The 72,089-nt window shown below is 36.5% G+C and overlaps 2 protein-coding genes and 1 pseudogene across 2 annotated transcripts in view; 1 reads left to right on the top strand and 2 right to left on the bottom strand.

Annotated features, from left to right (window-relative positions):
* The first annotated feature begins 13,351 nt into the window (after nucleotides 1-13,351).
* On the top strand, nucleotides 13,352-44,667 carry LOC131161917 (aspartic proteinase 36). Its single transcript, XM_058117938.1, has 12 exons — nucleotides 13,352-13,788; nucleotides 13,975-14,095; nucleotides 16,844-17,271; nucleotides 17,371-17,527; nucleotides 34,050-34,132; nucleotides 34,233-34,329; nucleotides 34,519-34,591; nucleotides 34,785-34,991; nucleotides 36,130-36,254; nucleotides 36,849-36,950; nucleotides 37,050-37,147; nucleotides 44,042-44,667. Exons 1-12 carry the CDS (start codon nucleotides 13,490-13,492, stop codon nucleotides 44,217-44,219), a joined length of 1,968 nt encoding a protein of 655 aa, XP_057973921.1. The 5' UTR covers nucleotides 13,352-13,489; the 3' UTR covers nucleotides 44,220-44,667.
* Nucleotides 44,668-70,875: 26,208 nt separating this feature from the next.
* Nucleotides 70,876-72,002, bottom strand: LOC131161368 (large ribosomal subunit protein uL2-like; annotated as a pseudogene).
* Nucleotides 72,003-72,056: 54 nt separating this feature from the next.
* The window catches only part of LOC131161369 (peamaclein-like), a 916-nt gene continuing 883 nt past the window's right edge, over nucleotides 72,057-72,089 (bottom strand). Inside the window, exon 2 of the mRNA XM_058117090.1 lies at nucleotides 72,057-72,089. This exon is cut by the window's right edge and continues 449 nt beyond it. The gene's annotated coding sequence lies outside the window, so the exon portion shown is untranslated.

The following is a 72,089-nucleotide window of genomic DNA, read 5'->3' as shown; positions in this document are numbered from 1 at the left end:
TTCTTGAGTCCCCTATAATGGGAAATGTGATTATCCATGTGCTTAGAACTCATTTAATGCTCTAGAAGATGAATTGTCTGGTGAAACCCTTTTCTTTTTGAAGGTTTTATTAGACGATTTGATGTATAAAAGGGTTTTTATTTAAATTAATTTGATGACATAGTTTGGAGGAGGGGCAATTGCATCTCTTTGATTCTTCCTATAGTGAGATAAAGCTTATGTGCTTGAACTAAATTCTATATTGGCATGAGTGGATTCAATACCTAATGGTTGATATTTTTTCATATTATAGAATTCCAACCTGGGCAAGCCCTTTAGACTCCTTAGACATCATTAAACTATGGGAGGTGTGATTAGGTCCATAGTTCCCTCATATAAATAAAGGATTACCATTCGTTCGGAATCAAACTCAATACATCCCATCAGTAGGAATCCTTGCTACCTGCTCATGTTTATTAGAGCCAACCTTAAGTGCTTAGTGGTTGGTAAGTTGAACAAAGATGATAAAGTTCTTAAAATCAATATGAAAATGAAGCTTGAGGAGTGGTAATTGCTTCTTATTGGTTTTCTTGAGGTGAGATGACTTTTGTGACCTCGAAAAAAAATTCCAAAATAGAGGATGAGTAAAGTCAATATTTAAAGGTTGGTAACTTGAATAGAAGTTGATAAATTTTAAAATAATGGTAGGGGTGTACTCGGTTTTTTTTCAATTCGGTTTTACCAAAAATCAAAACATATAAGTTCTTATATTTGAAAATCGTTATTAGATCGTAAACTAACATTTCGATTTTGTTGGCTCGGGTGTGTGTTTAGAGGAGGTGAATAGACATCTTTCGTAGATATAAAACTTTTTCTACAATCACAAAAATAACTTGACAAGATGCAAGAGTATTATATCACAATTTATATTTAAGGCAAATAATAACAAGCAAACAATGTGAAAGAGGAAGGAGAAGAAAAGCTAATCACGATGATATTAACGTGGTTCGGCACCAAGCCTACATTCATGTCTGAGACCAACTCAAGGATTCCCCAAATCCACTAAGCAATCCTCCTTTACTGGCAAAGAAGCCTTTACAATCTAGCTGCTCACCAAAGCTACAACAAGGTGCTTACCAAGAGTCACCTTACAAAGGTTCACAAAGAACCCTTCAACACAATGAATCAAAACAATAAGATACAACTTCAATTGCTCCTTTTGAGCTGATATTACAAGTCAAAACCTCACACAACTCTCTTGTGAATGGTGTGTAAGACAAGAGTAAAGAGCAAGAGAGTATGAGCAAGAATGAAAACCCTAGAAATGAATGTTCATTCAATGTGCTTAACCACCAAGTACTCAACTAGTTAGAAATGAATGCACAAGACTCATATTAAAGGGCAAAGGGATGAGCAATGCGCTAGAGAGCCATTGGGTATTAATGGAGATAAAACAATTTGAAAACTAGCCGTTAATACGCATTAAATGCTGCCAAAAGCCCGACATTCGTTGACGAATTCATGCCTTTGTTGACGATTCTTACACATGCCTTTGTCGACAAAACCCTATGTCTGTCGACGATCCTTCTGTGCTGAATATAGATAGGTCTCGGTTTCTTTTCGTCGACGAGTGCCTTGTGTACGTCAACGAACCACCACTGTGTCTTCGTCGCTGAATCCCCTGTATTCATCAACGAACCCGCTCTGAGATTTTAGGTGGTCTCGGTATCATTTCATCAACAATTCCCTTGTGTACGTCAATGAATCCCTTCATTCGTTTGTCAACAAATCCCCTGTATTCGTCAACGAGCCACTTTACTTATATGAATGTGGACAAGTTCAAAGTTGGTTTTTGTTCAAGTAAAGGTTCCATCTCGTCCAGAATCAATTTTTACCAATTTCAAGATGTCTTGGTTTGATAAAATACGTTTGAAAGCCATTTTGACATCTTATGCAGTTTAAGTGACTCGACATGCATGTGTGAACTCGAAATCATGTTCTAACCTATTATGAACTATATGCTTATGTGATTTTCTCATCTCTTGCTAGATACTATTGAACATACCATGTGCATAGGAGTTACAATATCAATCTTACACATACAACCCAACACATATATGCAATGAAAAAATCATAAGTGCTTTGCTTGAGTGGTTGAGTTCCGGATGTGCCATGTGTTGGACATTGTTGATGGTCATTTGCTCTTTTCTTGTTCGATACATGTTTGACCCTTATGCTTACCTTGGAGTTTTCCTGTATATCTGAACTAAGCTTGAGGAAAAATGTTAGCATACATTAAGAACTACTAATGGGTTGTTGTCATCAAAACAAGCTGGAATGAGAACCCTTAGCTACTAGGGCTAACAGATTTAAATAAATAACGATTCTTCGAGTTGGTTTTTTAGTCAGATGATGCTCGTGCTCCCCAAAACTTCTCGAGTAGACTAGTATATCATCAATGAAAACCACAACAAACTGGTCCAAGTACTGATGGAACACCTGATTCATTAAATCCATAAATGCTTCTGGTGCATTAGTTAACCCAAATGGTATCACCAAAAATTTGTAATGCCCATATCTAGTTCAGAATGCTGTTTTTGAAATATCCTCTGCTCTAACTTTCACTTGATGATAACTCAACCACAGGTCAATTTTAGAGTAAACTTGAGTCCACTGGAGCTAATCAAATAAGTTGTCAATCCTGGGAAGAGGATATCTATTCTTGAATGTCAATTTGCTTATCTTCCTATAATCTATGCATAACCTCATGGTCTCATCTTTCTTCTTCACAAATAGAACTGGTGCTCCCTAGGGCGACACATTGGCTTGATAAATCATTTATCAAGCAACTCCAGTAACTGATCTTTCAATTCCTTTAATTCGAATGGAGCCATACGATATGGTGCTTTAGATACTGGTGCCGACCCTAGTAGTAGATCCACGATAAATTCAATCTCTCAGTCTGGTGGTAAGCCAAACAATTCTTCTAGAAAAACATCTGGAAATTCTCTAACTACTGAAATATCAGCCTATTTTAGTTCTTCTTTTGGAAATTCCTTTATGTAGGCAACATACGCATGGCAACCACCCTATAACAGTTTCCTCACCTGAATAACTGACACTAGTCGTGGTGAGGCACGCACACATGAACCCACAAATTTGTATTCTTGCTCACCTGGGGGTCTAAAAATCACTTCTTTTTTTGGCAATTTATGCTAACCTGATTAGCTGCTAGCCAATCCATACCCAGTATTATATCAAACCCATGCATATCTAGTACCACGAGATTAGCTGGTAGTACTTTCCCCTGAATGCCTACTGGAAAGTTCTGAAGCACCTTCCTACACCTGACCATAAATCCCGTCGGCTTGACTACAGACAGCTCTACATCTAATAACTGTGCCTCTACCCCAATTACTTTAACATATCTCGCCGATATAAAGGAATGAGTGGCACTTGTGTCAAACAAAACAATAACTTTATATGATAATACAATAAGTGTACCTATAACAACGTCTCCAGCAGTCTCGGCATCTCCCATCGTCAATGCATAGACCCTCGCCGACACCATGTTCCTCTGCTAGCCTCCACGGGGCGCCTGATGACTACCCTGGTTCGGTTTGGGAGTTGTTGCATAAATTGGCAGTCCCTGACATGATCGAGCCATATGACCAAGCCTCCCACAACGGTAGTAGACATTCTCCCCCAGCGGGCACTCACCTAGATGTCTCCGTCCACATCTGGGGCAAGTGGGATAAGACTACCCACCCTAAAATCCACTGTCCTCTACCATCTGCCTCTAACCCCTACCAGATCTACCTCATCTCTAAGGGCCTCAACTGGAACCCGCCTGAAAACTTAAAGGTGTGACCCTCTTCTTCTGGCTTTGTATCTCAGTCTCTCTTAGCAAACCCTCCTTTGCTATTATGGCACTGTCAACCAGCTCTGAAAAATCTTGCATCCTCAGTACTACCACCTGTCTATAAATATCCCACTTCATATTCCTCTTGAACATCCTGGTCTTCTTAGCTTAATCTGGAACAATATAAGGGAAAAAACACGACAAGTCGATAAATTTCACCGTGTACTACTGGACTGTCATCGATCCCTAGGACAAGCTCAGAAACCCCTCTACTCTAGCCTCTTTGATCGAGGCAGGATAGTATCTGTCAAAGAATATGTCCTTGAATCGGACCCAGTCATCTGCACTGAAATTGATCTCTGCTCCTCCAGTAATCTAGTGGTCGTCCACCATCTCTCGCCCTCCCTTGTCAGCTTATACGTTGCATAAAGTACCCTCTGCTTATCAATGTAGTGAAGCACCATCAAAATCTTCTTTATCTCCAGCATCCAGTTCTTCGCAACTGCAGGATCAGTTGCTCCTGTAAATGCTGGTGGGCTCATCTTCGTAAATTTTTCTATCGTGCACCACTGAGCTATAGATGGACCTCCCTGCTCCCTGAAGCTCATGGCAATCTCAACCATAACCTACTGAGCCACACTACGTAACACAACATCTGAATCCCCGCCTCCTACACTAGAAGGCACTGCTCCGTCGTCGCCACTAGTGTGAGCGTTACTACCTCCTGGGTCCATCCTGCAATATTACTAAATTATTCTGAGAATTCAAACCTTACAATACGATACTAACTAAAATACCCCTTACCTCTTATCACTAATTTAGGGTCTGGCCCTACCATATGGAAATAGAAATCGTCGATAGTTTACTATGGTTTTCCTGGAATCGTCACCCTAGGAAAATCACAGAAACCACCTCGAAACTCTACCTCCAAACCGCATAATAGGACCCTAAATTTTCATCCTAATTCCCCAACATTAATTCACTAATACTCCATTATATCTTTCTCCAAACTCTATTCCTATATTCTGCTATTGTTTTCTACTGTACTCTAGAGTCTACAAAACCTAACAACCTAGGTTTTGATACCAAATTGTAATGACCCAAAAATTACACCATTTTTTTTTTCATCTAAAATATAAATTATTCAGATACCCCTATATTACCTACTATAACATCTCAAGGCCCAGATGGCATTGAGGTATCCCTGTACAAAAACCAACACACCTATGCAGCGGAAAACATAAAGTCATACATCCATATTTATAATACTAGAATTTAGTGTTTCCAAACCATATATATGTATATATAATTACACATCACCCCAGTGTCATCTACTCCAAAATGTAATCCCCTGAACACACTTACCCTATAAACATGGCAAAATAAAAGATCTTTCTATTTGCGAGCTTGATTTGCTCGCCTAACTGGTTCACCTAAAAAATGTTGAATCGCTGGGATGAGACAACGCTCATTAAGTGGAAATATGCTATTACTAATGTGTTGCGACTGAGTTTAATAAATATTATAATGACAATATATGAAACTGTAAAAGCTGGTAATCAATATATGGTATAACTTGCATTTATCATAGTTTAAAGTATAATTGTATTATCTGAATTTTCTACTTTTCATACTTTTAGTATCGTACTATATTGCTGATATTCTATAAATCTGTATACATATACATAGCTGAGATTTTACCTTAGAAAATTGTACGTCATGATTTATCCTCTCATGATAGGGTTGTGCGGCCCGTAGGCGGAACTTAATCCTAGTTGGCCCACTAGGTAAGTCAACTGTAACTCTTCCAATTCTTAGCTTGGCCGAACTACGTCCTCTCCTAGGCACAGAACTGGTAACTACCTCGTCAAATCGGCCTCCTCAAACTAGAGTACTGGGGAGACTACAAACTCTCCATAGGCACGGTTGATGGAATCCACATACTATTTGAGATATGTGGTAGCACTCTAATTTGAAAATAGCAACGGTACTGTGCTCTGCTAACTGAACATAATTTGATTCATCAGTGTCTAATACTATATATACTATTTCTATAATTATCCTACTGTTTTCATCATGTTTCTAAAATAACCATAACACTATAAATCTGAATTGAAAATACGGTAACATCTGAATAAAATAACTATAGTATTTGACTGTTATAATTGTGTGTCTGATTGTAATATCTGACTGAATAATCTATAATGTCTGAGTGTTATGGTTTTGAAAAGCATGACATTCTGTAATTACTGTAAAATATTGGTTTATAAAATATCTATAATATCTGTCTAATAAAAATCTATCTGGTAAATATCTGTCTAGTAAATATATCTGTCTATATATATATATATACACTGTAAATCATGATATTCTGAAAACTACATAAATTCTGTATTAGACAAATATTTACTCAGGCCACACAATTAATACAACTCATATTCTGAAATCTATAAAATTGTATAATTTTATACTCTATACCTTAATAAACAAATACTATAATTTTTCTAATAATTTTTTTGAATTTCCTAGTATAACATATTTCCCTTACCTAACTGACTAGGAGGTTCGCCTCCAACTTAATCCTCACGCTCATGGCGTAATATCCCCAAAATCCTGAAATAATCCACATATGCATATTTCCAATAAATCAACTATATTTCCTTGAGCCTACATACTCATAAATTTCTGAATTATAATTTACCTAGGCTCCTAAAAATACTCACTAGGGTCCCCAAGCCATATCTGTAGGGTCCCAAAACACCTTATTCCTGAAAATATAATACTCAAATTTTAGTTCACAAAACTCCAATATATTCGCATATAATACTAAATCTGACCTTAAATGAACTGGGTAATACTAAAAATGCTCAAATAATCTACTCACTCTGGTTTTGGGATGGTTCCCAAACTTCTCAAATCGACATTTCACTCCGGCTATGTTGTAGAGAGTCACCCCAGGATCACCGTGGTAGCTTCTGATCGTCGAACCAGGGAGAGATAGAGCCGAAAACTTAGAGACAAGTGAGAGAATCCCATTTTAGAGAGAGAAAATGAGAGAGAGAGAGAGAGAGAGAGAGGATTTCCTTCCCTAAAAACCCGTTTTCTACATATTTATTGGTGTCTTGACACGTGGCCTCGTCAACGAGCCACGTCACCTTGTCAACGAACCCTTACTTCTGGTCGATGAAATTCAGGTCCTGAAAACCGTCTTCTTGGTATTTCTCGTTGATGAGACACGTGTCCACGTCGACGATCCCAAGAAGCCTGTTCGTCGACGTATGCTTTGCGTTCATCGATGAGACCCTACTGACCTTCTTAGAAGTTTCTTTTACTTCCTCCTTTCTTTTATTATTTAATTACCATAATTATACGGGTCTCTATAGGAAACATATATTAAAATCAACTTGATGATGGAGCTCAAAGGAGAGGTAATTGTGTCCTGTTGAATTTTCTTTAGGTGAGATGAATTGCATGTGCCAAAATGGAATTCTAGATGGCTATATGAGGATTCAATACTAAAATGGTTGGCAAATTCAAATAACATGAGTTAATTGTATATCTCTTGATTCATTTTGAAACAATTTTGATGTTAATTTGATATTGTTCATAGCATGGATGTGTAGAGGGTGTTAATACTTTTCCGTTACTTAAATCGTACTCTTAAACCTAATTTTGTTAATACAAATTATGACTATTGATTTCTTAGACCTAGCTTAGTAGAGTCTCTATTGTTTATATTTTATCCATATCTCACTTTGTTTATCATATTTCTCATCTTAAGGTTGCTATTTGAGTTGAGGTGGTTCATAGATTCACTTCCAGCAGGTGGTGCCCCTCTAACACATTGCCAAAGATAAATAAACCCCAATCTTGTGTACTAAAACTTTTCCTTTTAACTCTAAATTAATGAATAATTTTAGTGTCACCCTAGGGTACCACCATGCAGGTGGGTCTCACATGGACATGTGGACCACTTTGGCAAAAGCGTTGAAGATCAAACAAAGTAGACTGTAAAAATCTAACATCAGACATGTGTTATGATAGAATAAGTCTCAACCTTGTAAAACACTGTTTATGTGACAAAATTGTGAGATTGATAAATGGACCAAAATAAATAGTACCTTTTCAAAGTTGGGAAAGACTGTTACATGAAAATTTAAAAATATGAGGTATTAATTAGGGTAATACATTATATTGATTATCACTATCTAACTGATATCAATAGTGTAGTTACCTAGTTACATCGAACATTAATAAATTTAAAAGGACAATTATATTAAGAAATACAAATGATGATGATCATGAGATGTATAATAACAATTAAGTTAATGAAAGGGCATTTGGTTCATGGCATTTTGCAACATCCCATTGCACCTCATTCCTATACTTGTTTGGGCACGAAGTCTTACATGATAGACACATTTAACATTTTTTAAAAATGAAAGATTTTACTGAACATGTGCATCATGCTTCCGTCCTCTCCATTAGAATGAGATTTTGATGGGAATCCCATCTTATTTATGGACTAAATTGTCCTTGTGATTTCTGTAGGTTAGACAACAATGCTCTTATAATATAATATTATTACACTCTATTATTATATTTAAAGACAAAAGATACTCACCTCCCTTGAAGTTTGATAAAAGGATAGGAACTTGTCTTGAGGTTTCAAAAATACCACAGACTTCCTATAAGATTTCTAAAATATCACATACCTTTTCTAAGGTTTGTCAAAAAATACAAACCTCTCCTAAACAAATACAAGGCGATATTTGTGTTGGCCTAATAAGGCTTAATCTCGTTTTGATGATAGCAAATTAAGGATACTAATCGCACTCTCAAGATTAAATTTTAGGTATTATATTTTTCACAAGCACAATGGTCAAACCTGATGAAGATTGACTAAAATTAACCTTAAGTTCACAAGTCTTAAAGAATACAAGCTTATTGAAGTATTGATCAAACTTGGACAATGTTAAAGCGATACAACATGAAGACTTAGGATTTAAATATATTTAATTTTTCTTAGAGTCTCATGTAAGTACTTTTAAGCTTCAAATTTGTGACTGAAGCTCTTAGGAATTAATACTGGACTTAGAGACCTGCTTAAGAATCTAGAAAATATTTTTATAAAGTCCAAAATGCTTTTAAAAGTAAATACAAACAAGATTTGGAATCAAAATATGAAAAACATTGAGTTACATAGTGTTCAGGCGACTGAGACTTATTGCTTAGATGACTAAATTGCTACTGCCGGTGTAAAAAGAAATTAGAACAAGGTCAGGTGACTAAGCTCATAAGTTCAAGCGACTGATATGCTACTGCTAGTTTTGGAGCGCTTATTTTAAATAGTTCAGGCGATTGAACATATGGTTCAGGCGATTGAAGCCTGTGCTTTAAACTTTTGAACAATGCTGATTTCTTTCCAAAATTGAAAGATTCGATTTCCAAACTTGGGAAAAATGGTAAGATTTCTTCCTAAACTATATAAGGGTTATTATTTGCGCATTAGGGCAATGAATCAAAACCAATACACACGCATACAAATTGAATTCTCTTTGATTCGTACTCTAAAATAGCAGCTATGCGTATTCTTGAGCCCTAATTGATTTATGATTTCTACTACTAATTTTCTCAATCCACAAATCAGAAAAACCTACGAATTCTTAGTAACCTTAAATTGCATATAGTTGATTAAGAGTGCATAGTGTTTATTATTGTACAAAATATGCTCTGTGATGAGAGTATTCAACTTGTACGAACAAATTGATTTGCTGTTTTTGCAATCTGATGACTCGGGGATAAAGTTGTTGCCTAGCGAGAGGGTGTTCTTGTTAGAAAGAGGTCTCCACCTTCCAACGAAGAGAGGCTGCTCCACCTATTAAATACAGTAGGTAAAGGAAAATCCTCACAGCAAGTTGCTTGGGGCAATGACGTAGATGGGAAGCCGAACCTTGTAAAAAATTGTGTGTTCAATCTTCTTTCCCTTACTGAAGTAATTGGTGTAAACCAAAGAGGGAGGTGAAATTAGGTATTTAAAAAATTTCTTTCTAGGTTAGGTTCAAATCAACAATCAGTATTTCACAATCTAGGGTCTGCCTAAGCAAATACCAATTACCCAACAATAATAAACTGAGCAGATATGTAAAACAATATAGTAGTCATAGTGTTTCTTAACCATTCATAGTAACTTAAATATGCTATTATAAAAATCATACATAGTAGATTAATTCAAGTGCAAAATTTTAAGTGCGAAAATTAAATAGCGTAAGAAAGAGAAAATACAACACGATATGATATTGTGGTTCGACCAATACTGCCTACGTCCTCGCCTCAAGCTCACAAGTAAGAGGATTCCACTAAGTATTCACTTACGAGTGGAGCGACACCGATTACAACCTCCTCTCCTTACTGGGCGAGGAAAACCCCAAGTCACATTGTAGGGCTGACCCCAGACAATACACCTACGGTGCTCCTAGTTCTCCTAACCGGGTTTGAACTAGTCTGAAACTTTCTTAACCGGGTCTAAGTCTATTCGGTGCACTTTACAAGACAGTGAAATCCTCTTCTGACCACACATCGGGAATACAACAATCATAACAATTTTTTGTACAAAGAGAGTGCTTCTATAACAAGCTAATGTTGTACACCAATATCCACAAATACACTCACAAATGATAGGAGTTTAAGCTCAATTGAGATTTTGGTAGACAATATGTCAACTCCAAAAAATATGTGTGTGTGTGTGTGTGTATATATATATATATATATATATATATATATATATATATATGTATGAGAGAGTAAGATTTTGATTCAAGATAAAATATGCACTAAGTGTATTATCAAAGGATGTTTAATACCCTAAGTATCTTAAAGGATATTCTTCAGATATGAAGTAAAGGAGATATTAGGGTTTTCGAGCTTGCCAAAAAAATATAATTGTAAAAACAAAACAATATGCAAGCTTTCGAATCTTACAATAAAGATGCCAAGATTTAGAAGCAAAGAAGAGTTTTCCCCAAATAATATTTATGAATAAAATATGATGGGAAAGACTTTAAGCTAACTCTCTAAAAATCAATATTCAACAAATGCAAGTATGAGAGAGAGAGTATTAAGCTATGGAGTATAATGTATAATGCTCACAATAATACACACTCAATCCTATCTTCAGGTTGCAATCAATATGCAAATGAAGAAGGTGAGTGATAAGCTCTCTTTCTAAATGAATAAGCAAGTAATAATATGAAAGAGAGTAAAATCTAAGCTTGTATGTGAGTAAAAATATCAAGAATAGCACAAAAATTTGAGAGAGAATTATAGCTAATCAATTGCTAATCTCCTTACTAATTAGGGGAAATGAAGGAGTATATATAAGTTTCCCAAAAAATATTACCGTTAGGGACATGACCGGTATTTTGAAAAAGTTTAATTAAAAATTAACCCTAATTAAAGCGGTAAAAATTTGGGGAACCTGAGAGGTTCGATCGACCGGAGCAAGGGTCAATCGGTTGACCTCACTCAAAGATTTGAATTTACTTTTGGGTTCAGTTTGCCCTGGGAGGTGTTCGATTGGCTGGGCAAGGCGATTTCCTAAACCTTCATAGGTTCGGTTGATCATGAGTAATGGCCAGTTTGCCGAGAGACCAAGTTTGGTTGGCTAGCCAAATTTAAAACATGAAGGGCGATTTGCTGATGCTTTAGAAAACATGCCAATTATGAGTTCGGGCGACCGAGGTTTATAAAAGTAAAAAGGACGGTCGGGCGAACAATTTAAAAAATAATTCAATATTGAGCTTGGTTGGCCGAGGCGTTTTGAACATGCACTGTCGGATGACCAAGGCACTTTAAAAATGAAGATTTTTGTCCTGCATTGCCCTTGAACTTTTTCAACCCTGTGTAAATAAGCTTATGACTTTTAGTTTTAGGATATTGGTTCCTATGCTTAGTCTATAGCCTTTGAGCATAAAGTCCTATCATGCATGCAATGCATTATTATAGACCATTTAATATTACAGACCCAAAAATCTAATTGCAATTACAAATGAGAAACTTGGTCTTCATTCCTTTTGCTCTTCAAGTGCAATCCTGTGATGTGAGCATTTAGTTCCTTATGACATCCACTGTATCCTTTCCATCCGTGTGTGCTACGAGTAATTCTGTTCAAAAGCTTATAGCACAGATAAGATACAAAGTGATTTGTTATTATCAAAACAGGATATGACTCATAGAGTCAACACTTACTCTCTTTAATTTCTACACTTATTAACTGTTGTGTATGTTTTAAAATTATTGGGAAAATCTATTGAATGCTAAGATTTGATTGAGTTCACTTTGAACATTTAAATTGGTTGGTTAATGTTGTGTATGGTTTATGTTTCCGGTTGAAATTTAGACAAGTACTGAAACTCTGAATTAAGTTTTGGTTGGCTGAGGTAAAGTTATTTCAAGTTGTTTGATTGTTCAAATATAATAAGGATACTCACTTGATTAATATTATTGAATCTTGTTTTAATAATATACTTGTTTATTGTTGGAATTATGAGTTGATATCTGAACTCACTAAAGGTAAAATTCAGTTTGTGTTTTTGAATTTCATATATACCTAGGATTGTCTATTGTGTTTAGTTGATTGTGTTGTGATTGATATTGTTAAAAGGTTTAAAATAAACTAATCTTTTGCGTAATAAATTTTAAAATACCCAATTCATTTCTCTCTTGGGGCTACACCGTTACTTTCAGTTTGTGTCTTTTTTTCGTAAATCTTAGGGGAAGTCCTTATAATTCTTGAAATTTCAGGATAAATTCCTAAAATTTTTGAAATTTCAGAGGAAGTCATTGTCTTTTTACCAAATCTCGGAGGAGGTCAGTGTCTTTTATCCTATATTTTTAAAAATAATTTCTTAATAAAACATAAGTAATACTATTATTATATTATTATAATATAAAATAGTTGTTAATATTAATACACCATATTACCTAAATTATTTTAGTTTATTTGGTTGTTTAAGCATCATTTTTTTATGATGTTTGAAAAATTTGACATGAATTTAATTAAGTATAGATTTTTATAATTTTTTTGTTAAAAATATAAAATTATATTCCTTACATTGATTATACATATGTCAATGACTAATTTCTTTAAAAAATTGTCGAAATTTTTATATTTAACCAAACATTGACATGAAAATATTTTCTGAGAATCTTATAACTTAAATTAGATAAAAATATTTTTATGGATCAGATATTTTATTTGTAGAAATAAGATTTGATAAAAATAATTTTGAGATAGCAAGCCCAAAGCATTATTGTTGGAGATCTCTACCCGTACGGAGGTCCTTCCCTCCTTCCATTGAATTGAATAAATAAATAAATGAGCAATTAAATAAATAAATAAATAAAAATAGAAAATCTCATTTAATCATCCGTTGACTGACCAGCGGGCAGCGAAAACGTGGCTCCTCCGGATTGGATGAGTGTAGGAGACGGTAAGGCATTTGTATTTTGCGCATTGCACCCCGCCCCGGAGTACTTCCCTTGCAGTCCCACTCCATCTCTCGAGTCTCGCCGCGCATCCCTGCGTCGCTGATCGCCTCGTCGCCGCTAATCTACCAATTCGATCATCGTCGAGCCAGGCGTCCGGCCATGGCCCGGACGTGGGTTCGAGCCTTCTTTGCCCTGTTCATCGCGTCCTTCCTTGGTCTCGATCGCTCCTCGGCTACGACGATCTTTCAACATTTCGATAATCACCAGCATCAACTGGTCGCCGGCAGCGGCGGAGCTGTGGGTCCCCCGATGATTCTCCCGCTTTACTTCTCAGACGGTAATTACTCTAGGCATCGGCAGGACATCGCTGGCGATTTTCGTCAGCGGAAGCTGCAGAACTCGGGTCACCACAAACCCAATGCTCGTATGAGGCTCTATGACGATCTCCTCGCCAACGGGTAAATCGAATTTTCCATAATTGTCTCTGCTTTAATCGTCGTTTCCTTAGCGTCTTTGAAGTGCACTTTCTTGAAATTGAAAGCAAAGATCACGCTGGTTCATGTTCGCAAAAGCAGGAAAACTACGAAGTACTTTCAGTAGAATATTTTAAATAAAATTTTCCCTTTTGGAGTTTGTTGCTGTAGTTACTATACCACACGGCTTTGGATCGGAAAACCTCCGCAGAAATTCGCTCTTATCGTGGATACGGGAAGCACTGTCACATACGTTCCGTGCTTTAACTGTGAGAAGTGCGGGAGGCATCAGGTTGGTCTTCATTTCGATGTTCATTTATGAAACTAAAGACTAATTGTAGTCAGGAAGACTATCGCACCTTGATGAAGATTTCTTGTTTTCATTCTGCATTTTAAAAGAATTTATTTTAGATATTGCAGGGTCTGCTTCTTGTTGTGCAAAATCAATCATGCATTTGTGTATGATTTTTTTATTCATGGATTCATATTTTGATTTCTGCCATCTCTTTGTCAGCTAGGAGATAAGTGATAAACAAACTATTCTAATTTTTGCATACAAAAAATGGCTCCCCCCAAACCAAGAATATTTACTACAATAATTTTATTACTTTCATATAATTATGTTTATACCATTTGTGTATAGTGTCACATAATATATTTCAAAATTTTGTGGAATTTATTATAAAAACTCAATATGGCAAATTTGCCATTGAGCTAAAAATAAGTTTTTTCACTGTAAAGATTTTTGTTGAAATAAAATTAAGATGCTGGCGGAATTCCTACATCATGCTCACTTTGTTGACATCCCTACGCATAGCCTACCAAGTGGATTTGTTATTTACTTTACTTTTAGTTCTTAGAAAAAAAAATCACTACTTGTTTGACGATAAAGGGATTTCTAGCTTTCTGACGAAATAATTTGAAATAAAAGAAACAATTTGGGCATTGGGAATTCAAGTTCCACAACATAGTATTGAGATTAAGGAATTTGTTACAATATTAAGAACATATAAAAATTAATGAGCCAGTGCTTATAATGTTCTTGTTTAAAATACTATATTTTTCTTTGGAGAAAATTATGTGTAAAAAGGATTTTTAGAATTTTAGTGCAAGTGGATTAGAGAGTGGCACATACTAATATGTCAGTGATTTTAATGGGCAGCGCAAGGACTGGTTTGGTGTTTCAAGAGGCAAGGAGACCCATTATCCCCTTTCTTGTTTATTTTGGTTGTAGATGTTTTAGTAGGATGATTTCTTGTGCCTAGGACTTGGGGTTTATAAGTGGCTTGTCTATAGGAGAGGAGGGGGTGGAGGTGTCTCAACTTCAGTTTGCAGAAAATTCTACCATCCTCCTTGAGAACAATGCTGTGAAATTCCTGAAGGTTCTAACTTTGCTTAGGATCTTTGAGAAAATCTCGGGGCTGAAGATAAATCTATCTAAGAGTGGTATAGCTGATATTAATTTGAGTAGTAGGGAGCTTAAGATTTTTAGATCTTTAGCAGGTTGTGAGTCTTTGTCTTGGCGTTTGTCTTATCTTGGTGGGGTGACCCTTTATCAGATGTTTTTTGGGACTAGGTGATTGAGAGAGTGGGGAAAGATTAGAGGTGTGGAAGAGGGCTTGTCTTTTGCTATGGAGTAGAATCACTCTCATTAGTGCCTCTTTAGTTAATATTCCTATTTATTTTCTGTTCCATTTCAAAATTCCCTCTAGATTGGTTGGGAAGTTAGAGAAAGATTATAAGAGTTTTCCTGTGGTCATGTATTGGTGAGAATAATAGGGATCATTTATTTTGTTGTGTTGTTGTTAAGAAACCTAAATCAGAGGGGGTTTGGGGCTTGGTAATGTGGTTTCTAAGAATATATTCTTAATAGGGAAATAATTATGGCAGTTTCCCCTATAATCTAATTCCCCATGGCACAAGGTAATAAAGAGAAAATATAGAATACATAAGATTCGATAGGATTCCAAAGGGAGTGGTAATACCACTTATGTAAGTCGTTGACCAGGTTGCTAGTCTTTTCTTTCCTCTCTCTCGTTTTAAAGCAGGTATTGGGGATAAAATTCAATTACGGGAGGACATTTGGGTTGGTTAGTCTTCGTTGGAGCTCTTGGTGCCGCGTTTATTTAGACTTTCTACAGTTTACAATGCACCAATTTCAGTTTTTTATTCCTTTGAGGAGGGCTTTCTTTCTTGGGATTTTCATTTCTTTAGAAGTCTCAATGAAAGAGTGGTTTGTGAGTTAACTCTTCTATTGGTTGTGTTGGGTTATTTTGTGCTGGATTTGCGGGGGAATACATGGCTTTGGATTGGGGACACTTTAGGGTCATTCTCTTCAAGGTCTTTCTTTTCTAATCTCATAAAATCTGCATACCCTACCCCTTTCCTCTTACACAAAGTTGTTTTGAAAGCAAAGATTCCTTTTAAAATCCAGGCCTTCATTTGGACTTTAATTCTTAACAAGATGAACACTAAAGATATGCCACAAAAAAGGCCTTACAAAGCCCTTAGTCCGGACATGTGTATGCTGTGCAATAAGTCCACTGAGACTATTAGTCATTTATTCGTTCATTGTAAGGTAGCAAGATGAATGCGGAACAATTGTTTTTGTACTATTTGGTGAGGTTTGGGTGGCTCTAGCTACAATTCAGAATTTTTTGAAGGGCAATTTTTGCAGTTTTGGGAAGAAGGAGAGAGGATGTTTTGAGACGTTGTTTTTAGACTTGTGATCACTTTGGGTGGAAAGGAATGCTAAAGTTCTTAAAGATCAAAATACTTCTTCAATATTGCTCTAGGAAAAAGCAATTTTCTTGTTTCTCTTTGGGCTCATTCTTTTGGGGTTTTTTGGGGGTCTTTTGCTGTCCGATATTCAAAAGGGATTGCAAGGCAATTTTGTAATTTTTTTCTTTTGTGTTTTTTCTTGGGGGATTTCTTATCTTCATTTCCTTGTAATTATGTTTTCTTTTTAATATACTTTTTTTTGTTATCTGAAGAAAATACTATCTTTTCTTTTAATAAAAAAAAATGTTGTTGATTCCAGGATGCAAGGTTCCGACCGGAGCTATCTAGGACTTACCAACCTTTAAAGTGCAATAGTGATTGTACTTGTGACAATGAAGGAGAGCAATGTACATATGAGAGGCGGTATGCCGAGATGAGCTCTAGCAGTGGTGTGCTTGGTGAGGACATTATTTCTTTTGGCAATGAAAGTGAACTCGTGCCCCAGCGTGCGGTTTTTGGTTGCGAGAATGTGGAAACTGGTGATATTTACAGTCAACGTGCTGATGGCATAATGGGATTGGGTCGTGGTCGGCTCAGTATTGTTGATCAACTTGTTGACAAGGGGGTTATTGGTGATTCGTTCTCATTATGCTATGGCGGTATGGAGGTAGGCGGGGGAGCAATGGTTCTGGGTGCACTTCCTCCTCCTTCTGATATGGTTTTTTCCCATTCAGACCCTTTTCGCAGGTAGGATGTTTTACACTACTTCATAGTGGTGAATGCTCTTTTCTGACCGAGGTATTTGTTAAATCTCACACATTTACTTTAGTTTTATAATGCGAACAGTCCATATTACAACATCGAGCTGAAGGAAATGCATGTTGCTGGGAAGCCATTAAAATTAAACCCAAAGGTCTTTGATGGAAAGCATGGAACAGTCCTTGACAGTGGGACTACATATGCCTACCTTCCAGAACTAGCTTTTGCTGCATTTAAAAATGCTGTAAGTTTCATTGCTTTGAAATTTGCCCTCTTATTAGTTTATTAATTTTGAAATTTCAAGTTCACAGAGTTCAATGTGTGTATACTAAATGAGTTTAGCAAAACTTCATCTGAACTTTTGGCTTATATGTCAAAAGCTTAGGCTTAAAACATGTGTTTTTAAGTTTATTGTAAGTTATAATTAATGCTTTCATAATGTGCTTTTAGTGACTTCATTTAGTTATGACAATAATGTGTACCCTTAATTTAACTTGAAACGTTAGTTCCAGGCTTTCAGCATTCAAGTGCTCAACAAGAGAAGGGCATGGAGTTAGTGCATTGTTGTTAGGAAGAAGTAAACAGAAATAGATGAAATGTTTCACACAATTTGGGTTGCATATACAGACAGATAACAAAATATATATATATATATATATATTTTTTCTCTTATAAAATACTTTAATGATATTAGGGGTGGGCATGATTCAGTTAACCGAACCGAAGTTTTGGTTTGTTAGGAAATGCGATCCAAAACCGAACCATTTAATTTCAGTTAACTGGTTTTTAGATCAATATCCAATGGTTAACCAAACTGAACCATTAAGTATAATTTAAAATTTTAATGTTACTAAGAATACTATTTTTTCTTTCATAATAATCAACGTTTAAATTTAAAATTTAAAATAAAGTTTAAGCATGAATTTAGATTAATACAACTTTTTAAATTTAAATTATTAAAATTTTATATGATAATAATATGTATTTTATATTTATAGTATATCGGTTCAGTTTGGTTAATTGTGGTTACTGAATGGGCCGAACCGAAACTGAACTGTTAACCAAAAAAATCAAGAACTCCAAACCGAAAAAAATGGTTAACTGATTTTTCGGTTTGGTTTGGTTGGTTTTTGTGGTTTGGTTCGGTGTTCAGTTTTTCTTGCTCACCCCTAAATGATATGCTTTTTTCCATTTTATTAAAAAACTATTTGAAGTCAGACTTGTTATCATTGTCTCTTCTGCTTCATTAAACCTTTATTTACAAAATCATTTTTAAAATTGAATGAGTGTAAACTGAAATAATTAAAATGGACGAATTACAGTACAACAAAAGATATAATAAGAAATGATAGCATCAGGAAAATTCAAAGCTGAATCCAGTTGGGGGGGGGGGGGGGGGGGAAGATGAGGGAGAATTGTTTAATGATGGTTCAGCCACGTGCAACAAAGACTGACCCTCAAGCCCTAGTACATAAAAGCAAATCAATTCTGTCATAAATCTTCTAAAGCATGAGAAGAAGGCCGCCACAAGGAATGTCGTTTGGGGTAGTGAGAGAAGAAAATCCCTAGAATTTAATGGAAATACGGCACTTGATGGAGCAGACTTTGAAAGAAGATTTGTTGTAAGTCCATCATTATCTCTCTAAAATAGTAAAATTAAATGCTGTGGAATGCACAGTGTGCGTGCACAGCTAGAAATGATGATGGTTCTAGCTGAAGAGTTCACTCGTTGTATCAGTTATTTGCTACTCGTACAGTCTTGTGAAGCTTCAACTTTTAAATTTTCACATACCCCGAATTTTGAGGTGGCGAGCTTGACCAAGAGAAGAAATCTTGAGAGAGAGAGTATCTATTAAAACCTTTTCCCTTTGTTTAAGGGCCAAAAGGAAAAAAAGGAAAAACATGAAAACGTAGAGTGCATTTCAGCTGTTTTAAGGGAATACAACAGATCCTTATGCCACCTGATGCGAAGAGTTGATATTGAAGTGCTTATAAAATCAGGGATCACCTTCATAGATGTGAATTATCTGAATTAGCCTTCTCTCTCTATCTTTCATCCACACCCATGCGGAAGAAAAAAAATTCAACTGAACACCACTCCACAAGCAGCTCTCCCTACTATTTAACTTGATCTTTGTTTGCCACTATATATAGGGCTATATATTTTTTGCATATTCATAATAATAACTCTTTGCCACTATGTATAGGACTATATTAATTTGTATATTCATAATAACAACCATGTTTATTATCCCTACCTAAAACCATGTTCTTTATGGTGCTCTGCTTGTTTTTGCAATATCTTCAACTTGAACCATTTCAGTCCTTACTGGTGCAATTATTGGTTTTTTATTGCACAAGGGATCATTCCTATAATTTATTTTCCTAATTTTCACCCCCATATTTGATTATATTCCCTTAATCCTGATATTTATTTTGTGGCCCATTATCCCTTTCATTATTTGCATTTTAACCAAGCCTGTTTTATAAGCATATTCTTCAACAGCTATCATGATGTAATATGCTTTTCTGTGTACATTACAGAAGTGATCCTTGAATAATTGGGTAAAAAATGGAAAACCTAATCACAATGATAGGTCCTCCCTCTATTTATAATATATGTCAAAATGCATCCCAATGACCATAATAACCTTACTAACTCTCACTTGTTAACATAACACACACACTAACAATGCTAAACGACTAAGATAACCATCAACACTCCCCCCTCAAGCTAGAGCATATATATTATATGCTCCTAGCTTGAAAACTAATTAGCAAGCTACAAATCAGACTTCACACAAGTGGTGGTAATGAGCTTTTGCACAAGATTATCCCAAACAAAGTGGCAATCGGCTTCAATGTGTTTTGTCTACTCATGGAAGACTGGGTTAAAGGCAATGTGAATGGCAGCTTGATTGTCACACATCATCTCCATAAACTGAGAATGCGGAAAACCTAGTTCTTCCAACATTTTCTTTAGCCAAACAATTTCACTTGTAGTGTGAGCCATGGTTCTATACTCTGACTCAGCGCTTGACCTGACCACCACATTTTGTTTCTTTCTCTTCCAAGAAACGAAATTTCCACTAACAAAAATACAGTACCCGGTTGTCGATCTTCTATCGGAAGGTGACGTGGCCCAATCTGCATCAGTATGTCCTTGAATATGAGGGTGACCTCGATCCTAATATAAGATACCTCTCCTAGGTGCACCTTTGAGATATATCAAGATGTGAATTACTGCATCCTAGTGACTTGTTCTCAGAGAATCAAGAATCTGACTCAAAACATTTGTTGCGAAAGACATATTTGGCTGAGTGACTATGAGATAATTTAGCTTTCCAATAAGCAACAAGTCCCCAATATTGTCTTGGGTTGGGCAACAAATTGTCCATATCTAGCACTAGCTTACTGAAAGGATCCACAGGTGTATCAATGGAACTTTATGACAAATCTTAAGACTAAAAACTTGGTTAGTAACTTTGTCAGTATAAGAAGTTAAAAATACAATAAAAAGAAGAAAAAGAAGAAGAGCAAGAAGAAGAAGAAGGAGAAAAACGGTGCTCACTATTGAGTCTTTTCAAGAAGCAAAAAATTTGTTTCAAAGCATACCTCTACAGCTCTGCTGGGCCAGCTGGCTTGGCTGGCTCTTTTCTTGGCTGCTGCTAATTAAACAAGAACTGTGTGTTGAAGAGGACTGATGTGTTCTTATCGAACACCAAAGAAGGAAGAGGAGTGAGGACTAAGTTTTTGTTGAACCCCAAGAACTCTGGTTGTTGAATGCCAAAGAATTGTTGATCAAACAACAAGACTACTAGATGCTGATAATCAAACACCGGTCACCAGATGGAGGGCTCTATGGTTGTTGAACAGGAGATAAATTCAGGTGCAGGGTTGCTGAATTTCAATGAGTAGAGGACTGAGGTGTCGAACTCTAGGGAAATAAGTTGCAGATTTTGTTGAATCTGTTCACTGATGGGAGGCTGGGAGCCATTTTGCCCCAGTTTTAGAAGACTTTGGACCAAACATAAACCTTTTGGGGCCTTTGGGCGAATAAAAACATGTATTGGGCTACATTATTGAAGTCCAAAAAGGGAAAAAAATCCCAATCTAGGTAATAGAGTAGGATCTGTACAATTCTACTTATGATTCTATGATTATGATTCTACCATTCTACTGATTCTTTTATGATTCTACCACGATTGTACTTGATTCTGAGACTTGGATCGTTTGGGTGAATCTGGATCATAAAATCGTATGATCCTACGATCTAGATCACAGTTTTAATAACTATGATCATCACCAGTAATCACAATGTATCATTCACATGCACAATAAGAAGAATCGATCTAGATGGAGTATGACGATAAAATTCAGAATGAGACAATACGTTGTTGAAGGTCAAACTCAAGTACTACAAGACTGAAGCGATCAAACAATGCCATACTGTTTTAAACCATATAATGACTTCTTGAGCTGATACACTAAGCCTGACTCTCCCTGAGCAACAAACCCAGGTGGTTGCTCCATATAGACCTCCTCCTGAAGATCACAATGTTGGAAAGCATTCTTAATGTTTGATTGGTGTGGAGGCTAGTGGTAGGTGGTGGCTAAGGAGATAAACAGATGTACTGAGGTAAGTTTGGCGATGAAGGAGAACGTGTCTGAATAGTCCAAGCCATTCACCCGAGTATGTCCATTAGCAACAAGGCGGACCTTCAATCAAACCATGGAACCATCTTAATTGACCTTCACAGTGTACACTCAATGACAACCAACCATAGACTTATTAGAAGGAAGATGTACCGTTTTGCAAGTATCATTATCTTGTAGATGGTGCATCTCTCCTATTATTGCATTTTTCCACCTGGAATGGGATAATGCTTTAGAAATAGACTTGGGAATAGAAGGTAGGGTACTAATAAAATAGTAGTATGTGGGTGACAAGAAATCATAAGAAACAAATTTAGAGGTTGGATGTTGGGTACAAGTGCCTTTATTGTTTTGAATAGCAATAGGTGGAACAACCACTTGGGGAAGAAGATCATCTGATGAGAGGGAACTGGAGGCGTAGAAGTGGAAGCTGGAGGAGGCTCTCCTCTCTTAAGTCTCCATGTGTATATTTGCAGATTGGGATGATCCAAGCGTCGAGAAGGACTCGAATTGGATGAAGATGAGGGAAGATGGGTGAAGGAAATGAGTAAGGCTTGGGAAGGCTAGGCAAAGGAAAGGACTATCAAGGTCCACAAAACTCAAGGAATCAAAATAGTATGCTGTAAAGTTTAAAAAGGTGACATTAGCAGAGACAAAAAATCGATGTAAAGTGGGGCTATAACATCAATATCTTTTTTGAGTATAAGAATTTTTCCTAAAAAGTACATTTGATAGCATAAGTATCCGATTTATCCCTTCTTGGATTTAACTGGTGAATGAAGAACACACAACCAAACAAATATGTGAGGAGGAAGGGAGAACAAGGAGCCTTGATGAAGATAATTGACTATGGGATTTTACCTCCAAGGACAAAAAATGGCATTTTATTGATGAGAGAGCAAGCGGTGAGCATAGCATCACTTTAAAAAAAACTTTGGGGACATTCATTTGATACAAAATGGTTTGAGTGACTTCACGAATGTGTTTGTTTTTCCGCTCTGCAACTCCATTTTTTTTTTGTGGAATGTGGGCATAAAAGATGACTGATGGATCATGCTAGAGTTTGTCATATGGGTAGTGAATTGAGTAATGAAGTACTCAACATTATTACTACAAAGTATCTGGACTAGCATATCGAATTGAGTCCTTATTTGAGAACAAAAGGCACGAAAGATATTAAGAAACTCAAAATGATCTTTCATTAAATACAAAGTCATTTTGGAGTGACTTCGACAAAGGTAATGAAGTATTAAAACCTCAACTTTTATGTGACACAACTAGGACCCCAAGCATCAGAGTGGACTAACATAAAAGGGCTAACGACACTTTTATTGACTCGGGATGCAAAGGAAATACAATGGTGGTTTCTTAATTGACAAGAGTCACAGTCGAGGTTAGACGCGGGACTTAAACTAGGAACTAATTGTTTTAACTTGTCCAATGATGGATGACCAAGGCGACAATGGATTTGATGTGGTGTGGCAGCGGCACTACAAACAATAGAAGAAGAGAGCGACTCAAAGTAGTAAAGTTCTCTAGCCTTACATCCTGTGCCAATTGTCTTCCTCGTCTTTAGATTTTGAATAAGAACAAAATCAGATTTTAAACAGAAGAAAGAGAGATGGAGGGAGTAGGATTTAAAGTTCTATTCCTTTAGCAACATTATTAGACCCATCAGCAAGGGTAATTTGAGGTAGATTTGTAGGATACCGAGAGTAAAAAGAAGTTGGTGACTCTTGTCATATGGTCAGTAGTAGCAGAGTCGATAACCCAAGGACTAGTGGGAGAGATATTGGATGACATTGGTAGGCTCGCCAAGGCTTGAGTCCTTAACTACCAAAAATACAATTTATAAAACCTAACTAATCCCAAGTTCTATAGAAGGTGACAAAGTTGGGTATCGATCCATAGGGACTGAAGTGCAGTTATGAACTACTTCCAATCTAGTTTATTAAAGCTTTGTGTAAAAAAAGTAAAAAGTAGGGATTTTGAATGGGTTTTCTAACAATCCTACTGAAAGCATGTAAAGTCTATATTAATTCTACTCCTACAAAGCAGTACTTAGGTTAAATCAGACTTAGGATGTCGTGTACGTAAACTACGTTCGGTCTGCTATCCGTATTAGGCTAGATGGTGAAAGGAACCGTTTGAGGGCATAGGGTAGCAAGGGTGCACCAATCGTCCGGAGCATGATTGGGAATCAGAGTATACCCTATCTCAACGACCATACAAAACCTTTTTAGTATCTGTAGCCTACTACATATATTTGATTAAATCAATAGTAGTGCTATCCTATCTCCAATACTTCATCACAATCCCAATAGTAAAGGTGCATGAATGTAAATCAAAGCATGTAAAGGAAAGCATTTAAATCAAAGTAAGTAAATCAAAGCAAGTAAATGGAAAGCATGTAAAAGATCATTCTATTGCAATCAAAGCATTAGTCACTAACGCCAGAAAATACAATCGAAGACAAGGAAAGCAGTAAATCTAATCTGAGTAATAATCTACTTTGGCTCTCAATGACGTCTTAAGTTTATCACTAACCTAAGAGAGGCCAAAGAGGAACTCGTAGAACATCTTCAAAGCTAATATTTATACCCATTAGGGCATACAAGATTTGAATTTCAAAATAGGAAAGTTTGCAGCAAATTTCACGTTGAAGATCATTGCTATCGACTAGGTTGCACCCCTGTTCTCCCTTAGTCGCGTCTTGGACGAAGTTCGCAGGAAATCAGGAATTCAACTTAAGATCCTCTTGACCTAGTCGCACCATTGGGTCTTGCTGATTGAGTTAATGGTCGAGACTTGCAGGATCTTGATCTTTAGGAAATCTCAGGAACTCGACTTAGTCGCCCTTCATGGTTTCCCTGGTTGAGTTGTTGGTCGAGACTCTCGGTATCTCTGGCTTAGTCAGCTTTAGTGTCTCGACCTGGTCGCACTTAAGGGTCACTTTGTCGAACCTTGCAGCATTTCGTCTTCAATCTGAACCTTGGAGTTTGTAGTTTGTGACCTGGTCGCTCCTTGTGTTGCTGGTCACACCACATGGTCGAACGGAGTCTTTTCTCCTCTGATGCGTTGAGGCTCTAGGAGTTTGGTTGAACATCTGATTTGAGCTGTAATTGTCCCAAATACTCCCTTGGCTTCTTGTAATGCCTAACTTCTCGATTTTAATCTGTATTTCGTGAAACATGAATAAACCTTGCATAACTCCGAATTATGTTAACAAAGGGTTACATACGAGATAAATGAGGATAAACAAAGGTAAATGAAAGCCTAAAATAGTGCATTTTAGGGATTCGTCACAACTCCCAACTTAGACTTTGCTAGTCCTTGAGCAAAGCAAAAATTATGAAAACTAAGAAAACTAGAAAATCCTATCTACCTCCTCTTTCGTGGGAAACACGTTTGCATTTACCGTATGCAACAAGACTTTAAACCTCTTAGTTGATCCTAGTGGACGAGTTGTAGTCTCGTGAGGGTTTCCAGGGCGGTACCCACAAACACCAATATCAGTGAACATCAGGTAATATAACATGCAACATAGCTATGCCATTTTACATACATGAATATAACCTAATTACATACAGGCTTCTTCATCCATAACTTCGTCATACACACAACTCCGAAGAAAAACACTCATACAAGTTTCAACATTGTATAGCCATCAAGAAAAACACCGCTCATAGAGAATCAATCCAACCATTGCAATTTAGAGTTAATATTATCATGTAAATTCAAGTATGGATAGGCCACATCACAAGGCATGTGTAAAGTGCATGATTTGCCGCACTCAAGATACCCTTAGACACCTACAAGACGGTCGTCTTGAGTTAGTCTCACTGGTATACCCTAAAAAACATTTAGGAAAATAGGTTCACTCTCATATGTGAGGAAGAATGTCATGATCAAACATCCCACATATTTTGAAGAACTAATGTTAAGCATGGAGTGAACTAGTCTCATAAGAATGGGATCCAGCCTATTAATGAGGTGTCGGGTTCTTCACCCTAGCGTCTTCTCACCTACCTGCCACATCCAACCAAGATCACCCTAGATTGATCTATTTATAGACCATGGTGAATACATCAGATGCATTGGACAGCTGAAGAGTCTTCAAACGTGTAAAGAACATATGTGTTGTGTCCCTAGCTTGACCCTTTTATTTTTGGAGCAGGTATTCTACATGTTTTTCATTTCTTTTTCTTTTCTTCTGCTCATTCTTTTATGCATTTTCTTTCATGGTCAGCTAGGGTAATTTTCACAACTTTTATGTCATCTTCATACCTGTGAAAGGAATTAAGCTCGAAAAGAAGTCCATGAAATAAGTCTATCTCTAGGGGTGACTCAATTTTCATGTGTTGAGTAGGCTACAAGACCCAGGTTTGTATCTCCCCACTAGACATCACCTCTAGGCTAGCAAATGCAAAAACCGAGACTAGCAGGCAAAGAAAATCCAGAAAAAGAAAGGAAAGTTGAGTTCCATAAACTCAAAGTTTGACGTCAACAACTTAAGAAATAAACGAAAGGCTCAACAGTGCCTCACAAGGTGTCATAGTCGCCACGTATGTTCTATCAGTGCTTTCAAGGAACCCTAAGTGCTACAAATCATGTGAAAGTGCGTTTTTAGCCTCATGAAGTACCATGTGAATACAAGAGTTTACATAACCATATTAACACAAACGAATCACTAGTCAATCCACATAGAGTAGTATATCAGTACATAGGTTATGTTATGTGAAACTACGCATAAGTAACTCACTACTTTGTTAGTGAGCATAACAAGGTCATATAATGGTTAAGCCTATGTATGTAAAATGTGGGTAATATAAGAGTATGTAAATAGTATAAACAGTGTTAACATGTCATAAAACAGATAATGGTTACTGAAAAATTTTCAAAATTTAAAAATGTGTCATTTGTGTGCTTGAAATGTTTCATGTAGTGTTTTCCTATCCCCTACCCCAAATTTAGAACTTCAGTGTCCTCACTAAAGTGTGGAAAGAAAGAACTTGGAATGCATGGGAGAGAAATCATTGCATGGTGCAATGAAATCACGCAGTGTACCGACATATGAAGAAGCATATCATCTAGAAAGAGCAAGCATGCAATAATACACTGAAGCACAAAAGACAAGTAGACTCAAAGCACCTTGTAAATTCATTATTTGTAGAGGCAGTACAGTATATATCCAAGCATTACGAGCAGTAGTACTGCCAACAAAAGCATGTTGATCGATACAGTGGAGAAAATACAAGTAGAAGAAAAGACAAGAAAAGAAAAACAAAGGTGTTCCTCAGCAGCACAATACATACATAGAGTGTACAAAAATGAGTCCCAAACACTATTCCTATCCTAGTCAGAATTTGAATCGGAGACAGGGTAAGGGTTATTAGGCGAATTGCCAGGATTGGAGGAGTTGGCTATTGCCGCGACGATCGTCCGGAGCATATCCACCATCGCATTCTAGATTACCGGGCTCAGGGTGGAAGGTGGCACGAATGGCGAGGGTGGCATTGTAGCACGCAAGGGCAGCGTAACTTCTGGCGTTGCCCGTGGAGTTCTCCCTTCCTTTACTGGCGCCTCTTGTGCTTCTGAAGCTGAGTGCCCTCTTGCTGATGATTCACTGCTCTGTGGGCCTCGAGGCCGTCGGCGCCGAGCAGATGGGGATTGACCTGGCTTCTTGTCAATCGAAGAACCGGATCATAATCTCATCTTTCAACTGGGAGAAGGAAAATATCCAACCCTATAACTTCGAGTAGATTGCCGAATGAAGAAGGGGTCGTCAGAGCTAAATCTAGTAGTCGGAGGGTGGCCGGAGGCTCGTCGGGGCTCAGGCGGAGGTGGGTGAAGCTTGGGCGACCAGGTGAAAGGGGGGGGGGGTGACGAAGATTGACCAAGAAGAGATGAAGGCGGGAGTGGAAGAGTCGCGGGTGAACTAAGGTTTTTAACCGACTTTCGCGATCTCGACCAAGTCGCCCCAGGTCTCGTGCTGGTCGCGCTTGGTCGCACCCCTCGACTCAAACAAGGACATTGACGCCCAACCAAGTTGCGCCTAGCCTGGTGCTGGTCGCGAACATGGTCAACTCTCTCGGCAATTTTCAGGGCCAGAGAAATTCATAGTCTCGACTAGGTCATACCTAGGCGTGATGGTCGCGCCATAGTTGCACCCCCAACTACCTACAACCTAACCTAAGGACTCTAGATGCTATCTACACTTCTATGTACACCCTAAAGACTCAAGAGGAAAATAAAAATACTCGGGTTGCCTCCAGGAAATGCTAAGTTTACCGTATTCAGCCATACGCACTAAAGCTCATGTCGAACTCATCCTGATTTGAAGCTAAGAGTGTCCTCCCTCATTTCCTCGTCACACCCTGTTTTGCATACCTTTAACTTTCCCTCTAGATTGGAGGCCGAATCATGAGTTGCAAGAATTTGCTTGTAAGGGTCCTCCAAGCCAGATGTGGAGGGGCTCTCAGACTGATGTGTGTCCTTTAAAGGGTCCCTCCACAGAATTGAGGGAGCCACTCCTCAACATCTTTTTCACTCGTAGCAATGTCCACATATTAGACGACATTAGGTGGATGTGAGGAAGCATAGAACACGTTCAGTCGGAGCTGCACATCATCAAAGGACACATCCATAATTCTTGTCCTACATTAAATGTAAGCATTAGCCGTGGCTAAGAAAGGTCGTCCTAATAGGACAGATTTCAAATTCTTAACTAGGTCGGAGGGTTCCATATCCAAGATAATGAAACCAACAAGATAGTAGTACTCTTCCACTTTGACTGATACGTCATCAATCACACCCCATGGTCTTTTTACTGATCGGTTTGCAAAACACAAGGTGACCGGGGTGGGCTTCAGCTCTCATGGGTTAAATTGCTGGTAAATCGAGTACGAAAGGATGTTCACACTTGACCCTAAATCTAAGAGAGCCCTATCAATGGTGTAATTGCCGATTATACATGAGATAGTTGGAGTACAGGGATCTTTCAGTTTAGGAGGGAGATGACCTAATATCATTGAGCTCATTTGCTCGGCCCGCTTCACTTGTTTATTTATATGCACCCTTGACTTTTGCTTCTGCGTGTGTGAGTTTTTAAGGAATTTGGCATATGCAGGTGTTTGCTTAATAGCATCTAAGAGAGGCTTGTCGACCTTGGCTTGTCTAAATGTGTTCATGGTGGATTCAATGGTGGTCTCCTTATATGAAGAGGGTGCATTAAGAGCTGTAGGGTGTAGTGCTGGAGAGACATGAAATGACTTATGAGGGGCATGGTGTGGCTTTGTCCCTCCAGCAATGGGCATGGAGGTCTTGGGATTGTTCACTAAACTAGAGGAGGAAGTGGCGCAACTTTCAACATTGGGTTCTATTCCCCTTTCCTCCTCATTCTCACTCTTGCCCAACTGCTCCTCTTCCTATTGTCTACCATCCTACCACTCTAAAAGGTGGTCACCGCCTGGGTCTACTCATGATACGACAACGGACCAGTGTTCGGTTCACATTCTACCTTGTATTGGCCCTTAGGGTTAACTAGAGGCTGACTTGGCAACTTGCCTTCATCTCTCTCCTACTCAAAGAGGTAGCTAGTTGCCCCATGGTGGCTTCCAGCTTTGCAATTGGTTGGGAGTGAGAGTGAAGGAGTTGCTGATCTACGTGACGATCGGCCTCAATCTCTTGAGGGCTTTCAACACTGTCTCTTGAAATGTATCATATTTGAGCTAAGGGAGAGATGATTGTTGAAACAATGAAGGTCTAGGGGCAGAATCAAGATGATTTTGAGGATAATGGTATGGGCAAGGATGTGTAGCATTAGGGGCTTGTTGAGGTCTTTGGGATTGGAAACCCGAAGCTTGTGGCCTTGAGGAGAAGTTAGGATGGTGTTTCCACCCATGGTTGTACATGTTTGAATAGGGGTCATTTGACGGCCTATCATACTAGTTGTGGGTAGCCTTTACTTCTTCTTGCACGAACTCAGGCTAGGCTGGCGCGTGGGGGCAATTATAGCTAGGTCATGGCCTGCGGCTAGCCCTTGGATTTGGAAGTGGAAGGTTGTGATGATCTACGAGCAGCAACTACATGCTGCTGAGAATTTTTGGCGAGGTTTTCAAAGAGAACCTAGACCTTTCTTGTTTTTAGTGAGGAAAGTACCTCCACAAGAAGCATCTACCATTGATCGGTCTCGTTCAGCTAATCCTTTGTAGAAAGTTTGAACTAATTGCCACTTAGGGACCTGATGGTGTGGGCGTTTACGTAATAGGTTCCTAAAGCGCTCTCAGGTCTCGAAAAATAGTTCCCAATCTGATTGAGAGAAACTGGTGATGACTCTCCTAAGCTGGTTAGTCTTCCCAATCGGGAAGTACTTCTTTAAGAATTCATGCTGCATGGTGGCTCAGTTGGTTATCGAGTTCAGCTCTAAGGACGTCAGCCAATATTTGGCCTTATCCTTCAGAGAGAATAGAAAAAGCCTTAAACGGAGGGCATCATCATCAAAATTATGGATGCGAATGGTGGAACATATTTCAAGAAATTCATCTAGATGCTTATAAGGATTTTCATTTGAATTACCATAAAAATTGGGAAGCATCGAGATGATAGAAGTCTTTATCTCAAATTGCGCCGTCTGGACATCCAAGAACCGGATGCAAGACGGCAAGGTGTATGTATTGAGTACAAAGTAGTCCCTAAGAGGCCAAAGTGGTTACTCCGCCACCGCAGGTTGGTGGAGAGCTTGAGGTTTCAGATTTTGGACAGCGGGAATCGGGTTACGTTCGGCCATTACTTTGGGTTCGGATGACTCAGCAAACTCGGGATTAGAGGTAGGCTTCCTAATGGAACTACAAGATCTCTCAATCTCAGGGTCTATAGGGACTAGCTCAGGATCCAGAGAATGCAAACCTAGCATACACAAATAAAGCACACAGAATCAAGACTTCAATATATAAAAAAATAACAAAAACAATAGGAAAACAACGAAAATCAAAGCAATAATACTCTATACTAGAAGTTGGCTAATAACCGTAACCAAGTCCCCGGCAATGGCGCCAAAATTTGGTAGGCTCACCAAGGCTTGGGTCCTTAACTACCAAAAATACAATTTATAAAACCTAACTAATCCCAAGTTCCGTAGAAAGTGAGAAAGTCGGGTATTGATCCACAGGGATTGAGGTGCAGTTATGAACTACTTCCAATCTAGTTTATTAAAGCTTTGTGTAAAAGAAAGTTAAAAGAAGGGATTTTGATTTGGTTTTCTAACAATCCTACTGAAAGCATGTAAAGTCTCTATTAACTCTACTCCTAAAAAGCAGTGCTCAGGTTATAAATCAGACTTAGGATGTCGTGTACGTAAACTACGTTTGGTCAGCTAGACTAGATGGTGAAAGGAACCGTTCAAGGGCATAGGGTAGCAAGGGTGCACCAATCGTCCGGAGCACGATTGGGAACCGAAGTATACCCTCTCTCAACGATTACGCAAAACCTTTTTAGTATCCGTAGCCTACTACGTGTATCTGACTAAATTGATAGTAGTGCTATCCTATCTCTAAGACTTCATCACAATCCCAACAGTAAAGGTGCATGACAATAAATCAAAGCATGTGAAGGAAAGCATTTAAATCAAAGCAAGTAGATGGAAAGCATGTAAAAGATCATTTTATTGCAATCAAAGCGTCTGTCACTAATGCCAGAAAATACAATCGAAGACTAGGAAAGCAGTAAATCTAATCTAAGTTCTAATCTACTTTGGCTCTCAATGACGTCTTAAGTTTGTCACTAACCTAAGAGAGGCCAAAGAGGACTTCAAAGCTAATATTTATCCCCATTAGGGCGTACAAGATTTGAATTTCAAAATAGGAAAGTTTGCAGCAAATCTCGCGTTGAAGATTGTCACTGTCAACCCGGTCGCACCCCTGTTCTCCCTTAGTTGCGCTCTGGTTGAGGTTCGCGGGAAATCACAAATTCAACTTAAGATCCTCTCGACCTAGTCGCACCATTGGGTCTTGTTGGTCGAGTTGATGGTTGAGACTTGCAGGATCTCGATCTTCAGGAAATCTCAGGAACTTGACTTAGTTGCCCTTCATGGTTTCCTAGTCAAGCTATTGGTCGAGACTCTCGGTATCTCTGGCTTAGTCAGCTTTAGTGTCTCGACCTGGTCGCCCCTGAGGGTCACTTGATCGATCATTTGGTCGAACTTTCCAGCATTTCGTCTTTAGTCTGAACTTTGGAGTTTGCAGCTTGTGACCTGGTCGCCCCTTGTGTTGCTGGTCGCACCACATCTTTTCTCCTTTGATGTGTTGAGGTTCTAGGAGTTTGGTTGAACATCTAATTTGAGCTGTAATTGTTCCAAATACTCCCTTGGCTTCTCGTAATGCCTAACTCCTCGGTTTTAATTTGTATTTCCCGAAACACGATTAAACCTTGAATAACTCCGAACTATGTTAAGAAATGGTTACATACAAGATAAATGAGGATAAACAAAGGTAAATGGGAGCCTAAAATAGTGCATTTTAGGGACTCATCAGACGTACAAACAGTATGGTTGCTTTTTTGAGCAAAAGATGCAATGTGATGAGAATTTTGTTGGGATTCCTGACACTGCAGGAACCTTGAATACTCTTCCTTTGAGACAACTACCGTATGCTTTTCACTCAAACAAGTAACTGACAATGGAGACACTTTTGGGATTTGGGAACTCCATCCTGGTGCACATACAATCTCAATAGAGCAGCAGATAAAAAATATGCAGTGGACATGTTTTTTAAATTCACCAACTCAATCCGAACAAACACAACCTTCGACAACTGATGCAAACCACAAGTCCACAATGTACGAATAAAAAACACAGCAAATACCACTGTTTCAGGCCCAATAAACTCAATAGACATTGACAAACAGCTTCGAGAAGCATCAAACAATCATTCCTTGGATGTCGTAAATGAGCAACTAAACAAGTTGAGATCTTTGGAAAAAAAACATCATGAAATCTCCAATAATTATAGAGGGATTTGAGCACTGCTGGAAAAATTTGATTGAGAAACATGCCTAGAATTGGCTTCACACTCTGGCGTGTGGGGTTGGTCCTCTCAGCCTTCAACTGGCGCGTGAGGGTGCATGGAGAAGTTTCTGGAGATGGGATTTCAGTGGGAGGGGGGGGGGGGGGTGGGAAGATCGGCAGTGTCTGTGGGTGACTATGGTGTTGTTTTTGCAAAATCTATAGTGGATTTTGTGTTCCTGAACTGGCAGTGTCGCCTAGGAATTTTCTGGCGACTGCTCTGGCTACCTGTAGCTGCTGGCTGTTTTTTTAGGCTATAGTGTTGCTGGAGATTCTTCTACTATGGTAGACATGCAGTGGATTTAGGGTTTAGGCTTTGGTTTTGATGGTGGCTATGACGATTAGGGGATTTAGGGTCTTATAATCATGCTCTGAAACCATGTTGAATGATTGGGTAAAATGGAAGAATTAATCACAATGATAGGTCTCTCCCTCTATTTATAATATATGTCAAAGTACATGACAATGACCTCAATACCCTTACTAACTCTCACTTGTTAATATAACACACACGCGCGCGTGCACATTGACAATGCTAATAATTTAACTGGTTCACATTTATATTGATAATTTTAAGTAACAAAACGTTTCTTATAATTAGCCTTAATTCTTAGATTAAAACCTTTTGACTTATGAAACAAATGTCTGCAATGTTTTTTCACTATTTGTTGCCACTTTGGTTGTGTTAATTAAAAAGTTACAGCATCTGCAAATAGCGTACGTTATATGACCTGACCTTATGACGATATGCTTCTCTACATTCATGTTGTAAGCAAAATAGAGGACTTTATGTTGACCTTCAATGGAAGCATATTATAATTGGAAATTTGTTTGTGTTGTTACCATATTGGAAGGTGGAACATATCATATGTGGTGTATCATGGTAAAATATTTATTTGGCACTTGCTTATTTTCTAAGATCCACCATGTTGCATCTCTAGAGACCCTACCATGCAAAAATTGGCATTCTCTAAGCCAATAATGAGGATACAATGATGGCCTTTTTCTTTTCTCTCTTATTGATATTTGATAATGCATTAATGCATTGCAGATTAAGAAGGAAATCCATCCCCTTAAACAGATCAATGGTCCTGACCCACACTATAATGATATTTGTTTCTCTGGTGCTGGAAGGTATTATCAACACCAAAAGGTTCAATATAAGTTTTAGCGTCTGATGTTCCATAACTTGTGAGGGTGCTACATCTGAGCATTAAAATTGATATGTGCTTAGGGATGTATCTGAACTCTCAAAGAGTTTTCCAGAGGTTGACATGGTATTTAGCAATGGACAAAAGTTGTCACTTTCTCCAGAAAACTATCTCTTCCGGGTAATTTAACCATTTTCTATCTCACACTTCCTCCTCCTTAAAACAAATGTAATCCTACAATAGCTAGGAAAGCTGATTTTATAAGGTTTAAAGTTTTGATGAGGCTTTCACGTGTTTCTTATCCTTGGTATTGACTAAATGTCCAAATTATAATCTTCCTTCCTTTGTTGTGCATGGCATGCTTTAAAGCATACTAAAGTTCCTGGCGCGTATTGCTTGGGAATTTTTCCGAATGGAATGGATCCAACTACGCTTTTGGGAGGTATTTTTAATTTTGTTCCAGCCACAACTCTCTCTCATATATTGTGTTTCATATTTGTGAAGTTTTATCTGATTTAATATTTAAATGCTACAACATGCTATAGCCTGTGTTCCATACACCTGTTGTATACTTGTATAATATTAATGGCAGCAACTAAGCCTTCATCTGAACTATTCGGGATCATCTGTGACAGGAATTGTTGTCCGTAACACTCTTGTGAGCTATGATCGGGAGAATGAAAGGATTGGCTTTTGGAAAACTAATTGCTCTGAACTATGGAAGACACAACAGGTTCCGGTTTCTCCTACTCCAGCGCCTGCAGTTTCTGATGCTAGGAATAAAACCATCAAAATGCCTCCCACTCCCAGTCCTAGTGAATTGCCTCAGAATGTTCTTCCAGGTACCATAATTGTAATCATGTACATGGATTTTGTTCCAATCTGCCACTGGAGTTGAGTTCTTTGTTGTATTATTGGACACATTGTTCATTGGTTATAGATTCAATCCAAATTTCTTAATTCTTGGGAAGTTGATGAATGGGCTTATTGACAATTGTAATATTTGAGCAAATATTTTACTGAATTTTAGATGTATAGATATAATTATTTAGTTATTGTGCTGCAAGATCTCTTTTCGGATCTTTTATAATTGGTGTTGAACAAGCTCGTATTGTTGAAGACATGTCATGTGCATTTCCAAACACTGTTGCAACTTTAACAAAAGCAAAATTTGTAAATACACCTAATTCGAGATGCAGTAATATGGTTGATGTGGGCTAAAAGGAATATCTAGGATATAGACTAGAAATGGAGAATTATGGATGCATTGGCAGTAGAAATACTCCAAGCTTGGAGTTCTACCTAGTGTTAGGCACTGGAATGCTAAATTGGAACTTAAACTACAGATATACATATGTAAGATCTATCATTAAAGTAGTAAGAATGCATGCGCAAACAAACAACATATTGATTACTTAATATCCATTTCCCACTGACATCTTGAGATCTAGACCATACCAATTAAAAATGATTTCTCTAGGTGGGAATCTGACTCATTGGAAACTCTTCATAATTATTAAAACCATTTTTTAAAATTTTTTGGAAAGGTGAAATCCTCCTGCTTTTGAGATGATTTTGTGAAATCATTCCCAACTTAGTTCTTACACATGATCAGATCCTTTCTTTCAGTTTCAATGCCCTTAGTTGAATTAACAGAAATTCTGTAATAAATACTTTATACGAAATAGATTCCCTAATCCATTCCCATGCTTCTCATGATTTTCATTAGATCTTTTAGTGTCTACAGATAAATCAGATTGTCGCTTTTATATGATTACTGAACACTGTATTGGAATTCAGATATCCCACAGGAACATCATTATGATCATTTTCTTTTTATAAGGACCCCCCACCCTTTTTTAAGCTTAGCTTCTTGCATGGTTATTAGTGTGATGACTTTCAATGTAGTTTTTTTTTTTTTTGAACTTTAGATGCTCTCTAATATTCCTGACAAGTCTTCCTTCGTACATCTGTACTCAGGAAAATTTCTGGTTGGACTCATAACATTTGATATGTCATTGAGTGTTAATAACTCCAGCATGAGGCCAAACTTCACAGAACTTGCAGGCTTCATTGCCCATGAGTTGGAAATTAATGCTTCACAGGTATGCTTGAGCCTTTGGGTTCTTATAGGCTAGCAGAAAGAAGTCAGGTTGTTTTCAAACTGTTCTGCATTATGCAGGAGTTGAAGTTCTTTAGCCAACCAATTAATGCAGAAAATTGTTGGGATTGGGTCTTGTTTGCCTTCATCACTCATGCTTAGATGGGTTAGGTTTTGGGTTAGCTAGAAAGTTATTGTTTGAAGATTCTTCGTTATGCAGCTTATTAGGCAATATCAATGATATTTTGTCTTTTTTAATCATTCATTTTTATATGAATGCCTAAATTGAAAATTATATGGTTTCAATAGTTTATCAATAGAATTGAAAATAGTTAGTGTTTTTGAATTATCTGAAGCAAAAATTTTCTTCTTCCACCTCTTATCTTTTTTTTTCTGGGAATGGATATTTACATTTTGAAGCCTTTCTATTTGATTGAATAAACACATGGGCTTGGGTTGAGGGTATAGCGCCATCCTATTACCATGTGCTTCTCAAAGTCAATCTTATTCTGACCTATATCTCTTTATATTAGTTTTTTCTTTCCAGATCCACATCATTTTTTCCTGTTCCATTACTAATTTTAATCAATGCTTTCAGGTCCATTTGTTGAACTCCACTTCCAAAGGAAATGAGTACCTTCTTAGATGGGCAATATATCCAGCTGAATTTGCAGATTACATTTCTAAAACAGCAGCAGTGGTAATGTTGTCTGTTACACTATTAGAAGTATTTTAAAATAGAACCGGAGACCTCACCATCCCATTATAGCATCACACCTAACGCTTATTTGTTTTGTAGAACATAATTCTGCGCTTGACAGAGCATCGTGTGCAGATTCCTAAGAGCTTTGGTAGTTATCAGTTGGTTGAATGGAATGTTCAGCCACAAATGAAGAAGTAAGATTTTTTTGAAGAAAAATATTACTTGATTTTTTTTTTTTCATTTTAAAATTCTTCTACTTGTAGAGCCATCCTTCATAACCATGCATCTATTTGAAGCAGTAGGTGCTGTTGAGGAAAACTAAAGATCTAGCTAACTTTTTGTCCTGGTTGAAACCAGCATGTGCTGAAATAGCATATGGGATTCTAGAATCATTCATATTTTTCTGGTTGCTTAAACAAACAGTTCAAGCCTTGACCAGAAGACAGTCACTGATCTGCTGGGCTAGAAGGTGATTTGCCAATAATTTTGTGAACCTAGGGCTGTGTTGAAATATGCCCTATTAATCTATGCATATTAAATGGCTTCTGTTTTTATAACATAATTTTTGTGTCTTTACTTGGAAATGTTTTTGTATTTGTGATGGATGAACTTACTAGGAGTATCCAAATTGACATTCCATGGTATATCTTGTTAGATAATATTTTCTTGATTGATAAAAGTAGAAATGGAAATCTAAGTTCAAATTATGGAGAGAAGCTTTAGAGTCTTAAGAGGTTTTAAGATGAGTAGAAATCAAACAAAATATATGAAATGTAATTTTAGTCATGGTAGTAGGAATATTGCAGAAAAAGATTAACAGGAAAGATTAAACTTAATGGTAAAGAAATTAATAGCATTAGTGAAATTTGATACCATGAATTTGTTATGCGAGGTAAAGGAGAAATTGAAGAAGATGCAATACGTAAAAGTTATAACGAGTTTGGTAAATTGGAGAAGTGATTTGGGTTTGTTGCATGATTTTACAATACTCTTAATTTTAAAAGTAAGAAATAGCATCAAACCATGATGAGCTGATGAGGTCCAAAAGAAATAAATTGAAGAAGTGAAAGACACCATTGTCTCGCACGACGATGGCTCTCCTCACTGTCTTCCTCTATTAAAGCTTGATATACATTGTTGGCCCACAACCTAACAGTTTTTAAGCTTTTAGGTAAAGTGGTAATCTAACATGGTATCAGAGCTGGTTACCGGGAGGTCTTGGGTTCTAGTCTTGTTGCCTGCGTTTACTGTGTGGTATTTAAAAAAAATTTATTGTGTTCCCTATCATGGATTCTATTTATTGTGTTTTTATCTCTCCACATGCTGTTAGGTTGCACGTGCGGGGGAGTGTTAAAGCTTGATATACATGTTGGCCCACAATTGAACAGTGTAAGCTTTTAGGTAAAGTGGTAATCTAACATTCTCCTTCAAGATCGCAATCTAGGCAGATCCCCTCTCTTTGACTAAGCTAAACCTGAAATTTCGACCCCCTTCCTATTCGCCTTTCGCCTTTCGCCTTTCGCCTTTTGCCTTACGCCTTTCGCTTTTTGCCTTTTGCCTTTTGCCATCTCCCATCCAAGCTGTAGAACCTACATCTCCCTCTCTTTTTTTCTTAAACCTGCAACTCTCTTTGACCTCCCCTCTCTACCTCTTTCTCTCCTCTTGCCCTCCCCCCTTCTCTCTCACTGTAAACCTTAAACCCAGACATGCTCAGTCTAAAGTCCTTCCATGCAGCCGTGATGCCCGAGAGAATGACATCATCAGGCTCATGGAGTACCGCAGAGGCAGACGAACCTTTATCTTTCTGGAGCCTGATGATTTGGCCTCATTTCTTCTTGTCTGGGAAGACTTCTAGGGGATGACAAGAGATGATCTCAAGACCTTTTCATGGTTTTGCAGGAAGAGGAACAACGATAAGTCACTGACACTGCAACTGAACTCGAATAAGCATGGCAGATTTTTGACTCTTGAAACCAATTGCAGAGGATGGAGAAATCTGGTTTTCCAAAGAGTCACGGTTCTAAAGGATGGCTGAAAATTTTTTCTGCAGGTTGCAGATCTGGCCCACCAAGTGCTTCCACCCTCTAAATGGAAGATCGAGGCTGCTTTTCCCACAGAACCATCTTCGTACCTGGAGAAGAAAATACCAACCCTGGCTGAAGCTCTTATGTCTTGGATAACATCAGTTCCAGTCTGTTCCTGCGCACATTTCAGTAAGTCCATAAAGCTGATATCTGGTAAAGACCAGCTGCAAGGCTCGCAGGGTTGGGGAAGTTAACTGGAGCAATGCATTCAAGTGAAATCGGTAAGAGTAGCAGGACTGCTGAATTTGTAATACCTGGATCTAAGACCGTCAGGCCCAAACACTTCTCCTTTGCTGATTTTGGGGTGGGCCTGAGGAACTCAAACTTGGAGGCGTTTCCTTTGGCGTACCAGCTCCTAAGACTTTCACATCATTACAATCCAACTCCATCAGATCCTTCAAACTCCATGAAGGTCTGGCCAAGACAGAGGAGAAGGTGATCTATTTTGGGGAGACTTCCCCTTCATAGATTCCTCCCCCCCAGTTATCAGGAAATCCTGAGGTAGAGGACAACTTGGAAACAGAGCTCCTCAATTCACAGGCTGCTGCTGATGATCGTGCTTTGGTTCCAGCTCCCAAAAATCATATTTAATGCAATCTCAACCCAGCAGTTGTGGAGGATAATTGTAACTTAGAAACGCTGAGTAGTTTGGACCTAGATAGCAACCACTTGAAGGAGCAGGTTTTTGATTGGGTTCTACAGAAGGTTAAGCTGGTTAGCGAAGCCGTTGGTGTGTCCTTTGATGGCTTTGAAGATAGGGCTATGGGATTCTTTGATGAAATTGGAAAAAAAAAAAAAGAGAAGAGAGGAGGCACAACCTAACTCTAAAAAACTTTTGGGCTGCAACTAAAAATTGGATACCATAGGGAACTAAAACTCTTCGTATGTTTGGTAAATTATGACAAAATGAAAGGAGACTTAGATATGGTGGAAGCAAATAGCAGCCAGGACTACTTAGTTAAACCATTTTAAGGAAATTCTTATCTTGAAGTGTGAGGGGGCTCAACGACAAATCCAAAAGGAGTTGAATCAAGTCCTTCCTCAAGGATTGGAGGGGCAATATTGTTTGCTTACAGGAAACCAAAATGGAGACAATGGATCTTAGCAAGAGACTTTGGGGAAGGGAGGCTTTTGGGTGGATCTCCCTTGGTGCTGATGGTAGTGCAAGGGATATCATGAGCTTGTGGAATCTTAATGTTGTGGAGTTGCAAGATCACTCCATAACTCTTACTCAGTATCTCATTAGTTTAAATTTTGGATGATAACCCTTTGTAGATTCTTACAGGGGCCTATGGCCTTGGTGAAGTACCCCTCTAGACTTCTTTTTTCGGATTGAGCTTCTGGAGGTTAGAAGATAGTGGGATGCTCTTTGGATTATTGGAGGAGATTTCAACATGGTGATCTACCCTCATGAGTGAAATGTGGGTGTATAAAAGAACATATACATAAGAAAATTTCTGGACTTCATCAGTGTAAATTCTCTCATTGATCTTCCGCTCATGGGCGACACCTCACTTGGTCCAACTCTAAAGATCCGCCTTCATTCTCAAGGAGTGGAAGCTTCTTAATTTCGACATATTTTCCTAAAACCACCCAGAGCTTCCTTCCTAGGCCCATCTCGAATTGCTTTCCCATTCATATTGACACAAGAGAGGTTAAATGGGGGCCAACCCTTTTTTGCTTTGAGAACATCTGGATAAAGCATGATGACTTCAAGGAACTCATTAAACTTTGGTGGTCTTTGCTTCAGATGAAGGGGAAAGCTAGCTTGGTGCTAGGTTGCTAGCATCAAAATTGAAGGAGTTGAAACAAAAGCTAAAGGTGTGGAGCAAAAGCACCTTTGGAGATATCCAAGCAAAAAAGAATGCTATTCAATGACATCAAGGATCTTAATGAACGGGAGTTGGATCAAGGGATTAAATGATAAGGAAAGGGCTAAAAGTGTCACTCTGGAAGGAATTTACTGAAGCTATTAGCCTTGAAGAGATTTCTTGGAGACAAAAATCTAGAGCCTTATGGCTAAAGGAGGGCAATCGGAATACTTGATTTTTTTCACCAGACAACGAATGCCCGCTATAGATTGAACACCATCTCCAACATTGATATTAGGGAGTACACCCTTAGAGAGAAAGAGGCAATCAAAAAGGGCATTTGTGAGTTATATAAAGTCCCCTACTCTGAATTCGAAGAATGGAGACTAGTGGTGGATGGTATCAACTTCAAATCTTTCAGCTCTTCCACTGCGGAGTGGCTAAAGAACACCTTTGTAGGAGCAAAAATCCTCCAAGCCATTGGAGATTGCAATGGGGATAAAGTGCCAATCCCAAATAGTTTTTCTTTGGCCTTCTTTTAGTCTATTTGGGGTGTTCTCAAGCATCTTTGAAGAATTCTTCAGATTAGGAAGATTTATGAGTCGTATTAATGCCACTTTTTAAACCTTGGTTCTAATGAAAACAAAATAGGGGCTGTTAAAAAGGATTTTTTTTCCACTCAGTTTGGTGCGAAGCATTTGTAAGATCCTTGCCAACATTCTCTCTAAGAGGATCAAAAGAGCCATATCGAAAATTATTGGTCATTTCTAGCCTGCCTTTGTGGTTGGAAGATAGATCATGGATGCTACCCTTATTGCTCATGAAGTTGTGGACTGAAGTTGTGGACTCTTATTATAAGGAAGGAAAAAGTAGGGTGGTGTGCAAGGTCGACATAGAGGAAGTCTTTGACCATGTCAACTAGAATTTTCTCCTTTATCGTCCAAGGAAAATGGGCTTTGGGGAGCGTTGGTGCGGATGGATTGCTCAATGCATCAACACTCCAAGCTTTCAGTGCTCATAAAGGGTCGTCCTTCTGACTTCTTTTGCTTGCTAGCTTTGAGATAAGGGGATTCTTTTTCCCCCTTCTTGTTCATTGTGGTGGAGATGTTGAGCCTCGTGCTGAAGAAAGCTACTGAACGATAGCATTAATGGCCTCAAAGTGGACAAGGATGGAAGACCCATGGAGGTGTCATCTTTTGTTTGCAGATGATTCCATTATTTTTTGTGATGGGGACCCACTTTATATTCTTAATCTATGATGCATTTTGGCAGGGTTCAAGGCCGTCTTGGGCTTGAAAGTGAATCTTGGAAAAAGAGATATCATTCCAATTGAGAATAATGAATGGAGTGCCCAGGTTGTTAGAGCTCCACATGGTGTTGGGGGTGTGGAAATTTATCAGGAAAGGCTGTGATGATTTCTACCCTTTTATCATATTTCAAGTAGAGAATGGAGACAACATTTACTTTTGGCATGATGGCAGGAGGTCCTAAGTGTTTTATTTGCTGCTATCTACAACTAGGCCCGTGGTAAGGAAGCTCTAATCATTATCTTCAAATTTCAGAGCAAGGGATCTTCTGCAACATTCCCTTTTCCAAAAAACGTGGAAGAAATGGAGCTCCACCATCTCATTCAACACCAAAACATACCCAATCAACCAAAGTGGACCATAGACAAAAATGGAGTCTTCTCGGTCAGATCCATCTACAGGAAGCTCTCATCAATGGGAATGAACCACAGCAATCTCCCTTGGACTCACATTTGGAAAACGGCTGCCCCTATGAAGGTATACATTCTTGCTTGGGAAGCAACACATGAAAATCTTAACCTTGGAATATGCAGAAAAGGGGGCTGATTGTCGTCAATAGGCCCTCCCTTTGCATGGCTGATGCAGGATCAGTTGAGCATATCCTCCTTCATTGCCTCTAGACAAGGAACTTTTGAAATATGGCTCTAGCCATATGATCAAACAGGTGGGTTTCTGCCAGCTCAGTGGGAGGGGGCTCTGGGCATGAAAGGGATTTGGGCTACCAAGGAGAATTGAAAAGCTTTCTCTCATCCCACTTGTTATTTTCTAGTGTGCTTGGAAAGAAAGAAACAGGAATGTTAAAAAACTCTCTTATGCTTCAGACTAGCGAAGAGCAGTGGATTACTACGTTTCCAGCGGGCATAGTAGGATTGCAGTGAATGACCATAATGTAATTTTAGATTTTTTGTGACATCCTGCTAGAGAGCTGACTCTGTCTCTTCTGGGTTGGCATCCGTTTGATACCCTTTTAATAAGTTCTTTTTACTGATAAAAGAAAATAAAATTAAGTTTTGTAGAACAACTATGAGACCAGTTATGCTATATGGATTACAATGTTGGGCAGAAAGTAAAAAAACGAAAGTTCCTGCAATGAGAACAATAAGGTGGATGAGCAGTATAACTGTAGAAGATAAATTGAGGAATGAACAGTCATGGTAAGTTAGGCATAGCATCTGAAGATAAATTAAGGAAAGGTCGTTGAGATGGTTTGAGTACTTGCAGTAGTGTGGGCCTAATAGTGCAGAGAAAGATCAATGAGCTTTAGTGGCAGTAGTAGGGCTAGACTTCATAAAGATTTAATAGCATTTAGTAAAAATTTTATTGTGTTCCATTTGTCAGAGGACATTGCCTAAGATCATGCAAATTGGCTGAGAAGGATTCATGCAGCCAACCCCCAGCTAGTAGGACTTGAGGATTGGTTGTTGTTTATTTTGGAATTTTTTTCTAGTTAAAATAGAAAGAATATGCACCACATAAAAGAAGTTTTCCTTTAAAAAATAAAACAACTTAAGCTTTCCAAAATTGCAACCTTTAAATGGCTGCCTACTTGCAATATGCATGCAATGCCGTTTAAGTGCAGCAATGACAGCCACAGGATTCTCGATGTTAGATGTTTTATCAGAGTTGCTTATAACTGTCTATATCGTGGCTATCATGCCATATGCTACTGGAAAGTTTCTCAGGCATGCCCTGCATTTGAATTTGACCACCTGCACCTGAATAACAGTGTCCTTAACCCCCTCCTCCACCTAAAAAAAAAAAGTGTGGAAGAGCTATGATGAGATACAGTCAGAATTATTCTTGCTCATTCGTTTTATCCTAATTTTTTTTTTCTATATTCTTTGATGTTCACATTTTTTAGCATTTGGGGTTTTGGAATGGTGCAGGACATGGTGGGGGCAACACTTTGTCGTGTTGGTAGCTGGAATTGCTGTTATCTTGCTTCTGATCTTCTCAACTTTCGGGATATTGTTCATCCGAAAACATCGACATAAAGTGGTCAATACATACAGGCCTGTACATGACATTGTTCCTGAGCAAGAGCTTCAGCCACTTACAACTTGAAGGTATAATCCAAGCTTAATCGTTCACCATAAACTTATCTGTTAAAAACTCATTTTTACCTGGGTAATGAAGTCCTATCTCAGCTAGGCCCCAAATTGATGAATATAATTTGCTCGACTGAGTTGCCCTGATGGAGGAGATGATTTTTTTTTTTTTCTGCAATTCCTCCACATGTTCTGTAAAATGTAAATGTGGGAGAAATTGGTGTTGAAGCTCTAGAGAGAACTTGTTTAGAGTTAGAAATCAAAGAAAGTGAAGAAAGCAAGTAGCATCTTAGATTTGAAACCACACTTATTTGTAGATTAAGTAACCGAGTGTATTGTTTATTGGCCAAGTTAAACGGCAACTGTAGTTCCAATTACCTAGATATTTACTTTACAAGGTTGACGATAAAAATATTTGTGCTGTTACTTCAACATAAAATTTGTGGATTTATTCATATCAAAATGTCTATTTTGCGCTCTTATTTCATTTGATAATAAATTTATAATTGTTTGTTCAAATTATTATATTGTTTAAATTTTTTTTGTTAAACTTTTGTGTTTGTATGTGCATGCGTAAACACGTGCATTTTATATCTCTATGTTTGACATGGGTATTGGGGAGGTTAAGTTGGATTAAGGTAGGATTAGTTGACACTTGGGTCAGAATAAATTCTTTAACTGTTTAAACTTATTTAATAATTGTTTAAATGTAAAAATTATGTAGAATTGTTTAGGTGCACTCATACAATGCACATATGTAAATGTATATTCATCCATTAATTATTTTCTTTGGGTTGGTTGGCTTGGATTCGAGCCTACACTAGTAAAAGTCTTTGTTTTTTGAGTTCATGCTTATGTCTACTTTATGTGCATTTATGTGTGTTAATTGTTATTTAGCTATTTAACATAATTATTAAGTGTTAAAAGAGTTTTTGTTAGTAGTAAGTGTGAGTTAGTAAGGGTGTCATTCCCATTGCAGTTGACATGTATTATAAATAGAGGGAGAGACCTATCATTTAGGTTAGGTCTTCCATTTTACTCAATTATTCAATATGGTATCCAGAGCAGGATTATGAAACCTAAACCTTAATTGTCACCCCCACCATCAAAACTGAAGCCTAAAATCCAAAATCCACTGCATGTCTACCATTATAGAAGAATTTTCAGCATACTATAGCCCTAGAAAACAACTAGTAGTGGTAAAAAATTAGACCAATCATTGGGAATTTTGTGGTGACACTACCAATTCAAGAACACTAAATCTACTATAGACATGGCAAAAACAACACCATAGTCACCCACAGACACTGTTGATCTGCACCACACTGAAATCCCATCTCTAGGAAGTGTTCCATGCGCCTTTATGCGCCGGTCAAAGATCTCGCTTTTTTAATTGCTCGTGTGACACCCAAGGAATGGTTGTTTGATGTTTCATGAAGTTGTTTATCAATGGTTATTGAGTTTATTGGGTTTGAAATAGTGGGATTTGCTGTGTTTTTTGGTTCAATGATTTAATTCCTTCCATATACCAAAATATCAAGCTACTGGGCATGTGTTTTGCTCAGAGATCCAATCTTTGTTGTGACCATGCACTCATCCTAATTAGTTAGTTGTTGTTTGGTGTTAGTAACAGTTATTGGTGGCTTTCTTGAAGCAGTGGTAGTGCTCATAAGTTGATCTTTGTGAGGCTGTGGTAGTGTTGTCCATGGTAGTTTTGGTGGTTCACCTCTCCATTGTTTCGGTGTTGTGTGTTGCCTTTTGGGGTTGCATCCAAGTTTCTTGGTGTTGTGGCAGCCTTGTACTGATTTATTTGTGACTTGTTCAAGGTGGGTCACCTTGTTCGTGGTTGTTCCGATTGTTCCAACAATTAATCTTGTGATCATTGGTCTTAGTTTGTGAATGTTGGGATGAAGTTTGCAAATCTCAGAAGTATGGTTCCCTCATTAGTCACTTGTTTGAGTGAACTGCGTATTATGGCTATATGAGAGGAGGAGTATTCAAGGTTTCTATAGTATTAGTCGTCTCAACAAGCATCTTATCACATTGCATCTTTTGCCTAGAAAGGTAATCCTACAGTCTGTATATTATCTAGTATCTTTCCCACTAGTCCTTGGGCTATTAATTCTACTGCCACTGACTATATAATAGGCGCAACCAAGTTCTTTTCTAACTTGGTCCTAAAAATCTACCTCATGTTGCCTTTGCTGATGGGTCACATTCTTTCTTATTTCTATGGTTATTTAAGATCTAAAGACAAGAAAGACAATTGACTCAGGATGTGAGGTTCACGGAATTTACTACTTGAGTCGTCTTCTCCACCTATTGGCTACACATTTGCAGCTACGCCACTTCAAATCCATTGTCGCCTTGGTCATTCATCCTTAGACAAATTGAAACAGCTAGTTCCTACATTGACTTTTATGTCTAATCTTGAGTGAGTCCTGTGAATTGGGTGTCATTGTGTTCCCTTTGCTTCCCAAGTCGACAAATGAGTCCATTCTAATATTTGGGGTCCTAGTCGTGTGACATCAAAGGTGGGGGTTTCAATACTTTGTTACTTTTGTTGATGACTACTCTAGGATGATTTAGCTATATTTAATGAAAGATTGTTCTAAGTTAATTAATATCTTTTGTGCCTTCTATTTCCAAATAAAAATTTCAATTTGATATGTTAGTCAGGATACTTCATAGTGATAATGCTAAGAAGTATTTTAGTACCCAATTCAGTACCTATATGACTCTACTATGATTCATCATTCCTCTTGTGCCCACACTCCATAACAAAATGAAGTTGTAGAGCGGAAAAATAGACATATTCTTGAAGTTATTCATACCCTATTGTATCAAATGAATGTTCTCGAAGTTTTTTGGAGTAATGTTGTGCTCACAGCTTACTCCCTCATTAATAAAATGCCATCACCTGTCTTTGGTGGTAAAATCTCATGTTTAGTTATTTTCCTTAACTCTCCTTTGTTTTCCCTTTCTCCTTGTATATTTGATTGGGTCTCTACTAATGTCATTTTCTTTGAGTCTGCACTATACTACCCTAATTCTTTGAGTTTTGTTGACCTTGATGAGTCCCTTCTTTTGCCTTGCTTTTTAGAACCAAACTTATTATCTATGCCCAATCCTCCTACATCTTCATCCAGCTTGAGTCCTTCTCATCGCTTGGATTGTCCCAATTTGCAAGTATACACGTGGCGACTCAAAGGGGAAGTGCCTCCTCCAACTTCTAATACTGTCTCTGGTTCCCTTATGGATGATCTTATTTCTTGTGATGTTAATCTTCCTGTAGTTGTTCGAAAAGGTAAACACACCTCTACCCAACATCCGATCTCTAATTTTGTTTGTTATGATTTCTTGTTAGCCTCTAATTACTATTTTGTTGGTACTCTGTCTTCTATTACTCTTCCAAAATCTATTTCTGAAACCTTATCCCATTTTGGGTCAAAGACAATAATAATTGAAGAGATATGTGCACTATATGATAATTTTACTTGGGATTTGGTAATTTTTCCTCTTGATAAGTCTGTAGTTGGTTGTTATTGGGTGTACAATGTGAAAGTCAATCCTTATAGTTTTGTGACTTGTTTGAAGGTCCGCCATGTTGCTAAGGGGTATACTTAAGTGTGTGGTTTGAATTATTTTGACACATTCTCCCTAGTTGCTAAACTTGCTTCAGTATGTTTGTTCATTTCTTTAGTCACCACTTGTCATTGGCCTATACATTAGTTAGACATGAAGAATACTTTCCCACATGGTTGTCTTCATGAGGAGGTATATATATGGAGCAACCATCTAGGTTTGTTGCTTAGAGGAGTCGAGCTCAGTATGTCGACCTAAGAAATCATTATATGGATGAAAACACTCTCTAAATGCATGGTTAGACTAATTTAGTGTTGTAGTACTTGAGTTTGGCCTCCGCCAATGTGTAGTAGACCACTTTGTATTTTATCATCATACTCCTTTTGGAAGGATTTTGCTTATTGTGTGTATGGATGACATTGTGATCATTGGTGATGATGATCAAGGTATCTAGGACCTAAAGCTTTTCCTACAGAGTAAGTTTCATACCAAGGACTTGGATAATTGAAGTACTTCTTGGTTATAGAAGTATCAAGATCTAGTACGAGAGCTTTCTTGTCACAAGGGAAATATGTTCTTGATCTTTTAGATGAGACGGGGCTATTGGAATCCAAATCTATTGATACACCCATGAATCCCAATAGTTAGTGCGATATATCAGAGACTTGTTGAAAGTTGAATTATCTCACAGTTACTCAATAAGATATATCCTTTGCAATAAGTGTTGTGAGTTAGTTTCTCAATTCCCCAAGAACAAGTCACTGGGATGCAGTAATTCGCACTTTGAGATATCTCAAAGGTGCACCAAGGAGAGGTCTCTTATGTCAAGATCGAGTCACACTCATATTTAGAGATATACAGATGTAGATTAGGCCGGGTCACCTTTCGGCCAAAGATCCACAACCGGATATTGTATCTTTTTCGGTGGTAATTTGGTGTTTTGAAAAAGTACGAAACAAACTGTGGTGGTTATGTTGAGTCCTGATTCAGAGTATAGGGTTATGGTGTACACTACATATGAACTTGTTTGGTTGAACTTGTTGAAAGTATTAGGTTTCCCACATTCTCAGCCTATGGAGTTGATGTCTGATAATTGAGCTGCCATTCATATTGCATCCAACCTAGTCTTTTATAAGCGAACAAAACACATTGAAGTTGATTGCCACTTTGTTCAGGAGAAATTTGTTTAGAAGCTCATTGCAACCACTTATGTAAAGTCTAGCTTGCTGATTTGTTCACTAAGTCTTGGGAGGTATTCATGTGAAATTCATTTGTACCAAGCTAGGAGCATATGATATATATGCTCCAGCTTGAGGGGGAGTGCTAATGGTTATTTAATCATTTAGCATTATTATTATGTGTTAGAGTTTTGTTAGTAATAAGTGTGAGTTAGTAAGGGTATCATGGTCATTCCAATTGTAGTTGACATATGTTATAAATAAAGGGAGAGACCTATCATTGTGGTTAGGTCTTCCATTTTACCCAATTATTCAATAGTATGAATACATGTTTGCATATGCATTTATAAAAAAAAAATCATATTTTGATACTTTTTACATTTAAACAGGCAGTTTTGGTGGAACATATTTTGGCCTACTACGATAATTTGAGCACGAGCTAACCTCCTTAATGCTCTAGTTTAACATAGAAATGTGCAAATTCAATGACTTGCTTAATATTAAGGTTTAATCTAAAGATGTCAAAGTGTTTATGTTCCTACTGAATAGTTCATGCTTGTGTACACACAGTCTTGCACATGTATACTCATACATGTATTATATACACGTGTTATGTGTTATGAGTTTACTATCAAATGTGAAGAAAATAGCAAAAATTATATCTTGAACATAACAAGTTCATAAATTTAACAACAAACTAACATGGGGGGTTTGTATCAATAATTTATAATGAAAGGGTTTTGGAGGTTTCTAAAAGCATAGAACTTGCAATATCATTTTCAAGAACGTGAATATATAAATGAATTTAGATTTATTCTATGTTTAAGAGCATGGATTTGAAGTTCAAATTTTACTTTGTTGAATCTAAATATGTTGTATAAAATAATATTTGGCTTATTTCAAATTCTCATAAATTTAAATTGAAGTCTTAAAATTTAAACTTCCAAACATTATCTTAAGGTACATTTGTTTTTTTTTGTTTTTAAGCTAAAGGCTAACTAGGCTTCCGAAAGCACTTTTGATAAGTAAAGGATAACACATGCTAATGAGAGATTCCGTGCACATAGGTTTGAAATTATCAATCCACCATTTACCTATTACTAAGTAAGGATTCATATTATAGTGATCTGACAAATTTTACGTTGGCTGTCAGCTACCTAATGTAACCTTCCTCCTTTACTCGGGCTTGAGACTGGCTGTGTGAGAAAAAATTTAGACATTAAGTGCATCATAGATGAAGTTGGTGAATCAAGGGGAAAATTCTCAAATAGCAAAAAGAGTTGGTGGTGGAATAAAGATGTACAAAAAATCATAAAGACAGAATTTGGTATAAAACGTGACAAAATGTAGAAACAAAGATAACTTTGAAAAATATAAGGAGGCAAGAAAAAATGCAAAAAAGGTCGTTAGTGAAGTTAAATATAAATCATTTAATAGTTTGTATGATAGATTAGGTACAAAAGAAGGAGAAAGAGATATATTTAAACTTGCTAAAGTTAGAGAAAGGAAGAGTAAGGACTTAGGAAATATAAAATGTATAAAAAGTGAGGATGATATTGTCTTGGTTAAGGACGAAGACATTAAAGAAAGATGACAAAGTTATTTTAGTAAGTTGTTTAAAGAAAACCAAATAGAAGACTTAAACTTAGAATTGTCAAATGAGGAAAAGACTAAAAATATGAGATTTATTTGCAAAATTAGAGTTAATGAAGTTAAGTTTGCACTAAAAAAGATGAAAAATGATAAATCTATGGGACCAGAGAACATCCTAATTGAAGTTTGGAAATGCTTAGGTGATAACGGAATTATATGGTTAACTAATTTATTTAATACAATTGTAAAAACTAAGAAAATGTCAGATGAATGGAGGAAAAATATTTTAATATCTATATATAAAAGTAAAGAAGATATTCAAAATTGTAATAATTATCGTGGAATTAAACTTATAAGTCATACGATGAAATTATGGGAAAAAGTAGTTGAACAAAGATTAAGATTATAAACGAAGGTCTCAGAAAATCAATTTGGTTTTATGCTTGGGATGTAACGTCTCGAACCCTTAAACCCAGGTTCGACGCGTTATACCTGATAGAATCCCTGATAATCCATAATCAACATATACGCAACTGAAAACATAAATATAATTCTTAATTAAATATAATACCTGAGTTTACTATCGCTATCTACCAACCATAATAAATTAATCATCCACCTGTATTCTCATATATACACATATCTTCCAAAATTATTCAATATTCATAATATCAGTATGTTTCACAATCATTCATAATGTCTAGAAGACTTAAAATATACAACATAAAATATCTAAATTTCCAAAAACATCATTAAAATGTTTATACCTTTTTTTTTTTTTCTTATATCTTCCAGAAATACTATAAAACCTTGAGCTCTCTAAGTTCGATCTCAAGGAGGTCTTGAAAAAAATACATTTGTATTTGGGTGAAACATATCTCAGTAATGGAATAAACAATATATTAAAACAGTGTGTGACTCACATGAGTTTATGAATATCATTTTAGTAACATTTGCAAAACATTATCATAAACACTGAAATCATTTTCTGAATCTAATTAATCATATGCAAAGATTTAACTTACGAGATTGCCCAAGGATAGGGGTGATTACGCACCCATACAAGTAGCACTCCTCTACTCTGATACCTAGGCAACCCAAAGATCACAGTTAAAGCATACCAGAGCACTCACCTTACTCAGTAAGCCCTCAAGTGATAAATTGATCTCGTACTTACACAGTTCATACAAAAGTTTATCGGCGAAGGCTCTCAAGAATAAGGAAATCTACCCGCCCATACAAGTAGTTTTCCTCTGCCCTAACACGTTATGCAGCCTACTGCTACACCTGATACAACCAGAGCACTCACCTTTCTCAGTAAGCTCTCGGGCGAAGAGTTTGTCTCCCCCAAACGTAACATGTTCTACTAGCATAAATACTACTAATACCATAATATATTATTCTTTCTGTCATTGTTCAATCATTCACTTATGTTTATGTTCATAATTTTAACATTTCACTTCATTTCACTTTACGTGACTCTTTTCTATTTTACATTATTCACATTTCACATTTTATTTCCATTTCATTCATTTTTCTTTTCATTTCATTGCATTTCATACTTAGCATCTTTCAACTGTTTTACCTAACATCTTACATTTGTTTTACCCAACATTTTTCAGCTATTACATATTTACCCAACATCTTTCAACTGTTTTACCTAACATCTTGCAGCTATTTTACCTAATATTTTTCAGCTGTTTACCCAATATTTTTCAATTGTTTACATGATTGCATTAACACACACAATCAACATAGTTCATATCATGTTTTATTCACAATGCATTACTTACTTAACCTGCATCTCATATATTTAACATATATTTGCACAGAATTTCATGCCACACAGTTTAGCAATAAAATTCATACATTACCTGTAAAATACGCCAACCAACATTTAACGTTTATATATCAAAAATACCTTTCATTCCTTACATAATTACCCTAAAAATATTTTTTCATTTTCATCAGTTCATTTTCGCATATACATATCTAATAAATAACTCTAAACTCGAAAAAATATAATTTAAATGGTTGACATTTTAAACTCATATCGAAACATATACACGTATATATAACACAATTTATTTTTCATTAAATTCATAAAAATTTTGATTTAATATATATTTTCCCCTTACTTGGTTTCTTGAACTATACCAACAGGGACTCCAAAAAGATACCTGCGGCTCTCATCCGGACCCTAAAATAAAAATCCTAGTTCCATTAAATCATACCTAAATAAAATATTATTTTAATATTTTTTAGGCTCATAAATTCTAAATAAATATTATTACCTTTAAATATAGCAAAATTTTCAAAATTTTTAAATCACACACTCGCTTTGGAGTAAAGTTTAGAAAACCTTAATTGGAACTTTACTTAGTCAAAATGACGACAATCATGACTAGGATCCCATGGTGGTGTCTGATCATCGATTTAACTGCAGAATCGATTTAACTGCAGATTTAACGAGAAATTGAGAAATTAGAGAAAAATTGTCTTACCCTAGGAATGGTACCTACGCCTCCTCACGACAAATTCACTCTAGTAGAAATGTCGGTGGTAGAGTTAGGAACTCAACGGTACCTTTCACTTTTCAATTGGCCGAATATTCGCCAAGAAATTGAGAAGAGAGAGGGACGGAGACAAATGAGAAACAGAGGAGGTGACGAGCGTAGGAGCTCTCTGCAACTCAACTTGAAGAACCTGCGAGTTCTTTATCCCTTTCTGTTTTTTGTTTTTCTTTACTTTAACTTAACTTATATATATATATATATATATATATATATATATATATATATATCATATTATTTATTTAATAAATTAAATTTAACAATACTTAATTAATTGATTGATTAATAATAAATAATTTTAATTTAATTTTTTTATTCCTTTTATTTATTTATTTAATTAATTGATTTAATAATGTTCAATCAATTAACTAATCAATAATTACTCTTAATTTAAATTTTTTTATAATTTTTTTTGAGCTATTACATTCTTCCCTCCTGTAAAGAATTTTGTCCCCAAAATTTTGCTAGCTAATCAATCATTTCCTTAACCTCTAAAATCAACTAGCCAACCACATGCCACACATTTTCATATACTCTAATTTAAACATCAAACACCCAACTTGACCATAGACCATTAGCTAGTAAAATTTCGAGGACAAAATTTTTTAAAGAAGGGAAGAATGTAATAACCAGAAAAAAAAATTTAAAAAATAAGTAATTAAAATTATTTATTGATTAATTAGTTAAATATTATTAAATTAGTGTATTAAATAAAAAAGTTAAAAGAAATAGTATAAAAAAAAGTTAAAAGAGTAATTAGTAATTAATTAATTAATTAATTAAATATTATTAAATTGAATTTTTTTTAGTTAGGTAAAATGGTGGTTATATATAATATAATATGATATGTTATAAGATATATAAAGTAAGTAAAGGGAAAAAAGAAAAAAAGAAAAAAAAAGAAGATAAGGAAGCTGAGCTTCCTGCGTAGAGAAAGAAAGAGAGCTCTGTGCTCTCCGTCGCCTTTCTGTCTCCGCCTCTCTCTCTCTCTCTCTCTCCCCTCATTTCTCGATGGATATTCGATCGATCGGGAAACGAAAGGTGTCATTGGATTCTTAGTTCCGCTATTGATATTTCTACTGGAGCAGATTTGTCGTGGGAGCGGCGTAGACACCATTCCTAGGGTAAGGTAACTTTCCCTTAATTTCTCAATTTCTTATTAAATCTGCTGTTAAATCGACGATCAGGCACCACCACGAGTTCCTAGTCGTGATCATTGTCATTTTGACATAAGTAAAGTTTCAATTGGGGTTTTCTAGATCCCACTCCAAAGTGAGAGTGAGATTTGAGAAATTTGGTAATTTGGTTATATTTGAGGATATAACTGTTTATTTGGTATTTAAGGGTTTACGAAATATTAAAATAGTATTTTATTTAGGGTTAATTTAATGGAGTTAGGATTTTTGATTTAGTGCTCGGGTGAGCGTCACAGGTATTTTTCGGGGTCCCTATTGGCGTAGTTCAAGAAACCAGGTAAGAAAAAATTATATATTAAATCAGATTTTATGAAATTAAAGGTAATAATTTATGTTATATTAAATGTGTATTTTGGTGTAAATTATTCAAATGTCAACTATGTAAAACTATGATTTCTGAGCCTATGACCACTTATTTAGTTATGTATTTATGGAAATGAATTGAAAAAAGTGGAAGAAATTTTCTGGATAATTATGTAAGAAATGAAAATTATATTTTTAAGAATGAAATGTTAAATGTGGGTTGACTTATTTTACAGGAATATGTATGAATTTTTACTGTTAAATTGTGTGATATGAGATTCTGTGCAAATATATGTTGTATGAGATGCAGGCTAAGTAAGTAAGATATTATGAATAGAATGTGATATGGACAATGTTGTCTGTGTATGTTAAATGTAACCATGTAAATAACTGAAAAATACTGGGTAAAACAGTTGAAAGATGTTGGGTAAATGTATGACAACTGAAAAATACTGGGTAAAACAGTTGAAAGATGTTGGGTAAATGTACGACAACTGAAAAATGTTGGGTAAAACAGCTAAAAGATGCCGTGTATGTAATGAATTGAAATGATAATGGAAATGAATGAAACAAAATGAATTGTGAAATGTGAAACGTGAATGATACAAATGGGAAAGAGTCACTTAAAGTGAAATGCAATGCAATGTTAAGTTATGAATATGAACAGATGTGTATGATCACTACAAAAAATTAGGGTATTAGTGACGGTTTTAAAATAGTTGCTATATGTGCCGTTACTACTAACTTTTAACGACGAATTTAACTTTCGTCACTAATAATGGAGTAATAGTGACAGATTAAATCCATCACTAAAACCCTAACGCCGTCACTATATAGTATATAACGGCTCAACTCAAATTCGTCACTAATAGTAGGGGTATTAGTGACAAAAGAGAAATTCATTACTAATAGTAGGGGTATTAGTGACGAATTATAAATTCATCACTACTAGTAGGGTATTAATGATGACTTAAATATTCGTAACTACTAGTATGGTATTATTGACGAATTAAAAATTCGTGACTACTAGTAGTTATTAATGACAAATTAGAAATTTGTCACTACTAATATTGTATTATTGAAGAATTAGAAATTCGTGACTATTAGTATGATATTAGTGACGAATTAGAAATTCGTCACTACTAGTGTGGTATTATTAGCGAATCAGAAATTCGTCACTAATAGGAGCGGTATTAGTGATGAATTAGAAATTCGTCACTAATATTAGGGTATTAGTGACGAATTTGAATCCTTCACTAATAATTAGAAAAATTAAACAACCTTTTATACTAATTTTATTTAATCATGAATTCTTATATAAAAATCTATAATTGCATTTTCGAATATATAAACTGAAACCATAATTATTACAAAATTCGTAAATCATTCAAAATTTTAAATTTAAATACAAATTCAATTAAAATGAAGAAATAACATATGTTCAGACAACAAAAATTATTTAAAAATATTCAAAATACAAATACAAATACTAATACAAATTCAAATTAAAATACAAAAACTCCATTTGTTCAAATAACAATAAAAATGATAAAGAAATAGTCAAAAGTTGCATCTGACGACTGTAGTGCATGCATGCATGACATCATGCTGATGTTATGACAGCTGCGAATCCTACAAATTAAGAGTCATTAAAAAAAATTTAGTATACCAAATCGAGGAGAGCTGACGCTAAGTATAATCAGTAAAAGTAATTAAATGATATAACAGATTTGCAAAGATTTCATAATCATGCATATTACATAATTTGTACGGTAGTAATATCAATAATGAAAAATGTAGCGTTGCGTTCGAGAGCATAGATTTCGAACATTTGAATGAATTTGAAAAAATTTTAATACAATTTAATATTATATTTTATTTAAATTCAATGTAAATTCAAGTCTAAAGTGTCTCGAAACACGAGGAGCATAATATTATATTGAAATTTATTAAAATCTATTTAAATCTAAACTTAAGATGTAAAATGCATGCTCTAGAACGCAACATGAGATTAGTTTATTGGGGATTTGTACAATGACTCAATGAGGTATTAGCATTGCGTGGGGAAGGGGATGCAGCAAATAAATTCAGCCGGGGACACGTGTCCAATTACTATGCTTTACTGTTTCGTAGACAAGCATTATTGCTCTACTTGAAATAAAACTCAAAACAGTGATTGTGAGGTTTGCAGAGGAGGGAAATGAGAAGATTCATGGAGAAAAAGGTCATGAACTGGCATGAGCAAGTGTATCTTTTTAAGCCTTAATGAGAAAATATTAGAACTAAGTAAAATATGTCAGTCAAATGGACATGAAATTGGTCATTTGTTTGGTAGCTGAGAAAATTATGGAAAATAAAATATGCCCTAGGTGCTATCATCGGTGATCTCGTGCATGAACCATTTTTTTCTACTTTTTTTTGTTCTTTTCTACAGTGACATTGCAACCCATATGTCCAGACAAATCCCTAATTATGTCTTTTTCAAATAATTATGAAAATGATGCTCCCTGTGAGTTATGTATATATTCAACTTATGCGTTTTTCAAATTTTCAAATCCTCAGCCAAGTGTATATAATACTTTCAATGCTTTCGGCATGACAATGAATGCTTTAAGTTTACCGGACCAAAAACATATCAATGAATGTCCGTTCTAAATGAACTAAGTCTGCATTGTCTCATTTATTATGATTCATAAGTTTCACTCATCATTTCAAAAATATTTTAACATTAAAATAAGCCTATCTTTTGTTTAGGACTTTAAAAAATTTTAACGTAATTTCAGCAACATGCCGTCTGTAAATTGGACGTTTTTTCCCATAAAACCTGCATCTGATAGGTTCAAATAGATCATTTATAAGAAGTTGAAGGCACACGAGAACCTATATCCACTACCATCATGCAATACACATCAACTACATCCGTCATGCAGGAGACATTCTAGACTAGCATGAAATCATGTAGCATATTTATGACAGTAATACATGTATATCTTAAATTTAGAATTTAAATAAAAATTGTTATCTTGAGTCATCCCATAATATGCTCGTTGAAAAGCTTTTAAATGACTTAAACATATCCTGAAAAATTGATGTGAGACCCAAATAGAGCATGACAAGAACACATCTCATGTCAATCTCACCCACATAAGACATGAATCTGCTTTGCCACTATCGTACTATATACAAAATAAGATGCCTCTGAATCATCTGATTCACTCCTCTCGTATCATGTAAGATCTATACCCATGTAAGTATAAAAACATAATTTAACATGAAACGTAATTTGTGATCATAATACCTTATAATTAATCAGAGGAGCCACCCGCATCATCTGGTCCAGATTGACGCATCCTTTCCTCTAACCGTGTTTGCCTATCCATCATGGCTTGCATCTGGGCTCGAAAGCTGGAGACCTCCGATCTCAATTCCGCGTTCTCCATTTCCATCATCTGCATCCGTCGAGCCATCTCCTGCTTATTATACTCAGCCTCTTGACACTGACGTTCCATCTCTGCATGAGCCACCACACCCATGGATGATGATGCTGTTGGGGCGATGTAACCACTTCCAAGACCTTTCACCCAGCCTCTCGCTCGTTGCCCAAGCACCTGGGAAGTTATCTTGAAATCTGTCATGTGCCGACTCCCCTCTGAAACATGTGCATCCCTTAGCTCGACCATCTGTGTCTAATTTCAATCATGAAAATGATAAAAAGGAATAAGTAAGACTACAATTTTGATGTTTTGAATAAAATAATAAACTAAATCTTTTGCCTCACTTACATGTCTGTTCTGTGCACCCTCGCACCACTCCCGGATCGCCGTTGGTGTGTTCTCTGATACAAATCCGGCAGTGGCTCCTCTGCACCAGTCTTGGGATCACGCTACATTATCATATAAGACATCATTAGTATTATGTTATGTAATGGTCAGATAATTTTATATATAGTAATTACCTGACGATGATTTACGAATAGCCTTGATCCACCGCAATGCGTCATAAGGAGTTTGCTGCGGTTCGTAGCATTTGTTTCACATATGGCCTACAAGGAAGATGTAATGACGACTTATTAGCGACATCATTGTGAAAAATTAGTGATTATAATACAAACACATCACCTGATAGCGTGGGTCGCGAAAATGGTGACACACTACATCCCAATCCTTTTGGGATATCTTATCGTATAGCCACGCTTCTGCTTCATCTCCCATCGCTCGAAAATGCTCGCCCATTTTTGAGCAATAACTCTTAAATTTATTACACAGTTGGACGTCGACTGCCCTCCTCACATGGTCATCCTCGAGGATGTCCATATCAAACTCTTCCTGCATATATAGGTAATACAATTACAACGTTAGACAGTTGTTAATTGGCTAGTATATTAAAAGTAAAAAAACATTTAAATTAAAAACAACTTTATAGTGTTTGGGAACTTACCAAAATGCACATGTAAAGAACAATGCGCTGCTCTTGAGTCACCTGCGGCCAGCTGAATGCGGTGATTGAAGCATACTGTCGGCATATAATGCCGAGCTCCCTCATCCACGTGGTGCACCAATCGTTCAGCGGGGTGGTGTATCCTGGAGGAATGTCAATCCGAATCTGTTGTTTAGTCCTATCTAGGTGTTTTTTCAGCGACATGTTCTTTGCTATACCACGGCCTGACCTAACCATGGACGTAGATGTTGAAAGTAGAGTTAATTTAAGAACAACATTATAATCATACACGTGAATAACTATCATCAATAGTTGACATGTAAATTAATTAATCGTATCCATACCAACACTGCTCACGACGGTCGGCAACTCACCCTGCGTGTCTGTCGTATAAGTGGTATCCATGTCTGGCCAAGGTGCTGATGGCTCAAACAATGGTGCCGCTGCATCAGGACCGACGGGGTCCACCGATCTGGAGGATGTTGGATCATCCTCATGCGATGTACTCGTGTGCCTGAAAGGATTTCTCCAACGTCGGCCTCCTGGTGTCATATCTGCAAATTAATAGACAAATAAATATAAGAAGTACGAATATTATATGGATGCAGCATACATATATTTTTAAGTTATTTGCACATATCAGATACATAGTGACAAAAATAGACAAGTAAATATAAGAAGTACGAATATTAGATGGATGCAGCATACATATATTTTTAAGTTATTTACACATGTTAGGTACATAGTGACAAAAGTAACATGCTTACCCCCTATACGTCCTTAATATCGGTATCATCCTCACTTTCTAAAGTGTCTTCCTCTTCACTACAGTACTCGACCCCTGTTTCATGTTCCCCTTTAGTTTCCTCATCGTCAATGAAGTGAACGTCTACAGAATGTTCAATTGTAATGTCAGCAGTCCCTACGTGTTCTGCCTTGGCACCATCCCTATGCAATGGTATATGATCAACACCTTCTTCAACAACATCTACAGCAGATTGCGCTGTTGCATGGACAAATGACTCATCTTCTTGGAATACAGTCTCACTGGCACTCATCTCACTATCTGCAACTTCTGCAATAGCGTACAAACTTCGAGGATGAATCTTTTAAGCCACATGCCATTCACCATTCAATTTGGCGTCTTTAAGGTAAAACACTTGTTTAGCCTGCGTCGCAAGCACGAAAGGGTCATTTTGATACCAGATCTTGCTAAAATTGACACTGGTGAAGTAGGCATCGGTGTTTATCCCAATTTTTTTATTGCCGATGTCCCACTAGGTACACTTGAACATATGGATGACTCTGTTTGCTCTATAGTTAAGCTCTATAATGTCATCCAATACACCAAAATAGTCAATTTTTTCATCTCCTTCTGGGCCTAGCATCGCAACCCCACAATTTTGGGTTCTTCTATGCAGCTTGAGGGACTTTGTATGAAATCATAACTCATTGACAATGCAACCGTTGTAGCGGTTAACGCATTTATCGGAGCCACATGCCAACGCGTACAAATCTTTACTTGCCGTTGATGTCTTATTGTAATACATGACTTTCATCTATTAAATAAACAAGAGTTTAGAAGAATAAATCGTCAATAGTGAAAACATACATTGCTTCTCACTCAAGCAGTTTTTGTTACTTACACGACTCCCAAACCAATTGATAAATTTCTTCTTATGTATTTTGTCAACATTCTGTTCATTTTGGACTAGGAGTTCAACTTTATGTTCGCTATATGCAACAGTTGTACATGTTAATGTCAAGTAAGTACATAATTATGCATATGTAAATACAATGCAAAGTAAGGAGTTTGAAACCACGTACTCGATATATGGAGCAGTTTTACCACAATTTTTGAGGATGTAAAAATGAGCCTTTTCTAGGTCGTCCATATCAATTAAATCGTAAACTCGTGCACCGAGAGGCCGAACATTTTCTCGAAATATAGAACTCCTGGTTCTTCATTTTCGGCAGTAATATCATGAAAGTTTGCATTTTGCTCATCACGAGTGAACATTGTGTCAATATCATGTAGATACATTGAGTAAAATGCAAGACATTCACTGTCAATGTACGCCTCAATGATTGAACCTTTCGGCCGTGTCTTATTGCGCACGTACCCCTTCAAAATGGATAAGAACCCTTGCATTTTACGTAGCATTATAGACTTGTAGGCACAATAAAGAAAAAAAAATAGAAATAAGGAAATCACGTGACCATTATACAAAGACTTTATACTTTGCTTCTCAATAGGATATATCCAAAGATATTGAATCAGTCCTCCAATTATGGTCTCCCTTGGTAAATGGACAGCTAGGTGGACATCACATCGAAGAATGTTGGCGGAAAAATTTTGTCTAGCTTGCATAGTATGATCACAATGTCATCCTCTAACCGTTTAAGTACGTTTACGCTCAATTTTTTTGAGCACAACTGCCGAAAAAAGAATCTCAGCTCAATCAGCACCGAGCGAACATCTTCAGTCAAGTGTCCACGAAGGAAAACGGGTAGAACCCGTTGTAGAAGGACGTGACAGTCATGACTTTTCATTCCTAGCATCTTCCCTTTCTTCGTATTTATACATTGAGCTATGTTTGATGCATATACATCGGGGAAGTTCACTGATTTCAACCATTCGAAGAATTTATTCTTCTTATCATTTGAAAATGTGTAACAAGCTGATAGCATGAGAATTTTTTCCCCATCATGAAACAGGTACAACTCAGGTCGTATTCCCATATCTTCCATATCTCGGCGAGCATTTGTGGTGTCCTTTGTCTTCCCATTTATATCAAGCAATGTACCAATGACATTCTCACAAATGTTCTTTTCGATGTGCATGAAATCTAAGTTGTGGTGTAGTAGAAGATCTTCCTAGTATGGTAACTCGAAGAAGATGCTTCTCTTTGTCCAATTCAACTCCCACTCAGAGCGTTTTCTTTTTTTACTGGTCGGTGGTTTCCCAAATTTCACATCTCCGATCAACATTAACTGGTTTAATATCTCTTCCCCACTTAGCCGCTTTGGCGGCGACCTTCGTTCAGGTTTTCCATTGAAGCTTCTGACGCCACGAGTCCTCCAAGGATGTCCAGTTCATAGAAAACGACGATGACACATAAAGCATAACTTGAGGCCATGCTTCAAGGATAAGGACCCAACATCCTTATTACATATTGGGCATGCTAAGTAACCTTTTGTGCTCCAACCTGACAGGATGCTGTATGCGGGGAAATCATTAATTGTCCACAAGACTGCAGCATGCGTTCGAAATGTTGTCTCGATTTCCACATCGAATGTCTCCATTCCTTTTTCCCATAATTCTTTCAACTCATCAATTAACGGACACAGGTAAACATCAATATCATTACCAGGTGCTCTCGGTCTGGAATCAGTAGAGACATAAATGAAAGGTTCTTTCATACATCGCCATGGCGGCATATTGTATGACATCATCATAACTGGCCACATGCTATATGAGTTGGTCATGTTACCGAAAGGATTGAACCCATCTGAAGTAAGGCCAAGTCTGATGTTGCAAGGATCACTAGCAAACCACATATGCATTTTATCAAATTCGGCCCAAGCTTCGGAGTCCACTGGATGGCTAAGGGTGTTTCCATCTTGAAGAAGTTTCTCTTGATGCCATCTCATATCTGTAGCAGTTTTTTTGCACATATACAATCGTTGCAGCCGCGGGATTAATGGACAATATCGCAAAACTTTTTTGAGGATCTTTTTACCCTTCTTTTGATTAGTTGTATACCTCGGTTCACTACATTCTGAGCACTCGTTCACATTTTCATGTTTACCATAAAAGAGTGCACAATCATACCTATACGCATATATTAGAGTGCAACCAAGACCCAATTCACGCATGTATGTCTTCGCCTCATAAAAAGACTTGGGAAGTATTTCACCATCAGGCAGTGCTGCCTTAATGAAGCTTAAATGCATATTAAATGCGTTCTGAGATAACCCATGCATTGTCTTTGCATGAAACAACTTTATCAGAAACTCTAATTTTGAGAACTTTTTATAGTTTGGATATAAGGGCACCCGTGCATCCCTCATGAGATTAGAAGATGGTTTACCAAGTCGATTCAACATACTAGGATCGCAAGGTATGGTACCCGCTGAAGTAGTTCCATCACCAGTACGCGACACACTGACATCACCCGTGTCCACTGCAATCCTCCTTTGCAAGTCACCTAATATTTCGATTAACCCTTCTGAACATATATCACCACATACTATATTTGCCCCCTCATCTTCATCGTCATCATTATCGCTCTGAACTGCGTAATCTTCACTGTGGAACACCCATCTTGTGTACCTTTTCTCCATTCCAAAGTCTAACAAATGTGAATGGACCAGATCAATGTGTTTGAATGTTATGTTTTGGCATTTCTTGTAAGGACATCTTATTCTACTAGCTTTGTCTGCACGAGGACGTGCGAACTCTATGAAATCATGTACCCCTTTCATGTATTCTGGCAAAAACCTACCCCGAGCATTCATCCAACTCTTATCCATGTTCATCAATTACCCTATAATATGTTCAAGTAAATGGTGTTCATTATATTCTTATAATGTTTATCATGCATGCATCGTGAATCCTATAATCAACGATCATACTCTAAAGGGTACAAATCCTATCACATTCAGGAATGTTGCATTTACATTGCAATCAATCGCTCAAATTCTTTTGTCGTAGTAGTTATAAATTTCGGCAGCATCTCCCCATGGCTCTCCAAGTACACGAGATGGGGGAAGTGAAAATTTTTCTAGTTTTCCATCACTAACAAATTGTCACGACACCCCACTATGCACCTAGAGAACACAAGTAGAGATGCGCTCGAAATATATAATGACAATTGACAAAGCGTGAACGATGACAACAGTGTAAATAAAACTTCCTGAACTGTCCACATTGGACAATCCAAGAATGGTTGAAATGCAAACATTACTAATCGTAAGTGAAACAAATAATTAATATGTTCAAGTGATTATTAGTCAACATAGTATGACTAATAATCAATTGAAATATAACAATTAATTTGTCTCACATGTACGATTAGGAATGAATGTATAGTAACCATTCTTGGACGGGTCTAAGCTTCAATGATTACATGAAATGACAGTAATTAATTTGACATTTTACTTTATATTTCATTTAGTTTTTAACCTTTCACTGTACACTTACGATTGTTGTTCTTAGCCAAGTTTTTTTTATGTTCAATTATAAGCCTAAGATCGTCTCTTTTCTTACGAATTTCAACACATGAGAAACGCTAGTTAGTATGACTTTAAATTTTAACTGATCATGCATATATATATTTCTTTGTACATAGTTTTATTATGGACAAACTTTAACGAAATTTCGGCAACATGCCATCTGTAAATTGAACATTTTCCAAAAAAATCCTGCACTAAAACTTAATAGATTCAAGCAAACAAATTACAATAAGACGCATCATGCAGATACTAGTGAGTTTGAGCATGTGAGAACCTAATTCCACTACAACATGCAATTCACAATGTACTACATCAGTCATGTAGTTGGCGTTCAACAAAAGCATATTTGAAAGGTATTAATACATTTAAATGAAGTGTTGATGGGGGTTGTAAACTGGAATGAAGAAGTTTGCCTTAAAACTACTTGGTAAGGCTCCATTTTCAATCCATGTCAATGCCTATTTTACTTTCTTTCCTTAGTTGTTCATCTCTTGCCTTGAAGATGCTCCCGTATTAGGTCGTGCATTCATTTTGGAACCTCAATAATACTCTCTTCTCACAGAGTAGCTACTTTCATTAAAACAAACTTCATTTTTCCTCAAGTTAGATTCAAGCTCTTAGTGAGACACTTTCACTTGCAGAATAGCTTATACTTCATGTTCATGTGCATGGTTCGCCTCTAGAATTTAGATCCGCACAAAAATGAGAAATCTCATCCATGCTTTAGTTCTCAAATTTAGATATTTATGGATTCAAATAAAATTTAATATAAGTTTGTAATATATTTTATTGAAACTCACACAAATCCATATTTAAAGTCTGAATTTTAAGCTTGCAAAAATGAATAAAATTTTTTTTATTGCAAAATTTAAACAATATAATGAAAAAGAAAAATAAATGAAAACTATGAGTTCAAAGTATTTAAAAAAAAAAACATCAATGATTATACTAAAGATACAAACTTCAACCAATTTTTATTTATAAGATGACAACCATAAAAACTAGAAATTATCATACTAGGAAGAAAATCTTCAACCAATTTTTATTGACAAGGCATATTTATAAGTTACAAATAATAATTAATATTTTTTTCTGAGTAAGAAAAATTAAAATTTTTGTGAGTTATCTAATATTACAGTTAGCACAATAAACTATAAATTTCAAATATTGATTAATAATAATTTAAGCTATAAAATGAAAACCTACAAGTGACTAACCTTCAAATACTACTGCACGAGGATATATATCCCTTTCTTATTACATGTTAAACGAAATAATTATAATATATATATATATATATAATGTAAATACTTAGTCTTAATAAACAAAGAAATTATAATGTATTATTAAATAGGGGCAGCTTATTTAAATATACATAATTAAGACTAAGTATTACTATTAAAAATTAAAAAATAAAGTGATAATGTATTTTTGAAAGCAAAAATTTTGAGTTTAAATGTAGATTTCTATAGATTAAAATAACTCCATACAAAAACTAAATTCTATCTAAATCTAAGCAAACTAATTAAAAATTTTACATGCTCCCAAAAACATAGTTAGGGATTGACTATTTTAAAAATAAGAGATAACCCATAATGGAGATCCTAGAAATTTAATATATTGGTGAGGTTCCAGTCAAAATAAAAATAAAAATAAAAATAAACAAAGAAGAAAGACAAGGGAACAAACCTAAGATGTCTGGCGAGAAGCTAAGGCTGTCAGTCGGCTGGGAACAGCGGGAGTTAGACTGGGAAAGGGGTTCGACGGGGGTTGCAATGGGAGACCCCGGGCGTACTAGGCCATCAATCTGCTAGGGCTTCGACGAAGCCTGTGATGTCCGGCGAATAGGGCACACCAAGCCGAGAGAGAGCAGCGGAAGACTGGGAGAGACGATCGCTCGCGGGAGCAGGAGGGGAAGAGGAGGAGCCAGGAGGAGGGAAAATATAGAGATTTTGGGCATTAGTGACGGTTTCAAAACCGTTACTATTATTCTCCGTCTATTTTTTTTAAAATGACATAGCATTAGTGACAGTCCACAATTTGTCACTAATAATGGCCTAGTAGTGACGAGTTTAGAAATTCGTCACTAATAAGGGACCAATGGTGACGAATTTATAAATTCATTATTAATATTCTGAACTTAAATTTTTTTTATTTTTTTAAAAAAATGAAGTATTGGTGACGAATCTAAAAATTCGTCATTATTAGTTCCTTATTAGTGATGAATTTACAACATCGTCACTAATATTCTGAACTGAAATTTTTTTTTATTTTTAAAAAAGGAATTATTAGTGACGGTTCTCAAATCCGTCACTAATAAGAGATCAATAGTGACGAATTCATAAATTCGTCACTAATACTCTGAACTTAAAATTTTTAATTTTTTTAAAACAGGAAGTATTAGTGATGGTTCTCGAATCCGTCACTAATAAGAGGCCAATAGTGACAAATTTACAAATTCGTCACTAATACTCTGAACTCAAAGTTTTTTATTTTTTATTTTAAAGAAATGAAGTTTTAGTGACGGTTGTCAAATCCGTCACTAATAATAACCAATAGTGACGAATTTTGAAATTCATCACTAATACTCTGACCTAGTACCCTTAACTAATTTTTTTTAATATATTCGTAAATATTATTAGCGACGGTTGGTTAATCGTCACTAATAAGTGACTTTTAGTGATGAATTTAATTCATTACTAATACCATAGAATCGTCGTTAATATTTTCCTAAAAAAATTTTCGTGCGAAAATTGTTTATTGTGCAATTTTTAGTGACGAAAGTATTAGTGACGGCTATTAAAATCATCACTAATGCTTACACTATTAGTGACGGTTCTGAAGAACCGTGACTAATACAACACTATTAGTGACGATTTTAAAACTGTCACTAATCACTAAAAACCTTTTTTTTTTTTGTAGTGGATTGAATAATGATAGAAAGAATGATGTATTATGATATTAGAAGTATGTATGTACATATAGCATGTTACGATTGGGTGAGACGTACCTTTCGCCTGAGGGCTAGCTGAGTAAGGCGAGTGCACTAGTAGTTATGTATGTGATAGTAGTCGCATAACGTATTAGGGCAGAGGGAACCTACTTGTATGGGCAGATACATTTTCCTATCCTTAAGACATTTGCCGGTAAACTATTGTTGAACTGTGTGAGTACGAGATTAATCTTACACTTGAGGGCTTACTGAGTAAGGTGAGTGCTCTGGTATGTTTTAATTGTGACCTTAGAGTTACCTAAGTATCAGAGTAGAAGGGTGCTACTTGTATGGGTGGGTAATCACCCCTATCCTTGGATAATCTCGTGGGTAAATCTTTGCATGTGATTGTTTAGGTTCAGAAAATAGTTTTAATGTTATGATAGTGATTTGCAAATGTATTTAAAATGATATCTATATACCTTATGTTAGCCACACGCTGTGTTTAATATATTGTTTCTTCCCTTACTGAGATGTGTCTCACCCGAATGTGAATTTATCTTTTTCAAGATTTTCTTGAGATCGAGCTTTGAGAGCTCGAGGTTTTTATAGCATTATTGGGAAATAGAAAAATAAAATAATATATTTCTATGTTAATTTTGGAGAATATAAATATTTATTTTTTAAAGCTGTTGAGTAAGGAATGATTGTGAAAATACTGAAATGTTTTGGGAATTATGTAGATTTATGGAAATGCAGGTGATGGATGATTTATTATGGATTATAGTTAGAATTAGTAAACTCTGGTATTATGTTATATGGAGATTATGTTTATGTTTTTTGCTGCGTATATGTTAATTATGGATTATCAGGGATTTTATCAGGTATAACAGGCTGGACCCGGGTTTAAGGGTTCGGGGCGTTACATGGGAGATCTACCATAGAAGCTATTTATCTTTTAAGAAGATTAATGGAAAGGTTTAGGGGAAAGAAGATGGACTTGCATATGATATTTATTGACCTTAAGAAAGCATGTGATAGGATATCTAGGAAAGTTTTATGGTGGGTTTTAGAAAAAAAAAAAAAAAAAGGTATATGTAGTAGGTATACCAATATCATTAAAGATATGTACAATGGAATAATAACTAGTGTAAGGATTACAGATGGAGAAATTAGAGAATTTCTAATCACCATAGGTGTACATCAAGGATCTGCTTTGAGTCCTTATCTTTTTGCTTTAGTGATGGGCCAATTCACTAAGAGTATTCAAAATGAGGTCCTATGGTGTATGTTGTTTGTAGATGATATTGTATTAATTGATGAAATTAGGGACGAAATAAAGGCTGAGTTAGAATTATGGAGAGAAACTTTTAAATCTAGAGACTTTAAGATAAGTAGAAATAAGACATAATATATGAAATGTAATTTTAGTAATGATAAACGGAATATTGTAGACAAAGTTAAACTTGATGATGAAGAAATGAATAACACTTGTAGATTTTGGTAGTTTGGATCTATTATGCAAGTTGAAGGAGAAATAGAAAATAATGTAATGCATAAAGTTAAAGCAGGTTAGGTAAAATAGAGAAATTCTTCAAGTGTGCTCTGTGATCATAGAATACTCTTAAAATTGAAAGAGAAATTTTTTAGGACGGCAATAAGACCTATGTTATATGGATTAGAATGTTAGGTAATGAAGAAACATCATATCCAAAAAGTAAAAGTTGCCGAGATGAGAATGCATTACATCATTTTCGATTAAGGAATGAACATATTCGTGGTAAGTTAGGTATAACTCTTATAAAAGATAAGATAAGGGAGGGAAGATTCAAATGGTATGGACTCTTGCAGCGTAGGTCACTTGTGAGAAAGAATGACTTAGTTATTGTGGGGGATAGTAGAAGGGGTAAGAGCAGATTTAAAATAACTTGAGAAGAGATGGTGAGTAAGAATTTAATATCCTTGAATCTATCAAAAGAAATGGTTTATGATTGTATAAATTGGCGGAAAAAGAATCATCTAACCGATCCCACCTAGTGAGACTAAGACTTGATTTTGTTGTTGTTGTTGTTATTTACCAATTACTAAATCTAAAACAACTCAACAAGCACAAAAATACATGGATAATTATCATATGAATGACATTCAGTGCACCTAAGCAAGTCTAATACCACAAAAAAAAAACTTGGAGAAAAATTTAGTAGCCCTGTTGGCCTGTTGCAAAAGAAGTGCCACTGCTCTGCAATGATGGTTTGGTTCCAGAGTGGGTTTTCAGAAATCTCCAACTCAGATGTATGTCTGCCCATTCCTGTGTTTCCATTGTTATTTTTTGTGTGTGCGGTCAGTGTTCGGTAGGGCCTTGTATTTTCACGAGCCACATGGAATGTGTCAGGTGGGCTTGGTACACTGCACATGGCAATTGCTCCCCACTTTCCCTCATTATATTTCTTTTCCAAAAGAAATATTGTATATTTGATACGAATGTAGACGTCAAGTATTCATCAGCTCTCTCTCTCTCTCTCATTAGGCCTTGAGGTGGCTGTTCCCTTCGCTAACCTATTCGTTCATGGTTTTTTGTAAAGTTTCTTATCCCAATTCACTATTGCAAACTGTTGAATAATTTTTAAGTAATAGAATATTAACATGGAGCATATGGTGTTGATGCTGTTTAGAATTGTCCATGATAATTAATAATATAATATTACTTTAATTCAAAGCTACAAAATGAGTTAAGTCAATCACAAATTACTTAATATTTAGTTGAGATTAGTCTATTTGAGAGTTAGAAAAAGGATTGGTGTTTACTCAATTGTGAATTTTTTTATTAAATTTTTCATAATAATGGTGCCCGAAATGTTAAGCAAATATATATATATATACATATAGAGTTCAATTAATTAAGTTTGGTTAATGTTTGAAATTTCACTTAGTTTGTTACTATTTTTTTTTTTTTTTTTCACACTTGAGACTTTCTACAAGAGTTTTTATGAAAGTTCTAAGATACACTCTATTATAATTTTGAAGGAAAAACCCTAAAATCATGAGTAAAATGACATCATTTTGTAAGTGGCACATAAATATATACATTACCCATGGGCAATTAATTTTAAAATTTTGAATCTCAATATTTGTCTATTTTTGGATGTTGATTGATGAAAATTATGGTTGATAATAAAATATGAATATTTTTGGTAGGAAGACTCTGCATATATAATATGTGTATCTATTTGACCCACTCCTCTCCAAACTTTTGGATTATTGATCGAATCTATTTAAAAAATTATAGCTTGTTTGGTTTAACAAAATAATTATTTATTGGAATAAGATGGAATATAATTTAAAAATTGGGAACTAACAGAATAGTTATTCTTTCTATATTCCTGATTATTTCATTTAATATGTAATAAAAATTAAAGAAATAGGCATCCTAATAATAAAATTTGAGAATAATTATTCCTTAATTATTGTGGATTCATAAAATGTTTTACATTATTTTTACTTTATAGTACAAACATAATTTTTTGTATTAACTAATTGTAACTAATCTACTAAAATTAATTTATTCCTGAAAATAGTTGACTTGTTTTTAATTAAAAAATGCTATGTATGTGCATTGAAAAAAAAGGATTTTACACACTTTTAAAAAAAAAATAATAATAATATCACCGTTCAAGTAGAAACTTTAACCAAAGACAAGGAAAACAGACATCCGTAGCCCTTCACAATAAAAAGCATCTCCAAATAAAAAACTTAAAAGGATTTGATGAGTATCTATGAAGTTCGTAAACACGTTTAGTATGTGGAATGAACTGAAACCAAAAGTTGAATATGCGACCAAATTGATTTCATTCTACTCCATTACCAAACGCGCACTAAATGCCCTCGTCTCCTTTTGCAGCTGCAGCGGCAGCCTGTCCCCGGCGACGACCAGTCCTTCGAGCAGCAATTTGGCCTGGACAAGAGTGACGGCCAACGGTGGTAGCAAAGCCGACATGCTGGTGGTTACCACCACCGTGGGGATGATCCACTGGGTTCATGGCAACGCCACGAACCTTAGGTCAGCAGTTCCTCTTCACCCTGAACTTGTGATAGGCGTTTCCTGCCTTCGGAAGTGGCTTTTCGGTCCTGCCTCCTCCGGCTACCTGCCCGATCATAGCCCGGCACTCGCTCAGCACGAGCTTCTTTACCCCCGATGGAAGCTTGATCCTAGTGGTGCCATTATCGGGGTTGTGACCGACGACGAGAGCATAGTCGGCGGAAGCCCTAGCGAAGACACCACGATTGCCCACACGGTGCTCCACGTTACACACAACCGCACCCTCCGGTATCGTCTGGAGAGGCAGAACATTACCAGCCACCAGATTTGCCTTTTTCCCGCAGTACATGAACTGCCCCTTGTACATTACCTCCGCGGCTACCATAAGTTCCTTCTGGTGTTTGTACCGGAACGGGTGCCGGAAAGTCACTCGAGCCAGCGGGGGGCCCCGACCCGGATCGTGCACGATCTCCGTCACCACACCCTTCATGTAGCCGTTTCGCTCGCCGAAGTCCAGGCACCGGAACCGGGCCGGACCCTTGCGGTGGTGAGTATGGGACTTGAAGACGGAGCCCGCTGCCCCCTTGCGCTGGGCTCGAATCGGGCGACCCATCTAAGCGGCGGCGTTTAGGGTTATATATATATATATATATATATATATATATATATGTGAGCATTACTGCTGCAATTGGATGGGATTGTGCCTTGTTATTAAGAGACAAGAATTGTTCTTTAATTATATAAAAATAACCTGATGAGTGATGGCTGACACTCTATACACAGAGAGACAGAGAGAGGTAATTTATTAAGAAGTA

Source organism: Malania oleifera, chromosome 8, assembly GCF_029873635.1.
Source record: "Malania oleifera isolate guangnan ecotype guangnan chromosome 8, ASM2987363v1, whole genome shotgun sequence".
Taxonomy (NCBI): Eukaryota; Viridiplantae; Streptophyta; class Magnoliopsida; order Santalales; family Ximeniaceae; genus Malania; species Malania oleifera.
The sequence above is the reverse complement of the archived record's forward strand: the minus strand, read 5'-3'. Positions and strand labels throughout refer to the sequence as shown.

Coding starts and splice junctions, on each gene's coding strand:
- LOC131161917 (XM_058117938.1), top strand. CDS start 13,490: ATGGCCCGGACGTGGGTTCGAGCCTTCTTTGCCCTGTTCATCGCGTCC. Junction 17,272..17,370: donor CATTCAGACCCTTTTCGCAG/GTAGGATGTTTT, acceptor TAATGCGAACAG/TCCATATTACAACATCGAGC. Junction 17,528..34,049: donor TTGCTGCATTTAAAAATGCT/GTAAGTTTCATT, acceptor AATGCATTGCAG/ATTAAGAAGGAAATCCATCC.